This window comes from Cupressus sempervirens, chromosome 10 (genome assembly GCF_028749045.1).
Source record: "Cupressus sempervirens isolate cs-2001-9-10 chromosome 10, ASM2874904v1, whole genome shotgun sequence".
Taxonomy (NCBI): domain Eukaryota; kingdom Viridiplantae; phylum Streptophyta; class Pinopsida; order Cupressales; family Cupressaceae; genus Cupressus; species Cupressus sempervirens.
Genome location: NC_143127.1, coordinates 684,784,918 through 684,857,006, shown reverse-complemented (window position 1 = coordinate 684,857,006; position 72,089 = coordinate 684,784,918).

The window sequence follows — 72,089 nt, the reverse complement described above, 5'->3', positions numbered from 1 at the left end:
GGCAAGATATATGAGTTTTTTATTGCAAATCTAAGGGTTTTGGGTTTGATATTATGATGGGAGATTGGTAGATTTTGGGTATGTGAAATTATTGGTCAAAAGAATTTTTTTTGGACGTTTCATTTAAATGAGGTTTTTAGGGGGGAGTTTGCAAAAATGACCTCCTGGGCAAAAAAAACCTCACCATTGGATTTAGGTTGATGTTTCCATAAATTTTGATATATAATATGCCTTAGTTTGGCCATGTTCAGTGGAAATTAAAAAGTTTTTTTTGTTTCAGCTCGTGATGGCCATCAAATTTAATCCCATCGAATTTTTTGTCAAAAAAAAAATTGTAGTGAAAATGGTAAAAAGACCATCTTAGTAAAAAAATCATAACTTTATCTCAAAAGATCAAATTTTAGACTTCTTATAGGCATTGGAAAGCTAATTTAGAGCACTACAACTTGGTGTGGGTTTGGTTCTATGATTTTGACATTTTCTTAAGTTCTAAGAGCCTAAAAGTTAGATGTTGTTTATTTTGAGCACAAATTAGTGCAAAACTTGGACATATAGAGTTAGATTTTGGACTTTGAGTAGTCAATAGAAAGCTCTTGGAGAGCTCTACACATTGGTTTAGATATGGTGTAGATTTGACATGGTTTATTTGGTGATATATTAATCTAAATATTTTTTGGTATATATTGACTATGGTAGTATTGTGATTTTATGACATTGCATGTTTGGAGATTTAAGATTTGATGTCATTGTATACTCAGTTCATATTTAACATTTATCTCATGATGATTTGGTTATCAGTATTTGGTTTGGATATATATGATGACTTGTTGGGTCTACAAGTTGTGTAGTGTTTGCAAGTAGTATATACTTATAGGTTGCATTTATGGCTTGGTTATGAGTTGTTTTTGTCCATTGATCTTTCATTATTGATGCATATTTAGATCGGTGGCTTGGATTTGAGTTTTCTATGCCCTAAGTCACATGATTTATTAATTTATTTTCATATAGAATGGATGAGATGTTGTTACTAGGTATAGTCATGGTGGAGAATTATGGTTGGCTATTTTATTTTGACAGGTTGGACACATTGAGAGTTAGATGCTCAGCTCATGGATGTGATCATGGTGCAGGGATTTTGGCATGAAATGATTGGATATACAGGATCATCCTTGATATTCATTGCTTTGGATTCTTGATTTGGTTATGGTGGTATATCTTCTTGGTTGAGGATCATGGTTATTTGGTTTATTTTGAGGAGCTCATGATGTGCACTTTGAGTTCTTTGATGGTTTGATGCCTTGGTTGATTCTCATGGTTAGAGGATGGTTTTTTATCATGATGTTTTGGATAGTTTGGATACATGGCTTATTGGGAGCTTGTGACACTGATGAGGTGATAGTGTAGGATTAGTTCCTAGTTTGGTTTGTATCTTCTTGGTTTGGAGATCTTGGTTTTACTTGGTACTAACGCTTTGGTTGTGTGAGTGTAGACCTGTGGGATCTTCATGTAGGAGATGTGTTTTATGATACCTTGGTACCATGGTTGAGTGAGAGTTTTTTGGCATTGATATATTTATTGAGTGTTTTCATATGTTGGAGGTTTGTCTTAGATCATGTTTCTGTAGAAGCATCTTTCACATTTGTATGGTGCACTTCTTATCTTCATGGTGTGTGAAGATGGTTAGATCTTGAGGACTCATGCAGTTCTTTGTTATCTTCATGGTGTGTGGAGATGGTTGTATCTTGAGGACTAATGAGTTCTTGGTAAAGGTGTGGTTTATGCTTTCATTTGACATGTTATCCTTAGTGTTAGGATGGTTTCATTTTTATGTCATGGTATACTCTTGATACACATTTAGAGTAGTGACATGTTATAATATGTTCATATGGAGCATGTTATCTCTTTGGTTGAGATGGTTAGATTATGTTGTCATGTTTATGTTTCTCAAGCCATGGTTGGGACTTTGACAATAATCTTGGTTTAGTTTCTTGGTATTGAGTACATTTATCATAAGATGGATACTTCATGATATTTATTTGTTGCATTTTGAGTTGGCATGGATTGATTGATTGTAGGTGCTCATGGATATTTAGAGACAATGGTAATGTTAATTTCTCTTGGACTAGAGAATTATTTGTTGGGAAAATTATTTGGTTTCAGCAGTAATTTCGAGGGACATTCACCTAATATGGACTTGAGATGAGATTGTTCTTAGATGAATCTTGGTTGGAGACTTGGATACCTTCATAAGCATTCTCATTCCCCACTCTTGGTCTACTTGGTGGTTTTCTACTTGAGAGGTATAGCCCATTGTTTCTCTCAGGTGCATTATATTTATGCTTATCTTTCATGATATGGATCTTGAGCTATGGTACATGAGTTAGTTCTAGAGGGTTCATTTGAAAGAAGGTTTAGCATTAGTTATCTCCATTTTCATATGTTGTTATGCTAGTTGAGTTTGGGAGATGGTTCTATATTGGGCATATTCCTTTGATTAGGAATGGTTTATGAGTTAGATCTTCTTGTGAGAGGCTTACATCCATGATTAGTTATATGGTATGATATAGGTGTTGTTGTGGCATCTTGGTTGGGGTTTTATGGAGGAGATCATACTTGCACAATTTGCATCTAGAGGTGTGTGTAGAAGGACATGATACGGGTTATGATTTGCATGATTTCTCTTTGGTCTTGATTATCTTCTTGGATGATTGGTTTCACTTACACTGGATATGAGATTGGTTGGAGATTGTGATTACTAGTTTTTGCTAATGTATGTCATGTGAGAGATGACATGGTTATTCCTTTATCTCTTTCCTCCGTTGGTTGTGGAGAGCTTGGGAGTCTATTAGAAATTTTGTATGTCATGCCGAAAAATACAGTACAAAAACATAGACAAAAAATTATTATTATTATTATTTTTAAAAGTTTAAACTATAGGGATGTTCAGAGGTAGATATAGTTTTCTCTACAATGCTTTAACACTTCATTTTGGGTTAGAACCTATGTGCAAGAATAAATCGTATATCTAAACATTTGTTAGGTAATTGATTATCTATAAAATAAGCAACTCGATACAATTAATTAAACAAACCGAGCATTGAACCTTTAAGTCATATGCAATTCAAGCATACCGACTCATCTCTTTATACAATCTAGATCTTCTTATTTAATATTGATAAGGTTAATGTTGTCAAACAAATTTAAGTATTACCAAAACTCATTAAGATAACAATATTTATTTTAAATTTACTTTTCATTATTCCAAAGTAAATCATCACTTCACTAAATATACTAGAATACATCAAGTAAACCTAAACTAATAATACTTCAAACAACAAGTCTATTCTAATATAAACATTTTTAACATACTCAATATAGTAAAAATAAATAATTGAAACAACATTAATCTAACCCATAATACTATAAAGCTTATTAAAACACTAACATAAAAATAAATAAAAATAAAAATATTACTAAATAACATGTTAATTAACTTAAACTAAATTATATTAATTATCTCTTAACTAATATGCAAAAACATAAACGAAAATCTAAACTAAATTTACATTAACTAAACTTTTACTAGGAAATCTAACATTTATTACAAGCTAAAACAATATTTAAAAAAAAAACATGTATTAACAACTAACTATGATTTAAAAACAAAACAATTGTAATTGTTAAAAGTTAAAAAAAAAAAAAAAAATACTAATTGACTCACATTAAACAAAACCTACACATTAAACATAGAGCTTAACTAACTACACTTCAACTAATACTTAAACATTAAACTAACTATACATACTGAACTAACACTAATACTATTTAATAATTTACACTAATCATAACTTTTAAAAGCTTTTTAAATAAACATACTAACTTAAAAATAATCCTAAACTAATACTAAACATACTCTAACCTTACCCCAAACTATCTAACCAACCCATCAACTAACATCCTTCCTAAATACTAACCCACCCCACCAACTCTACCCACCCCAAGCACTTTTCTAGAATGAGGCACACTATCCTAAGCATTGACCCAGTGCATCATCACCTTCTCCCTTGTGCTGCATGTCAACCCAAGGGGACATTACGAAGAAAGGTCCCTGTCTTATCAAATTTGCCCAAGGTAGAAATTACCCCCATCTTGCAATACGCGATGCAAGGCAACTCATTAATTCCTATTTTAAAGCTCTCCAAGGTGATTGGGTGGAGGGAGGAATTTTGAAAAGACCCCATCAACCTTAATTAACTCAATCCTCCATGTAAAAAGTGCAATCACATGGGTTCACCAATCAAATCGAAGTGCAGCCAGCTCTGCAGGGGGGTTTGTGTAGTAAGTCAACATTAATTGATGTGCTTTTGATCACCCACTTCTATGCCCACTAGGGAAAAATAAGGAGTAATGTTTTAAAGTTTAGTTGGTGGGCTAGATAGAATAGGATATCAAAATTTAGCTATTTATATGTTTATATTATTTATTTATATTAATATCATCTATGACCTTGAGAATTTCAATTCTATAATTTATATTTGTTTAATGACTTTTGCAAAAATTAAAGTTAAGATCTTTTCTCTTTTATTTTACAACATCCTGTAGGTGGGTATTTTGAACTTCTAGTTTTCTCTTTTTTTTTTGAAGTATATGCATTTTTAAAATTTTTTAATTTTAGGTTCTAAAGAGCCAAAGTTACATGGTTTTAATTTTTAACTTTCTAGTGATAATATTTGAATCCTATTTCAATAATTTAAAGAACAACTTGAGGGCTACGAAGCATGTATCTCAAATCAAAACTAATGGTTTATTGACAAGTCTAATAGACAATTAATCATATCCAAAGTAGGTTCGTCCAAGGATTAAGTTTTTGATTTAATCAACACTAATTCTTGTATTGAAGGTTCACACAAATACTCAAGATCAATCCTTTCATTCTTTCATCATAATATCATTTACAAGAGATCGATTTTACTTCTACTATAATGTAAGACACAAATTAAATAGTCACGTCCTTTAATTTAATTTACTAACAATAACCATAATGGTGTATCATCATTCTTTCTAATTAATCCAACAAATGAATACAATTATGAGGCCTACGAATGCCGCAAGAAGAGTGAACATCATCATATCTATTTTTTCAAACTAGTATATGCAAAAATGAAGAAAAGGCTATAAAACTCATATGCAAGAACATTACTCAATCTTTTCTCTTCTATTAATCCACCTGGTTCAAGGCTCCATCGGGAAAGAACAAGTAAGAAAACCCAACATCCTTGCCACTTCAACAAAGTTTGAAATACATTTTTACATAATATTACAATACAATTTGAATTCTCTTCTTGGTCCTTAACAAAGGATCATTTTCAATATCTTCAATACATCACGGTGATCATGGAGAAGATGAAAAACTAATCCAGAGACAAAACAAACATATCATGAAGAAAAAATCAAGCATGCATCCCCATCCTGGTTTGCATAATAGGTTCAAAATTGAACCAAACTAGGGAGAAGGTGGATTTTCCCAATAGGAGATGTCAATCACAATACCACAATATAGCCCTTTCAAGGCTAAAAAAAAACTCAAGAACTTCCATTCTTCCACAAATGCCCTTTCGAGGCCAATATTACAAGGATTTTCATTCCTTCATTTCTTCAATTTTCAAAATTCCAAAACAGGGAATGTGATGACAAGTAGGGGCCCATAACACCCCACCCTCTTTCCCTCTTCTCATCATGAGAAGAGACTCTACACTATTGGGGTCCAACTAAATCCCTTCCCTCATACATGGCCACTTCTTCCCTATCCAAGGGTGAGTAATGCCAAAACAACTCACAAAATCCTTTTAAAATTCAAGCAAAACATGAAGGAAAAACATTCAAGAAAACATGTTTCAATCCCTCCCAAGCTTATCCAACACACATACAAACATATCAATGAAAACACAATAACATATGCATAAACAAAGCATGAAAAACATTAACAACATGAACAACATAAAAAAAATGAGCTGAAGAATCCTACCTTCACAACAAGGTTATGGCCAAATGAACCAGTTTGAGATGAGCTTTTCCTTCATTCCTTCAATCTTGAAAATTTCTCTCTAAAACTAGAGATTGGGTAACAACCAAAACTTCACAAAAATGCCTTTAAATAAGATCAAAACTCAACCACCTAAAAAGGGCAATAACTCCACCCCCCACTTGCCTAAAGTTCTAGAGGCTTCTAACTCAACTAAACCTAAGGCTAACCTCAAGGTGGAGTTAAAGTCATTCAACCCATGGTGAAATTATTCAATTTTTGCACTAAAGAAAAAATGGAGTTTTTGAGTGACCATAAAAGTCAACAAAAGGGGCTAGGGAGGTGGAAAATGGCCCCAACCCATGCCCATACCCTTTGGGTACTTAGATTTCATGATTTTGGGCCCTTAGGATTAATTAGAGACCTATCAAAAGCTAGGAATATTTTAGGACTTACTAACAACTTTCAAAATAAGTAGATTACTCACTGACCCTGATTAGGGTAATTAACCTTGATTACTCATTGATTAGCGAAAAGGTCACTAACCTAGTCCAACTTAGATCTTTAGGTTACTCAGTTAACCCTAACTTCATGCTGGAATGCATATATACTTCACAAGTGTCAAGCAACACTGAAAAATCACTCTTACAAAACATTAACATTATTAATTACTGAATGATACATTCATACATCTCACGATACAAATAAAATATGAACAACGGGGTTCGCATCCTTCATTAGATTTAACCCTAATTTTCCACAAACGTTACATAGGGTTTAGTTTTGTTTCTTTGTTAGATTTCCTAGCTAAAATATCCTGCACACATTGCACACATTAGTAGCTCAACAAAATCACATGCATATATATATGACTTATCAAGGAAATCACATAGATTAAAACATGAATCTTTCATATAACTAACTGTTTAATTAATTTCTACTCACATTTAATCATTAGAAATCACATAATAAATATAACATATAACTTATTCATTGATTTCAGATTATGTACTAGTATAATCATTGTTAGGCATGCATATACCTAAACATCATAACACCAATTAAAGAACACTGAACTATCTGAAGCATAAAACTTAAGCATCAAGATATCTAAATCAACACATTTATCATCAAGTGAAATGCCTTGTATCATCGTTAGTGAAATTTTAATATTTAAACAATTGAGATAATGTAGTAACTCTCAAATCACTAGGTATTAAAACATGGATGTATCAACTGATCTCAAATTTTCATTAGGGCATTCATAATATAAGCATTACTTCATATCCATTTCAATCTCCTATAATAGTTTTAATAGATAATTCATATTTGATAATTACATGTGAGGAGGGTCCTTACATTGTATGAGAGTTTTTCTTGCATGTTATTGATTTATGTGTTGTGGATGTCCTTGAGAGTACATGGATTCACTTCTTTAAGATGTTGTGAGTGGATTGGTTATAGATTTGACATTATATTTTGCAGTGGGAGCTTCTCGGTATATATTTGGAAGGTATTGCTCTTGAGGCTTGCGATTGTAGGTTAAAGATTGGATATGTTGATGATGTAAGATTCACTTGGTATACCTTTAGAGGTATGGATAGATGGATGGGTTTGGCACTTTGTTGTGGGTGTTATTTCAACTATGGATTTTTGACAACTTCAGATACATGTGATTACCTTTAGATCAAGTTTTTGTGCTTGGTATTTTAGTTGGTACAAGATTTTATGATCTTATAATGTGATAGGTTAGGTGGCTTTCTCTTTGGATGGCTTCTATGTATGTTTGGTGGTAGTGACGTAATAAAAGGTGAGCTCATTCATGTTTGAGATGCTAGACACTAAAAGAACTATGTTTTTTATATTTTTATATTTTTTGATGAATGCATGTTAACAATGCAACTAGTATGAATTCCTACTCTAACAAAGGGGTTAGCAAAACAAATTACAAAACTTGAAAGCAAATAACATGAAATTGAAATTCCTAAAGGACATATATTATGGAAAATGACACACTTGTGAGTTAAGCTTTCAAAGAAATTAGTAAATAACCAATGAAATAAGGAGCAATGCTTCCTTGATTCCACTGATGCAATCATTAGTGAGAAACTTAATGAAAGTATGATGTTTCACCCTTCATTAGATCACAAGGCCACGGAAAGCATGCTCATGCGAGATGAAAAGTTATGTAAGCACAATTCTATGATTTCTTCTCAAGCTAGCTATGTAGTGAAACTTGTTGATACCATAATAAACACTAGAACTAATAAAAAATAAATCCACAAAACAATGACACATTCAGGCAAGAATTACTACACTCCAAATGCAAGCACCAGAAGCATAATTTTATTGTAGAATAATGATAGCCTCAATTGCATGTTACAATGGGGTATTTATAAGAAATCATCTCCTCAATTTGTGTTGAGAGTGAGAGATATCTCTATGCAATAAAATACTTTTAATTAACAAAATAAGCTAATTATATACAAACTGTAATCTAATTGGTGCAAAGTAAGACTCTATCCACATTTTCATTCGTTAATTGAATGCATGAGCCTTTTACATGTTCAAAAAAAAAGAAAATATGAGAGAAGAATGAGGAGGAAGCCTTCAGTCAAAGTAGGAGTGTTTGGAGGTGCCAAAATTAGAAGCTAGTCCTTTACTAGTTGTGTGTCAAAGTTAAACTACTGTTAGAATGCATTCTTGATGCATGTAAAGTGCTATTTTTAGAACTAGTAGTTAACTTTTGGTAGAACTTCCCCAAAAATGCACACCTATGGAGCTACATACCTACGTAGCTGTGCACCTCAAAATGGACCAAAATTTCAAAAATTTACTAAGTGTCAAAATTGAAATTTGGCATCTAGGTTTTGTTCTTCTTCATTCCAAAGCTATGTTTGGATGTTTGCCCTTGAATTGCTCTATCATATCAATAATTTTAGCCACTTATGATAGATCTAAAGCCTCATATTTTTCTTTGACCTTCTATCGATAATTGTCTACCTCAATTTGGGTATCAGAAAAATCCTAGAGTTTGGTATCCAATTCTAACAATGCTTCTTTAGTTCTAAAGGCTTGTCGAATGCCTTCATCATCAGAAACTTCCACAAAACTTTTCCTAAAATTATCCACCACTACCTCAATAGGCAACAATTTCTCTCATTCCTCATCTTCAAAGATATCCAAGTAGGCATCGCTATAGTGTTTCTCTGCTTCCAAAATTTTCTCTTGGGCTTGGTCCTTGAGCCGATGAATCTACTCATGCAATGTCTCCATTACTTTATTGCTATCTATTATTTTCTTTATCTAGTCATCAATCATATCTAATTCTTCTCTGGTATATACATCAATCAAAATCTGGTACCTTTTCCACTTTATGGCTTGTAATGTTTCTAAATCCTTACTCTAGGCCCATGCTTCATCCATAATACTAAAGTCTTGCTTCAAAATTGCTAGGATCTTATTCATGTTTTCCTATGTAGCATTCAATAACTTCAAATTCCTTGTAATTATCGTAACACCTTTCTCCTCAAAACTTTCCCACCACTGCTAACAGGCTTTCAAAAATGGATCAATGTGTGCCGCTCCCCCTTCTCTAGGAACAATATCCAAAGTATTCTTGGGGTGCTTTGGATCAAGATGACCAACTACTTTGGGTAGATATCCCTTTAAGATCTCAACCTACCTTCGAAGTCTTGGAGTTCAACCTCATCTTGTTCCATGTGCTCAAGGACTTCTTTGACTCCCAAGGTCATCATTAGTTGGGTTATATCCTGTGTAGGCCTCCCCAACATAACATCCTTCAATTCATAATCCTTTAGAACAAGGCTTTCTAAATCTATACCTTTAGGAGGGATAGCCACTTGTGTAAATAAGTCTTGATTCTGTGTACTAGTGATAAATGCTTGTGACATTGCCTCGTGTGATGGAGACTCAGGTTTATTCAAGATCTCTACAATATCACAAAAGTCTTCCTCTAAAGTACAGAATTGAGGCTTAGTACTCCTCATTATTTCCTTTCAGATCCATCTAGGAATGCATCCTGCTGAGGACCTGGCTCTTGATGATGAAGGGGTATGTTCTACAACTTCCTCCCCTTTTTCGCTCCTACTTGGAGTTATCTCTTGTTGGGATGGCTCTTCTTTTGAAGCCTCAGTCTTAGTAGACCCTGTAGCCTAAACCTCAGTGTCTTGGGAAGGTGGTTGAAAATATTTCATTACTTTTCCTTCCTTTGACACCTCATCGATCATCATTTGTTTTGGTTGCTCTTCCTGTGATGGTTTTTTTTGAACTAACTCTTTTTCTAAACTCAAAGGTGAAGGAGTAACCCAACCCTTATCTACCATTGTGATTTGTGGTGGATATGGGGGAGTAAGATCAAGACCCTATTTTTCTGGCAACATCTGTGTCTAGCCTTCCTATTGAGATTCACCTGTAGGGGTGTCCCTCATTTGATCCCTGATCAATTTTCTACCTATGGGCATAAAATCAAAATTTGACATTGAAAAAATGCCATTGCCCTCTTCACTCTTCTCATCTACCCACTATTGTACTTCATCTTTCAAGGAAGAGAGTTCTAAGGGTTCTACTTGGCCGGATGGCAAGATACCTGTGGCACTCTTTCTCCATTGTAATTCTATGGCTCATGCTAGCCAAGTTCTTCCCTGTAGGGGCACTTGTTCCTCTTCCTCTTCTAATTATTCCTCTTCTTCCTCTTTGTCTCCCTCTAGAATACTTTTAGGAATAGATGGGGAAGGCACCAATCTTCTATTGATCCTTTGCCTCTTCTTCATATGAATCTGAATCCTCTTCTTTTGTTTCTTGGATGTGGAAGAAGAAGCTTGCTCCTCTTGCATAGGAGGAATGGATACTTGTAGAATCTCTCCCTCTTCTAGGTACAATAGGAGGCAATTGAGGTTCATCATTGACTTGGGTAGCTCTAGTATCCTTGGACCCTTGTGCACTCTATTCTTGCTGTTGGGGAGGTGCCTATTCTTGAACTTTTTCTGTTTGAATCCTCTAAGGGGAGGTCCTCTTTCTTTTGTTCTTCCCCTTCCTTTTAGGAGGGTGATAATATCCAACTGGGTGATCAAGCTAGTACATTATCTCTGGCTTGATAGGAGACTAGACCACAAAGGTAGGAATCATTACTTTCTTCCCTCTACCTCTTTCTTGGTGAGCATGTGCATGAAAGATCACTATATCAGGAATTAGATCAAGTGGAAAAGGTTTCTTGATCCAATCCTTCGTCATTATGACAACATGCCTTGCTGATGATTAATATCATCAGCCTCTTCCCTATCAACCTTAGTGTTCATAATGGGTCTTTCACCAATTTTGTCTATGTTGTACAAGGGGTCTAGTAACTTCTTTGAATCCTGCTGCCTTATCTCCTTTGGGATGTTCAACTGGAGTGCCTTCTCTACTAGATACAAAGTCATCCTACAATAATCCCTTATGCAGACATTGTAGTCATTTGTTGCATTGATCTAGTGATCTTCAATAGCATCCTCATGCTGAAAGTGTTTTCCTGCCAGACTCTCCACTCTCCCAACATTGTCAAAGTAGGGTTGGGGAGAGTTGTACTCTTCAAGGAGATAATTCTCCCACTCCCACTTGAAGGAGGGAATATCTTGCTTCCTTTGCACTTGATATGGTCCAACAACCAATGGCCATGCCCAACAAGGTCTCCGTTGTCTCTTTATCTTCTCATATGTCGACTCAATTTGTTAGGAAATCTCCAATAGCACCAGTTTGTCTCTTGGATATCTCAGGAGCTTCTTAGGATTGATGGAGGAACCAACTACCCATAGATATGTGAACATTTTGAACTGGATGAAGTAGACTCCGAGAACTATAATCTATGCTTTAGCTTCATCGGATAACCTCTTCCCATAATCTCCCTCAATGAATCATATGATCACAAAGATGAATGTATCATTCATGATTCTGTATTCTTTGCTCTATGCTGAGAGTTTCTTCTTCACCAGCTGAGGATAGACTATGTATGGCCAAGCATTAGGATCTTGCATACTACCTCTTCTGTACAAACTAGGGTAGTTTTTCGCCCTTGCTGGGAGTAGGTATACCATGTAAGAAGTCAAGTAAAACTTCTTCTTGTCCTTCACTATCCTCAAATGCTCATACAAGTTTTCACTTAGTGTGGTAGGCTAGTCCAATGGTATCTTTTCCTATTTGATGGTCTCAATGAAGTTGACCATGAAGTTGCTGAGATGGACTGCTATGGGTAGACCCATGACTCTTCTTAAAAGAATGATAGAGTATCCAATGTTCTCCTTCATATAACCCCAAGTCATGTCTACTTTTCTTGTTATTCTTCCTTGTGGAGGCTTCTCAATGAGGTAAGAGGATTGTATGATGTCAATTGCCTCCTGCTGGTGCTCCTTGTGCCATCTCTTAGCTGCTTCGTATGAGAGCCTAATGAATTGATCTCCTCTTGGGAGATGAAAGACCCTCTCAACTTTGTCAGGTCATAGATGCAACACAACCTCTCCAGTGACACTCTTGATGACCCTTTCTTCAAGAAAAAAATGCTATGCTAGGGCCATGATTAATTATGCTGACTACACTGATATGAAATGTGACATTGCATTCACCAACCTAGAATGGATCAATGAGGAGACTAGAGCTGATCTCTTGGTGGGCTTATTGTAAATTCTTAGGAATTCTACCAAATCTGTGTGTCCTAGGTCGATATCTCTAATTTATGTTTGGTCATCATGAAATCTTGACTTCGAGGGTTCATCTTGGAACTTGAATATGATGGGTTTGGGTGCTACTTTGGATGTGGATGCCATTTGATCACTTGCATGTCATAAGAAAAAACACTTGTCAGGTCAATGATAAAACTTAGAAATAAAACATTATTTATTTATTATTATTATTTTCTCTTTTATTATTATTATTATTTTAAATTTTTTAAATTTTATCATTTTATATATTTTTCTCCTTTTTTTTTGCTTTTTGTATTTTTTATTTATTTGTTTTGCAAAATTATGCAGGGCGTAGCTTGGTAGCATGTGTGGAGGTACTAGTCCTAGTGGAGTGGTGGTTACACTATGAGTGTAGTGCCTAGTGCCATATTATGGGGTGTGAGTGGCCAAAGGGCCATGCAATGATTCAAGTATGTGACACATAGACTCAAGCGCGCAGCACAAAAACTAGACTCAAGTGCACGAGACCAAGGTGTAACACATGAGGCATTGAGGCTCAATGCGTACGACACCACATTCAGCACATGACACTATGTCTCACTGCACATGGTGTTAGGTGAATGTGGGTGGCACCGGGTTAAGGCATGTCGCACCATTGTATGTGGGTGCGCATGACATAAGTAAAATGAAGATGCACCTTGTGCAGGTGGAAGCTCCAAAATGCAAGTGAGAAAATGAAGTTCAAAGAGGGGGAAAAGGGGTTTTATAACCCCTCCACTAGGTGGGGTGCATGACGCACCCCTACATTGTGATGTAGGTGCATGGCACAAACCTTGCCCATGCGTGTGCAGATTTGTGTGTCATGGTTTTTTTTTTTAATGATTTTTTTTGACTCTAACACCTTTTCTCAAATCTCAAACTGTGAGTTCAAGAGTCCAAAAAAAGTACAGGGTCCCCATTCCTAACTAGGAATGGGGCATGTGTTGTGAGACCACAACAAATAGCCTCAAAAAAAGGAAGGAATGACCAAGGCATTTCTTCATTAGCAAACGTTCTTTCAACGTGTGTCAAACACCAGTTGAACTTCAAACATCTTGTGTGTCTTTTGGATGACTTTGCAATCAAAATCTCAGAATTCAAAAGCTTCAAGCTTCTATGTGATTCATGTATTCATTCCCTATAATATCATAGGATGTAGTCTATCAAAATTTTCAGACAACTCAAAAACAATTTTCCACTCCTCCTGGCTCATTCATTCAGAATCTCCACAAAGGCTATTCATCAATCACTTGCTTGACTAGAAGAGAGAATTAGTTCAAGGGCTCTTGATGGGGTGTCACTTTTTTTTAGCTTTTTGGAAAATTTGAATAATTGCTCCATGTCATTCAGAATGTTACTTTTGATGAAGCAATATTTTGCATACAAGATACTTTGTTTAAAACGTATCTTTTGCCATTTCAAATATTTAGAATCCTTCAGTCCTAACACTATATTTTTCTCTTTTATTTTCTTTCTTTCTCTTTTTTTTAATCTTCTGTATCTTGACTATGCTTAGATTGTGTAGTCATGACATCGATGTCATTTCTTGGATTAGATCTCTTGTGAACATCCCTTGCATTCCTCTTTTAAATTTTTTTAAAAATTCTCATGCCAAACAATGATCTTAGCAACCTTTTGAGAAGATCCCTCCCGTTTGAATCATTTGGAGTTTGGATTGCCCTTCATTATCTTTGACTTCAATTTGACAACACCTGAAATAATCAACTTTTAGATTTGAAAAGTGTTGAGAACTTGTCAATCAAGACTTCAAATTTCAAAACAAAAAATCCCCTATTTCCACAAGAAATGTCTGTTGCTCAGTTGGTATAAGACACATAGTCATCCAAATGTTTTGACAAAGAAATAACTCTTCCTAAAATTAGAACCAAAAAGTGGTTGGTAAAATCTTGAGAAAAATCTCAAGTACACCTTACCCCCTGGACTGACACAACTTTGAAAAGTAACATACAACTGAAAGAAAACACACAACATGGAAGAAAACACACATGCAAAAATAAACACACTTGTAGGAATAAAAATCTAATCTAAATGCAAAAATAGAATCTAAGTTTTTTTTTCTCTCTCTTTTTTTTTTAGGCCTCAAAATAATACTTCAAAAACTACCCATTTACAAGCAAGGTAAGAAATTCCCCCTGTAAGGAACTGAGCCTAAAAGTGTTTTCTCCAAGAATTTTTGTGATATAATAAGGGCCTATCCATAGATGTTGAAACTTGGTATGACTGCCCAAATTTTCTTTAGCCTTGTCCTAGAGTAGAACAATGTCAAAAATCTTGAATGATTTAATCATGGTTCTCTTGTCAAAACATCCTTTCACAATAGCTTGATTTTTAGCTATGTGCTTCAATGTAGTTGTCTATTTCTCATCCATCTCTAAAAGATTCATTAATCTAATTTTTACTTTGTTAGCATCTTCAGCATATCCACTCATGAATTTCAAAATAGGAATCTTGAGGTTAAGTGGGAACACTAGTTCTTTTCCATAGACAAGAAAATATGGAGAAGTCCCCAAAGGATTTTTGACTCTTACTCAATCAGTCCATAAGGAATATTTGAGTTGCGTATGCCAATCTCTATGGTTCTCCTTCAATAATCATCTTATTATTGTGATCAAGTTCTTGTTTGTAGATTCTGCTACCCCATTTTTGTGGGTAGTAATTTGAAGAGAACTTGATAATGACTTTATTTTCAAATTCCCATTGGGTCAGGAATGCTGATGCAAAAGCAGACCCATTATCACACACAAGAGAAAATGACATTCTAAACCTAGTAACAATGTGCTCCTCGAAGAAATTTGTTACCACTTTGGCGGTGCAATTCCTGTAAGTTTCTACTTCTGTCCATCTTATGCAATAATCTGTGGCCATAGGGATGTAAGTGTGTCTAGTCGATGATGGCAGGTTAACCGAACCAATGAAATCCAACCCCCACTTTGTGAATGGACATATCTCATATACGGGCTGTAAGGACATTTTCAAATTCCTTTCTCTATTGGAACTGGTCTGATAGATATGGCAAGAGTGTACATGCTCAAAAGTGTCTCTGAATATCAAGGGCCAAAAATAACATGGTCTTAGAATCATGTGAGCCATTGCCTCTGTTGAACCATGTCCTGTACCATACTTATCATAAAAGTGTTCCAAGACTTCCTTTGCTTCGTCACGGCCTAAACACTTTAGATAAATGCCTTCATAGTTTCTCTTGTACAACTTGTTGTCTCATAGCATATAGGATTCACACTTCATTTTAAGTCCTCTACGCTATGAACTATTCATCCAACTCAATCATCTATTCTGCAGAAGATAATACACAATGTCCTAGTACCAAACATTTGTCACTACACCTTGGCAAATATCAACTTGGGAAACTATCATTTTCTTCTAGATATCCTCATTTGTTTCACTATCAAACTTGAACTCCTTTTCCTTCCCATCCTGGTTATTAGCTATCATCCTAGACAACCCTTGACCTCTAACTGATTTCATTGGTTGAATCTCTAGGTCAAACTCTTGAAGCATCACCATCCATTTACCTCATCTTTGTTAGGATAAACCACAGATAGAAATAAAAACTACATGCAAATATAACCAATAACAAAAAATAATAGAACACACAAAAATGAACACAACGCACCAAGATTTAATGTGGTTCACCCAATCCTTGGGCTACGTCCACCAAACAGCAAGTCTGATCTTATTACAATCCAGTGATTACAACCTGATTACAATCCATAATCCCTTACAGCTCAATACCACCATAAGAACCAATTTCGTATCACAAGATTATGAAAAATACCAAACCCTAAGCCCTTTTTATACAAGTATTAAACCACTTTAGGGTTATAACATGTCAGCCATATGTCGGCCATAATATGTCAGCTACCATGTTGGCTACTGCCCAAAATTTTTTTGTACAGTACTTTCCTGATCAATCACCACAATCTAACAATCTTTCAGCAAGTTCATTTTGCATCAACAATGTCTTTACTACTAGGTCAGGGACAATAGCATACACCTTACTTCTCAATATCTAATGGCATAATTTCTTCACTGCCTTAATCAAAGAAAAAGACTGTTTGTCAAGGTTAGCATAATTCAACTCGACATTCCTTAGTGGGAAACTCATAAAAGCAATAGGTCTTTCATTTTCCTTCTCCTGCTTTTGAGTCAACAGTCCTGTGCACAAATGTTTTGAAGCAAAGGAATATATCTTGAAGAGAAGGTTGTAGTTGGGATTGACCAATATCAAGACCATGGAAATGGCTAACTTGATATCCTCAAATGATCTCTTAACTTTAGGGCCCCATTTTGTCTTAGCTCCTTTCTTGAAAAAGTTATTAAGTGGGCTCACAATTTCTGCAAATCTACTTATGAATTTTTGAACAAAATTTATCTTCCCAAAGAAAGACTTTAGTTCCTTTTGACTGTTTGGGGGTGACATCTTTAAAATAGTCTCAACTCTATTAGGATCAACAGAGGTGCCAACTTACAAAATGATATGGCCTAGGAGTTTTCCTTTAGTGACCCCAAATGAACATTTTTTTGGATTAATAGATATGCTATATTTATGACACCTATTGAACACTTGTCTCAGGTTAGCAATGTGTGTAGTTCAATCTTTTGAAAAGATAGTCTAGTCATCCATGTAAACAACTATACATCTATTGATTAATCCATTGAACACTTCATCCATGGTATGCTAAAATGTAGCCCCTACATTAATCAATCTGAATGACATCCTTTTGTATGTGAAAGTTCCCCATTTGGTTGTGAAGGTGGTCTTTAGTCTGTGTTCCTTTTCAACCATTACCTAATTGTAACCAAAATATCCATCCAAGAAAGACATAATTTTTGAACCTTTAACAATCTCTAAGACCTCATCTAATGAGAGCAATGGATAATTTTCCTTTTGGGAGGCCAAGTTCAAATTGCAAAAATCCACACAAAGTCGAATCTCTCCAATCTTTTTGCATACAGGAACTAGATTAGCCACCCACGTGGAGTGATGTACAAGGAAGATAATTTTTGTGTCCAACAATTTCTTGACTTCTTTTAGTATCAAAGGTTTGAGGATGGGTTTAACTTGTCTCTGTCTTTGTTAGAAAGGTTGGCATCTAGTTTGAGGGGAATACCATGTGTAATGATCCAAGGATCATACGTCTTCAGATCTTCATAGCTCCAAGCAATGATATCCTTATATTCAATGAGTAATTTGAGCATGTCTTCCTTTGCCTAGAAACTATATGCTTTCCCAATCTTTACCATCTTGGGATCATCTTTGGTTCCCAAATTGTATTCATCACATTCGTCAGTCCTCTTTTCTTCTAGAATTCTTTTGTTGAGTGCCGATTGATCACAATCAAAGATATATTCTAATTCAACCATCCCCTTAGGAATAGTATTGGTCTTTAGGTTCAAGATTCCATCTTTGTCTTGAATGCTAGGATCCTTTGATTCATCATCTTGGGTATTGTTTATTTCTTATCCCTTAAAGTGACCAGCACACATGATAAACTCTAGTATATGTTGATCATCCTAAAAAAATTGAAAGTTTGTGATATTATCCAAAATAGAGGGAGCAATAACCAATTTGACTGAAAACCATTTAAAATTTTTCCCTTCAATGGGTTGCAACGTGCTTGCCTAAATGGCAAGGGCATTGGCTACAATATTCTTCCTTTTTGGAATAGACTTTATGTTCAAATCTTAGAAGTCATCTAACAAGTCCCATACCCTTTTTCTATAGGCAATCAATCTCTTATCATTGCAAGAGTACAATGATTTTACCTATCGTATGACCAATTAAGAATCTCCTTCGACAATGAGAGTTGTGACTCCTTTCTCAAGTGCAAAGAGAAGTCCTTGAATTAGGGCTTCATATTCCACAACATTATTGGTTCATCTAAATTGCAATCAGTATGCTGCATAAAAAGATTTACCCTTAGGGGAAACTAGCTCAATACTTGCACCAGCTCCTAATTTACACTTGGAACTGTCAAAGTGAAGAGTCCAAATTGAGTTTTCCTTGGGTTTTTTGACCTTGTGCTTTTTGATTCTCAATTTCTCTTTTATTTGAGCTTTAAAGGATTGTTTCTTAAGAACCCATCATAATTTTCTAGGAGGTAGACTCAGTGATTCATCACTATGAATACCTAATAGAGGAGGTGTGTGTTTTTCTTGTCTATCCTAAATTTCCCCTATCAACTCTTGAATTTCCTTAACTTTCAGCAGAGGGTGCACGACCACTAAAGTCCATCCCTGGTCTTTTATGTACCTTCTTGTTCTTTGTACTTTGAACATTCTGGGTAGAAGAGAAGACAAATCTCTACCATGAAAAGAGGTATCATTGTATGATGCATTCAAATCTTTAATTTCCCCTTCAATGTCTTCAAAGGTATTAGATGCATTTGTAGGATTTTGATTTTCAAAAGGTTCCTTTTGTGGATCATCAAATCTCTTTACTTCAACCATCTAGTTCAACACTCTAGCAACAACTTCTTGACATGATGAACATTTGAACTTAGAATGACTAACTTTAAGCAATCGACAAAATATTGGAAGGAGAAGACTATTGGGATCAACTTCTTCTCCCAAACATTGTAGGTTAGCCATCATTTGGTCTATGAATTGTGTTATGACCTCATCTTTTGGGGCTGAAATTGTGGAGTCCATATCATGGTCATTTGGTTTTGTGATTGACATAGTATCGAAAACCATGACCTTATAGGAGCCTAAATTTGTTTGCAAGAAGGCTACCTCATTAGGGGCATTATAATTGGTGATCATCTTTTTCAACTTAGGCTCTGGATCTATCCTGATTTGATTGTTCAAACCTTTCCATGGAAACCAAAGCTGGGTGAAATCTATGGAAAACCACCCTCTTAGACACTTTGTCCATTCTCTACTAAGGAGCAACCCGTACATTTTTGGAATATCAACCACATGTATATCAATGATGTCTTGAATTTGAGGGTTGACTATCAACTATATCCGCACATCTTTCAATACACCTATGACTTTAACCTCTTTTTTGTCCAACTATATGACTACCCGATTAGTGGGTTATGGGGTGACCCCTAGCTTTTGTGCTATGGATAATGACATAACATTGCACAAAGCTCTTGAATCAATAAGGAAATTTGAAGATTTTTCCCATATATTCTTATACTGAGCAAAAATGAGGGCACCTCCACCTTGTCTTTGAACATGGTGGGCAATGCCTCCACGACGTTAACTTGTTGTGACACCACCTTTTGAGGGGTGGCATTCGTGTTGTGGGAAGTCTTTCTATGATCCAGAGTCTTCATGATCACCTCTCTTTTTTGTGGACAATTTTGCAACATTTCAAACATAGACATATTGGCCTTTGTTTTTTTCAAGTCTTCCACCACACTATATCTCTTAGTGGACCAAGCAAGATTTTTCAAAATTGTTGGCACATTGGCTTGGTTCTAATTTTGTTGCCCCACAATTGGTGGTTTAACCAGTGTTGGCTTGTTACTTGCCCTTGGATCAAGAGGAGTTGGTTGTTGTGCTAGAGGAATCCCATCCATTAAAGGTTCCTTTCTTCTTCTCAAGTTGAATGTATTCTGATTATCACTATGAAAGGAAAACATCTCTTCATGCTGAAAGTCAGGTTCTTAGCTGAATGAAAATGAGAATTCTTCACCAACGAATTGTTCTACTTGAAAATTTTGAGTGGGGTCATAGGACTCCAACAACATGGCATTAAATTTCATAGGAGTAGGATTATCACTTTCTTGAGAACTTTGAGCCATTTCTGGGTTCCCATTATAGTGCAAAATGTCATTGCTAGGTGCACTGTGGCCATCCTCATACTGGTTGACATTCACATATTGAATGTTGTTGTTGTTGTTGTTATCAACGAGAATACTTCCATTATTGGGATGTGTTTTCCACTATCAATTCTATCTCTCGTAGCCATTGTTATGATTAGGAGGATTGAAATTGTTTCCCCATTATTATTTCCTACATTGTTGTTGTTGCCATTGAAGTTTCTATTGTAACTTTGGCCAAAATTATTGTTATAAGGTTTGGCATTGTTTCTTTGAAAGTTGTTATTTTGTTCTTGTGACAACCTAAGATGAGTCAATTTGTTGTTCATTTGTGACATAGTCTTTTCATTTAATCAAATTTTGAAATGAAGTTATTATTTTTTTTTGCGGGAACCATTGCCTTCTTCTCAAAGAAAGCGATCTTAGGGGGCTGATACCCCGAATAAGTCAATGTAAGGTTCTATGGAGTGGGTGCCTATGTAGTGGAACTAGATTTGCTAGTATGAATGGACTAGGTAGAGCAGGTACTCTCACTGGGTATGTTGGTGTTGTCGTAATGGCTTGACGTGGGAGCATCAATCCTCCTCCGTTAGGATTGGCTTGCTTGGTGAAAGTTATTACTTCTATGAAAACCTTTTCTAATGTATCAATATCTGTAGTAGGAAGTATTTTGAGAAAAATAGATGTAAGAGGATCCATGGAATTTAGATAAATTTAAATAACTACTTCAACTGGTATAGTGTATGGTGCCTCCAGCTTGCGATATGCCATATGGAAGCAATGGTCAAAATGGGAAAGCGTCTTAGCTGGGTCCCTTTTGATTGATATGAATTGTTGATGCATTACAATTGGGTTGATGAAAGTTTTGAATTTCTCTAGGAACAATTTTTTTGAAAGTATTCTAATCTCCAATACACCCAGGTGGAAAATTGTGTTGATTAAATAAGTAAGATTGACAAATGAGTGTAAACACACTTAACCATTTTCACTATACATGCTGAGTATACAATGGAAGCCAAGCCAAAACTTTAACACATGTCGATTTACAGATAGTGCCGAGTAGAGCAAAAGACAATATGTGTCAAGAAAGTCACAGAAGGTGTCGAGCAAATGAGACCAATATGTGCCGAGTAACTCAGGATCCAATAGGAGTTGAGCCTTGCAAAGCTAATAGGAGCCGAGTGATTTAGGGATTAGTAGAAGCCAAGTAATGTAGAAAACTAATAGGTGCCAAGTAACATAGGAAGTTAACAGGAGCCGAGTAACAAAAGAATCCTATAGGAGTCGAGTAACGCAGGAAACACAGTAGATGCCGAGCAATCAAGAATAGATAGTGCTAAGCATCAGTATTACTTCATGTGCTGAGCAATGCAGGATTAACATGAAAGTTTACACAATAAAAAACAAAGATGTAAAATGGTTATGCATGACTCATGATAGGATAAAAGGATAAGATCAAATCTTCACAACCACCTATGCGATCCTCATGTAGCCAATAAAAAAATTGGAGATTGCATCCAACCAATAGGTGAATTTCAAGGGTTTGAGAAGGAACATTTGAATCAAGGATGCATAACGAACCACTACTCTTTATAAGGGAGTCTTGACACCATTGAACAATGTGAGAGTAAGAGAGAAAAGAAGAAGGAAAGGCAGAGCCTATTAATAATGTCATTTCAGAACATTGGTGTCAATGGTTTAGTTGAAAGGATGACATTTAAACATCTAGTTGATCAGAACAAAACAAGGAACACAATTAGTAGATCAGATCTAGCAGAGATCAGTGATAGAAGAACAGATCAAGAGCCTGAGATTAGCATCAAAGATTGCATTAGATCAAGTGTATTATTCAATACTATCTCATAATTGTATTAGGAATTTGGAAATCCTATTGAGTTAGGTGGGTTTAATAGCCTTACGTAAATCCTTTAATAGGGTGGCATTCTAAGTTGAATGTTCTTAAGTCCTCTAACAAGGCACACTCCTAACAGGGTGTAGAAATCCTTTAACAGGGTCACATTTAACAGTGTGTTGTAGCCTTTAACAGGGCATGCCTTTAACAGGGTAAACCATCAGAAGTGGTTGAAATCAATTGCTGCAGTAATTTCATGGGTATCATCCCCACCCTAGTTTTACCTTCTTATTCCTGGAGGGTTTCTAGGTCATCAAAATCTCAAGTGTAATGTGGTGATGCATGTTTGCTTCTAATGATTGTTCAATATTTTTATGCATGCATGTTAATTTTAGTTATATGTTATTAAGGATTTAGAACAAGAAAAAAGGATAGTACTTATGATTCACCCCCCCCTAAGAAGCACTCTTCCTATTAAGAGATTCCAACAATTAGTATCAAATCCAAGTTCTCTCAAGAAGAAGCCTAACAGCTTGGAGGAAGAGATTTGAAGATGGAAGTCTTCAAACTTTGGAAGATCATTGAGAACTAGGTGATAGATGTGCATCTCACTCTACACAAGGTAGAGGAAGCTAGAGAGGAACTAAGAAAATCTTTAAAAAGAAGGAAGGAAATAGCTATAGCCAAAAATGATATTCACTACAAGGAGATTGACACCACACAAGTATTTTCCAAAGGAGATTCCAAAGAATTTGATGCAGCAATAGAAAAATTGATGGAGAAAAATAGAGTTCAAGAAGAAGAGATAAGAACTCTTAAGATGGAGCATGAATCATAGGCCATGATGCTATGTGAAATCACTGAGAAAAAGAAAAGAGCAGTTGAGGATAGAGTCATGATTGAAGATGACAAAAGAAATCTTGCAAACAAACTTGAAGAAAAATGTACTGAATTAAAAAGGATCTCAAACATGCAGATGCATACACTTGCCCAATTGATGAATCTTCATCATGAACTCAATATGAAAGATATTGAGATCTGTATTGTGAGGATGCAAAATGAACAACTGCAAAATGAATTAAAGAGAGAAAAAGAAACAATAGAGAATCTCAAAAACTCAAGGGAGGCCATCAAGTACTTTGAACAGTTACTAAAATCCCCAAGATTAGCCCATGATACATCAGGAATTGGATACACCAGCACTGAAGCTAGTGAATCATCAAAGAGTGCTGAGCAAAGGAGTAACAAAGGTAAGGATACTAAACCCAGTTGTCATTATTGTAATAAAAAGGGGCATACTACTAATGTTTGCAGGAGTAGAAGGATCAATTAACCAAACACACCCAAAAGAAAGGGTTACTATCACAAGTGCAACATGCAAGCTCATATGACACAATACTGCAGGTCTAAAGTCACAAGGACACAAAGATTTGATGACACTGCCATAATTGCAAGAATTATGGACATAGAGCCTTTGAATAAAGATCAAAGCCTATGTGGGCACCAAATCAGCATTTAAGGAGGGACAACTATGTACATCATTACAATTGGGAGTACAATACAAGACAAAGTTTTCATTATTGTCAAGAGTATTGTCACATACCCCAAAATTGCATCAGAACACACTTCAAGGGGAACTATAAAAGATGGTTGAACCAAACTACTTGCTTCAATTGCTTGAAAACTAGACATGTTAGTAGGAATTTTCTAACAAAGGCCAAAGCACCCAAGACTAAAGCAAACAGAGGCAAAGAAAAAGTCGAGGAGGCACACATCAGAACAGATGTAAAGAAGACATGGTAGAAAAAGGATGTACCAAATGCATCTAATGGAAGGATCACTTCACCCAAGAGGTCAAGTGATCATATCTCATCCAACTAATCAAAAAATGAGCCTATGGGGCCAATACATATAAGGAAGTATCATACATCAACCCTAAATAGAGAAGAAGTACTGCAAAGTATAAATCTACATAAGATAAGATGCCAAGACAAAATTTGAATGATGATGCTGAGTTGTCTTTGGTTGCTGAGTAAAACTACTTTGGAAGCCAAGTCAAGAAGTCAAGAGGAAGATGAGTAAAAACTGTAGGGGTTGCCAAGTTATTGATAAAATCAGTAGATGCCGAGTGAGAATAGAATAGATGCTGAGTTGAAAACCTTTGGAAGTTGAGTGACAAGTGAAGGTACAAGAATGCATTAAATGCAAGGTTTTTGAGTTGCTTAAAAGTGAAAATTGATTCATTTTGAGCCATTCAAATGAAGAGTGATTACCAGGAGCACGATTGAGAAATTTTCAAGCAATCAACCAGTGATTTGCAGTGATTCAGCATCTACCCAAGTGATTTAAGCATTTAACCAAGTATTTCCTTTAGGTGCTGAGTTGTATAGTTTGTGAAGTTTACTTTAAATGTCAAACCCTAGTTTGGTTCAAAATGGCATCTGGTTCAAAGTCAACCCAAAGGAAGGAAAGCCATGAGATTTAGCTTTTTAGCAATGAGGTTAAGCAACCAAAATTCAGGCCAATCCTAGAAGTAGCATATAGAAATGATCCCGCAGGTGCATTGTCTATGATCCCCAAAAATGTTGTTATGGTCTAAAATGTACGTAAATGTTATAACTGCAAGATAGGAGCCATAGGAGACCTAGAAATCTTCAACGCCTATGATAAACTCTATGATAATGGTATATTGAAGGATGAATTTTCAATTATAGAGAAGAAGAGTTTAACCAAAGCCCTAGTTTTTCCAATTGTATTCAAAACTGAGTGGATACGCATAATACTTAGCAAAATTCATGAGGGATCATTTTGGTTAGAGAAAGGACCAGTTAAAATTACCAAGAAGATGGTTCATAGGGTTACAGGATTTCCAACCCTAGATCAACCCAAGACACTGAGAAGTGAAAAGAAGGAAACAATAGAGAAGAACATAGGTGAAAAATGGAATAACAGGGGAATGACAATTGACATAGTTAAAGACCCCCTATTAGATTTTACTGTGAGGATCATATCACACAAATTTTATCAGTCCAACAAATTGAACAGTGTGCCTTGTATAGCTGTTGATATTGCATACAAACTGATAAAGAAGGATCATACATATGACCTTGTAGAGCTCATGTTGCAGTAAATTAATGAAAATCTTGGAGCAATTAGAAAGTCCAAGGGAGCACAATGCAAATTTGGGTTAGTGCTAGTTTGTATGTTCTTCTATGTGATGAAGAAATTCCCTTCATTTGGAAAAGTCAATTAGAATCAAAATAAAACAATTGTTGATCAAATAAATGATTTTATTGCACAAATGGGAGACAGTTTTGATGATCAAATGACTGTATATTTTGATGATTTAAAGAATGCAATGAAAAAGAGAATGAGGATACAAGTTTCACTGGTAGAAAAACATGAGAATGACATATGATTTCTTGTTGACATTGATTATACTTACATCCAAGTAGTCATCCCAAGAGTAAGATGGCTTAGACCATTGGGATATGAGCTTGATGTTGATCAAGCTTTTGTAGCTATTACAACATTACTTGAAGAGGAAATGGATAAAAATACCAAGACATTTGGAACCTATGACACTGTCAGATCAAGAGTTGTTACAAAACTCAAGACAACCACAATAGTGAAGAAGAGGGAAAAGCTGGTGAAGAAAATAAAGAAGAAATTTGGTGTTGAAGAAACAAGTGCAACAGGAGAAGCAGAAGAAATTAGTGAAGATGAAGAAGAAGGCGATGATGAGAAAGATGAAGATGAGCCAGAACAAGGGCCACTTGAATTGACACAAGGACAAGGTGAAGACAAAGATGAGAGTGTCGAGGAAGAAGGAGCCAAGGAAGCACCCATCAAAGGCAAGACCATCAAAAGGAAGGAAATGACACCTCTTGCTTCTCAACCTAAATCAAAGAAAGCTACCATGCCTACACCATAGAAGCCAACAACCAGAGCTACAACAAGGGCCACCACATAAAAAGCCAAAGAGGAAGCTAAAAAGTAGAAGAAGACAGTCAAGAAGGCATAGGAATAGCCAAGGAAAAGGAAAAGAGATGTGGCTCAACCTGATATTGATGAAGAAGATCAATCTGAAAAGGTAAGTCATCCTCCTAAGTCTTCAATTGATACATTATGTGAAAAGATTAGGAATGGAGACTTAAGTGAAATGAAAAATATTGATTTCAATAAGTTCACTAACGAGCAACAAAACAAAATAGAAGAATCAGTCTATGTAATGATGGCATAGTTCAAGTATACACCTCTTGAACTAAATGGACAATTGCCAAAGGAATTGTCTAAAATTGTAGAAGACATATGGCATTTCTATTTGAAAATGGAGAAAGAAATGAGGGAATCAACCCTAGCAAGTATACTACCTAATTTGAAAAAGGAAGAAATAATTAAAGCAGTCAAAAGACATAATAAAAGGTTTACACCAAAGTACAGGGCATTCTCTATTTTGCCAAATAAAATTGAAGAAGTTGTACAAAGGACAACAATACCATGGAAGAATTTGTATAAGAAAATTGAAGATGTCCTTGAAGAGGAATACAAAGAAGAAGCCACAGCTAAACCAAAAGAGAGAAGAAAGAGGAGAGAAGAGAAGACAGAAGTAGAGAAAAATGTTGAAGAGGAGGAAGGAAAAGATGAAGATAGGGGTACTAATGAGCAACAAAGTGTGCAAGACACACAACTTCCACCTCCTAGTCCTCCTCACTCTACCACACCTGCAGAAATAAAAAAGATTAAGGATGTTGTTGATAGCTCAAATCAAAACATCATTCTATTAACTACAGAGGATCTCACTAAGATCCTTGACCAAACAAATCTTCAAGCACATTCGTGTACAAGACCCATAGTGGTCAGTGTAGATGAGCTCCAAAAGTCAGTAGATAAACTCAAAGAAGCCAAGGTGTCACCACAATAACCACCTCAAATCACTCAAACTACTAGACTTCCATTTCTACCACCTCCATCACCACCAAGAATAGCCTTGTAGGAGCTGAGTACAATAGTAGGGGAAGTCATAAGTACATCAGTATAGATAACAAGTACACCCTCAGCAGTAGTGGCACAAGAAGAGGATAAAGAAGAAACACAAGATAAGGAGGAGTCTGTAATACAAACTTTGATTGAATTGCCAAAAATAAGAACTCCTACCAAACCTGTTTAGAAGCCAAGTACTGACAAGTTGACCTTACAAGTCAATACACCAACCTCAAGTTCTACTAGGGTAGCCAGGACCATTCATTATGGTATTTCTAAGCTTGATGAAGAAATCCAAATACCCTATTATGATTCAAGCACTCTAACTGAGGAAAAGATGAATGAAATACAAAGTGCATTGGGTAAAAGAAGGAGGCAAGAGGCAATGATGAAAGACTTCAAATACAAGTAGGCAATGAACGAGATCAAAGATATATTCATGGATGCCTTCAGCCTACAACCTCCAGATTCAAGTAGGCCTATCCTTGAGCAACTATCTAATATAGTTGACCAAGTGAATAATGAAGACCATGATACACATGTAAAACTAATGGAATGGTCAGAAAAGAAGTTTCTAGGCAAGGTCAATCAAAAGATAGCTAGTAACATTATTTTGGGATAGGTTGACCTAGCTAAGAAATTGGATAATGTAAAGATTTTGTTAGGGAACATCTTTTACCTATATAGAAAATTGTGTGATTTTTTCAGGTTCACACCAAAGATAAATCCAAAAATTTTGAACCTTGAGAGAAAACTAAAGCTCTCCAACATGCAACTACCCTCAAATCCTACACAAAGTGAGAAGAATTTTGATCAAATGCTTCACACTTAGAGGGAATTAGCTGCATTATCAACAAAAGAGACCACTATTAAAGAAAAGCTGATGCAAATTCAAGCCTCAATTACTCCTCATTTGGAAGTCTTACACAAGGAGCAAATGTATGCAGAAATAGTCCTGAAGAAGGATCCAAATATTTATTCACATGAAGGACTTGTTCATCTAGCAGTAGAGCTTGCAATCCAACACAAGTCATTGGATATTGCATTAAATAATTGGGATGTAGCTCTCCAAATTCTCCTTGAGGTAAATAAGACATTTTTGGCCAAGCATGGTATTACCATTTAGAATCCTTTGACATAAGTGTCAAAAAGTCAGAGAAAATATTCAAAGGGGGAGATAATGTAGGAGATAATATTTTAAGGGGGAGATATATTAAAGGAGAAGAAATGCATATAGTAAAATAAGGAGATAACAGGATCAAAAGGCAAGAACAGGTTAGAAACAAGTCAAAGAACAAAGTACATTAGGTACAATGGCATAAGACATTAGAATTCATGACATAATCAACTTAGGGGGAGGAGTCATAAGGTATTTTGTTGTTCACAATATCTTTTTGAAATTTTGTAAGTGAAGAATGGACACATAAGGTTTAGATCATGAATTATCAGTTAAGTGTTTTTGACACTCATGTCAAAGGGGGAGATTGTTGATTAAATAAGTAAGATTGACAAATGAGTGTCAAAACACTTATACATGCCAAGTATACAATGGAAGCTAAGCCAGAACTTTAACACATGTTGAGTTACAGAGCATGCTGAGTAGACCAGAAGATAGTATGTACCGAGCAAGTCATAGAAGGTGTTGAGCAGATGAGAGAATATGTGTCGAGTAACTCAGGATCCAACAGGAGCCAAGCCTTGCGAAGTTAATAGGAGCTGAGTGATTTAGGAATCAATAGAAGCTGAGCAATGTAGAAAACTAATAGGTGCCGAGTAACACAGGAAGTTAACAGGAGCTGAGTAACGCAGGAAACATAGTGGATGCTGAGCAATCTAGAATAGATGGTGCCAAGCATCAGTATTAATTCATGTGCCAAGCAACGTAGGATTAGCATGAAATTTTGTGCAATTTCAAACAAAGATGTAAAATGGTTATGCATGACTCATGACAGGATAAAAGGATAAGATCAAATCCTCACAACCACCTATGTGATCCTCATGCAGCCAATCAAAAAATTGGAGATTACATGCAGCCAATAGGTGAATTTCAAGGGTTTGAGGGAGAACATTTGAATTAAGGATGCATTAAAAAAAACTAATCTTTATAAGGGAGTCTTAACACCATTGAACAATGCGAGAGTAAGAGAGAAAAGAAGAAGGAAAGGTAGAGCCTATTAATAAGGTCATTGCAAAACATTGGTGTCAATGATTTAGTGGAAAGGATGATATTTACACATCTAGTTGATCATAACAAAATAAGGAACACAATCAGCAGATCAGATCTAATAGAGATCAGCGATAGAAGAGCAGATCAAGAGCTTGAGATCAGCATCAAAGATTGCATTAGATCAAGTGTATTATTCTAATACTCTCTCACAATTGTATTAAGAATTTGGAAATCCTATTGAGTTAGGTGGGTCTAACAGCCTTATGTAAATCCTTTAACAGGGTGGCATTCTAAGTTGAATGTTCTTAAGTCCTCTAACAAGGCACACTCCTAACAGGGTGTAGAAATCCTTTAACAGGGTCACATTTAACAGTGTGTTGTAGCTTTTAATAAGGTAGGCCTTTAACAGGGCAAACCATCAGAAGTGGTTGAAATCAATTGCTGCAGTAATTTCATGGGTATCTTCCCCACCCCAATTTTACCTTCTTATTCCTAGAGGGTTTCTGGGTCACCAAAATCTCAAGTGTTATGTGGTGATGCATGTTTTCTTCTCATGATTGTTTAATGTTTTTATGCATGCATGTTAATTTCAGTTATATGTTATTAAGGATTTAAAACAAGAAAAAAGGCTAGTACTTATGATTCACCCCCCCTCTCAAAAGCACTCTTCCCATTAAGACATTCCAACAATTGACGTACCAATTATAAGAAACTTCCCCCAAAGAGTAGGGGAATAGATGAATGACTACATTCTCATTAGCAATCTACTTTCAATTGCAAATTTATTTGAAAAATTTAACATGGTCTTCAGTAGTTCAAGTTTCCCCATAGATAAACCTTGGACAAAACTTCTTAGGATTTTTAGGGTTTTCATGGAGTGCACCTATCAAGTTTAGTGGTGAGTCTATTGCATTTGCAAAGAAGGCCATTGAAGGATTTGGTAGGCCTAAAGGTGGTTGTTATGGAGGTGGAACTACAAGTGTATGTGGTGGTCCACTAGGTGGTTGGAGTGGAGGTGGGGTTGACAAAGATGATGAGAGTTCAAATGGAAGTGATTGGATTTAGGGTATTCCCTTATCACTGCATGGCTTGCGAAAGTGGGTAAGCTCAAGAAACTCATGTGCCCTTGGTGAAGACCTTAATGCTCTCTGAAAAGGGGATTTTGGATTGGAACCCTCTAGTTTGCATCAATTCTAGAAAAAGTGCACCTCTATAGAAGCACACTTTCTCACCTCACTGAATTTTGTGCACCATAGAGTTTTGTGCACCTACACACCTGCGGACCTGCAAAGCTATGCACCTACTCACCTAAATTTCTCAAAAAATCTCTTTGGACTTGTGTGAAGTATAGACTTTGCAAAAAGGTGTAGAATTTCAAAGCTTTGGAAAAATTTTCTTCCTTTTCCTAGAATGAAAAGTGTGGCCCTCCTTCTAGAGCCACTTCTGTTGAGCTGTCATTATGCACGATGCTAAACAATATGAATCCTTGCAAATTCCTCTCTTGAAAAGCTGATTTTTTGAATCAACTCCAAGGTTTCAGGTTGTCTTGTGACATACCAAAATCCACTCAGTTGAAGATAAATGTGATTGTCCACAAGGAGGCCATTGCTGGTTTGTTTCAATTTCAGAATAAGATGAAGAATCTGCATGCTGCTCCAACATAACACTAAAAGAACTATGTTTTTGTAGTTTTATGTTTTCTGATGAATGTACATTAACAATGTAGCTAGTATGAATTCCTACTCTAACAAAGTGTTTAGCAAAAAAAATTACAAAACTTGAAAGAAAATAATATGAAATTGAAATTCCTAAAGGACATAAATTATGAAAAATGACACACCTGCAAGTTAAGCTTTCAAATAAATTAGTAAAAAACCAATGAAAGAAGGAGTAGGGCTTCCTTGATTCCACTGATGCAATCATTAGTGAGAAACTAAATGAATGTACAATGTTTCACCCTTCATCAGATAACAAGGCCACAGAAAGTGCACTCATGCGAGAAAAAGTTATGTAAGCACAATTCTATGATTTCTTCTCAAGCTAGTTACGCATCAGAATTCATCGATACAATAATAAGCACTAGAACTAATGAAATGCACAACTAGAAACAAAGCAATAAACCTTTGGCCCAATCACAATTTCATGAAAATAAATCCACAAAACAACGACACATTCAGGCAAGAATTACTACACTCCAAATGCAAGCACCAAAAGCATAATTTTATTCTAGAATAATGGTGGCCTCAATTACATATTACAATGGGGTATTTATAAGAAATCATCTCCTCAATTTGAGTTAAGAGTGAGAGATATCTTCATGCAATAAAATGCTTTTAATTAACAAAATAAGCTAATTATATACAAACTACAATCTAATTGGTGCAAAGTAAGACTTTATCCACATTTTAATTCATTAATTGGATGCATAAGCCTTTTACATGTTCAAAAAAAAAGAAAATATGAGAGAAGAATGAGGAGGAAGCATTCAGTTGAAGTAGGAGTGTCTAGAGGCTCTAAAATTAGAAGTTGGTCCTTCACTAGTGTGTGTCGAAGTTAAATTGCCATTAGAATGCATTTTTGATGCATGGAAAGCGCTATTTTTGGAACTGGTAGTTAACTGTTGGTGGAAATTTTCCAAAAATGTGCACCTATGGAGCTATGTAGCTATGTACCTGCAGACTTGCAGACCTATGTAGCTAGACACCTTAAAATGGACCAAAATCTCAAAATTTTACTGAGTGTCAAAATCAAAATTCTGGCATCTAGGTTTTGTTCTCATTGTAAAGCTATGTTTAGATGTTTGCCCTTGAATTTCTCTATCATCTCATTAATTTTAGGCACTTTCAATAGATCTAAAGCCTCATATTTTTCAATGACCTTCTTTCAGTAATTGTCTACCTCAATTCAGGTATAAGCAAAATCCCCAAGTTTGGTATCTAATTCTAACAATGCTTCTTTAGTTCTAAAGGCTTGTTGAATGTCTTTATCATTAGTAACTTCAACAAAAAATTTCCTAAAATTATCTACCACTACCTCAAGAGGCAACAATTGCTCTCATTCCTCATCTTCAAAAATATCCAAGCAGGTATCGCTATAGTGTTTCTCTACTTCCAAAATTTGCTCTTGGGCTTGATCCTTGAGCTGATGAATCTCCTCATCTAATGTCTGCATTACTTTGTTTCTATCCACTATTTTCTCTATCTATTCATCAATCATATCTAATTCTTCTTTGGTATATAAATCAATCAAATTTGGTACCTTTTCCCATTTATGGCTTGCAAACTTTGCAAATCCTTACTCCAGACCTGTACTTCATCCATAATTATGAAGTCCTGCTTCAAAATTGCTATGATCTTATTCACATTTTTGTGCATAGCATATAGTAACTTCAAATTCCCTATAATTATCATAACACCTTTCTCCCCAAAACTTTCCTTTTCTGAGAACAATATTCAAAGTCTACTCGAGATGCTTGGGATCAAGAGGATCAACTACTTTGGCTAGATACCCCTTTAGGATCTTAACCTACCTTTGAAGTGCTTGTAGTTTGGCCTCATCCTATTCCATGTGCTTGAGGACCTCTTTGACTCCCAAGGTCATCACTAGTCAATTTGTATCCCATGTAGGCCTCCCCAACATAACATCCTTCAATTCATAATCCTTGAGACCAAGGTTTTCCACATTTGTATCTTTAGGAGGGACAACCACTTGTGTAAACAAGTCCTAATTCTATGCACTAGTGAGAAATGCTAGCGACATTGCCTCATGTGATGGAGACTCAGGTTTATTCAAGATCTCTACAATATCACAAAGGTCTTCCTCTGAAGCATGGAATTTCAAGGCCTAGTAATCTTCATTATTTCCTTTTGGATCCATCTAGGAATGCATCCTATTGAGGACCTGGATCTTGATGATGAAGGGGTATGTTCTACAACTTCCTTCCCTTTGTCACTCCTACTTGGAGTTATCTCCTATTGGGAGGGCTCTTGTTTTGAAGCCTCAATCACAGTAGAACCTATAGCCTAAACCTCAGTGTCTTGGGAAGGTGGTTGATAATATTCCATTATTTATCCTTCCTTTGACACCTCATTAGTTTCCATTTGTTCTGGTCACTCTTCCTATGATGGTTCCTTTTGAATTGAGTCTTCTTCTAAACTCGAAGGTGGAGGAGTAACCGAACCCTTATCTACCACCATGATTTGTGGTGGAGATGGGGGAGTAAGATCAGGACCTTGTGTGTCTGGTGACATCTGCGTCCAGCCTTCCTATTAAGATTCACCTATAGGGGTGTCCCTGATCTTATCCCCAATTAGTTCTATACCTACATGCATAAAATCAAAATTTGACATTGAAAAAATGTCATCACCCTCTTCACTCTGCTCATCCACTCACTGCTGTACTTCATCTTCCAAGGAAGAGAGTTCTAAGGGTTCTTCTTAGGTGGATGGTGACATACCCATGTCACTCTTTCTCCATTGTAATTCTATGGCTCTTGCTAGTTGTGTTCTTCCCTATAGAGGCACTTGTTCCTCTTCCTCTTCTAATTCTTCCTCCTCTTCCTCTTTGTCTCCCTCCAGAATGCTTTCAAGAATAGATGGTGAAGGAACTAATCTTCTATTGATCCTTTGCCTCTTCTTTATCTAAATCTTAATCCTCTTCTTTTGTTTCTTGGAGGTGGAAGGAGAATCTAACTCCTCTTGCATAAGAGGAATGGAGACTTGTAGAATCTCTCCTTCTTCTAGCTGGCTAGGTACAATGGGAGGCAATTGAGGTTCATCTTGGACTTGAATAGCTCTATTATCCTCGGACCCTTGTGCACTCTATTCTTGTTGCTAGGGAAGTGCCTGTTCTTTAGCCTGTTCTATTTGAATCCTCTGAGGGGAGGTCCTCTTTCTATTGTTCTTCCCCTTCCTTTGAGGAGGGTGATAATATCCAACTGGGCGATCAAGCTGGTACACTATCTCTGGCCTAGTAGGAGACTAGGCCACAAATGTAGGAATCATTACTTTCTTCCCTCTACCTCTTTTTGGGTAGACATCTGCATGAAAGATCATTGTATCAAGAATTAGATCAAGTGGAAAAGGTTTCTTGATCCAATCCTTCATCATTTTGATGACATGCCTTGCCGAATGATTAATATTGTCGGCCTCTTCCCTATCAACCTCAACATTCATAATGGGTCTTTCACCAATTTTTTTTGCATTGAACATGGGGTCCAGTAACTCATTTGAATCCTACTACCTTATCTCCTCTAGGATGTTCAACTGGAGCACCTTCTCTGCTACATACAAAGTCATCCTACAATAGTCCCTTATGTGGACATCATAGTCATTTGTTGCATTCATCCAATGATCTTCAACAACATCCTCACGGTGAAATTCTTTTCTTTCTAGACTCTCCACTGTACCAACATTATAAAAGTAAGGCTGGAGAGAGTTGTACTCTTCAAGGGGATAATTCTCCCACTCCCACTCAAAGGACAAAATATCTTGCTTCCTTTTCACCTGATATAGTCCAATGACCAATGCCCATGCCCAACAAGGTCTACATTGTCTCTTTATCTTCTCATATGATAACTCAATTTGTTGGGAAATCTCCAATAGCACCATCTTGTCACTTGGATATCTCGGGAGCTTCTTATGATTGATGGAGGCACCAACTACCCATAGATATGTGAACATTTTGAACTAGATGAAGTAGACTCTGAGAACTATAATCTGTGCTTTGGCTTCATTAGATAACTTCTTCCCATAATCTCCCTCAATGAATTAGATGATCAAAAAGATGAACGCATCATTCATGATTCTATATTCTTTGCTTTATGCCAAGAGTTTCATCTTCACCAGTTGAGGATAGACTACATATGGCCAGGCATTAGGATCTTGCATACTACCTCTTTTGTACAAACTAGGGTAGTTTGTCACCCTTGCTGTGAGGAGGTATACCATGTAAGAAGTCATGTACAACTTCTTCTTGTCCTTCACTATCCTCAGTTGCTCACACAAGTTTTCACTTAGTGTGGTAGCCCAGTCCAATGGTATCTTTTCTTGTTTGGTGGTCTCAATGAAGTTGGCCATGAAGTTGCTAAGGTGGCCTACTGTGTGTAGACCCATGACTCTGCTTAAAAGAATGATAGAATATCCAATTTCCTCCTTCATATACCCTTGAGTCATGTCTACTTTTCCTTTTATTCTTCCCCGTGGAGGCTTTTCAATGAGGTAAGAGGATTGTATAATGTCAATTTCCTCCTACTAGTGCTCCTTGTACCATCTCTCAACTACTTTGTATGAGAGCCTAATGAATTGGTCTTCTCTTGGGAGATGGAAGATGCTCTCAATGTTGTTGGGTCATAGATCCAACACAACCTCTCCAGTGGCACTCTTGATGACCCTTTCTTCAAGAACAAAATGCTATGCCATGACCATGATTAATTCTACTAATTACACTGATACTAGATGTGATGCTGTGTTAACCAACCCAGAACGAATCAATGAGGAGACCAGAGCTTATCTCTCAGTGGGCTTATTGCAAATTCTTAGGAATTCTCCCAAATTTGTGTGTCTTAGGTTAGTATCTTTGATTTCTACATGGTCATCGTGAAATCTCAACTTTGAGGGTATGCCTTGGAACTTGAATATGACAGGTTTGGGTGCTGCTTCAGATGTGGACGCCATTTGATCACCTACATGTCATAAGAAAAAATGCTTGTCAGGTCAATGATAAAACTTAGAAATAAAATTCAAAATCTTTGAATTTTAAATAAACAAAAAATGAAACACCCAATTTGGGCATTTATTATTTATTTATTATTATTTTTAATTTTTTAATTTTTAATTTTATCATTTTATATATTTCTCTTTTTTTTTTTGCTTTTTGTAATTTTTATTTATTTGTTTTGCAAAATTATGCATGAAACGGCTTGGTAGCATGCAAGAAGAGGTACTGGTCATGGCAGAGTAGCGATTACATTGCAGGTGCAACACTTGATGCCATATTATGGGGCATGCATTGGCCGAAAGGCCACATGGCTGGCGGCAGCCAAAGGGCTATGCAAAGATTCAAGCGTGCAGTGCAAAGACTAGGCTCAAGCACACAGTGCCAAGGCATAATATGCATGACACCAAGTTCAATGTGCGATGTCAAGGCTCAACACATGTGGCATTGAGTTCAACGTGCAATGTTGTGTCTCAACACGTGCAGTGTCAGGTGAATGTGGGTAGCACCGGGTTAAGGCGCACGACGCCATTGTATGTGGCTTACGCAACATAAATAAAATGAAGACACACCTTGTGTGGTAGAAGCTTCAAAAAGAAAGTCAGAAAATGAAGTTCAAAGTGAGGGAATGGGGGTTTTATAACCCCTTCGCCAGGTGGGGTGCATGACGTGCCCCTGTGCGATTGTGCGGCACAGAACTCGCCCACGTGTGCATGCATTTGCTTGTTGCAATTTTTATTTTTTATTTTTTATTTTTTTTACTCTAACACCTTTTCTCAAATCTCAAACTATGAGTTTAGGAGTCTAAAAAAAGTAGGGGGTCCCCATTCTTGACTAGGAATGGGGCATGTGTTGTGAGACTACAACAATTATATTATATTATTTTATTATGTAATTATAAGGCCCACACTAGCACCCTATTTTAGATCCTAATGAAATAAATATGGTTAGGAGTTAATTGAGTTATGATTGACATTTTATTTTACTAATAATGATTTAAGGGATCCTATAGGAGACTAATGTAGATTTGGATACTCTATCCAATAACATTAGGTCGATAAGATAAGACCACATGAAAATGAGATTTAAAATGTTCAAGACAAGAACCTAGCCACGAGACACCATAGATGATCTACCAGGCAGTTAGGAAGGATAAAATAACATTCATCCTACTAAGAACAACTATGAGCATAGGTTATTATGACAATAAGACATATGGTTATGTTTGAAATTGGTTCTAAATTATTATGACCTAATTATTGAAACATTCAAGGAGTTAACCTTAGAAAATCACACAAACCCCTCATAATGTGATAAAGGGATATTGCTAGGAATGTCACTATGTTTAACTTGATCTAAAGTTACTAGTTAAGTAGTCTGCACATTAGTAATTTTCACGTAGGACATATATGTTAAGATCCATTTTATATTGTTTTTACTATTCACTAAAGATTACTTAGAGTTTCATTGTTATGTTAGAAAGAGTTGTGATAATATTCTGATTGGAAATGAGTTCTATTAAGAAAGATTACTGTTGATACACATATTCAATATTTCAATGTTTTAAATATTTTATGAGAATGATAATGCAATGTTTTGAATATGCACTTAGATGAAAACTAAATGGAATATGATATTGCAATGTTTTATTGATAGTACTTAGAACAAGAATGATTAGATGATAATTAATTGTATACGTTAATGAGAAGTATGAGATATTGGATCTATGCTATACTTGTTTGTATGTATTCTATATTATTTTATTGGGCTACTAATGTTTAAGTTGAGTGTACAGGAAAGTTGAACCATGGAGATTAATGGGGAAACAAGGTTCAATCTTATGTGAACATGGTAAAGCCAAGGTAAATCTTTGAAAGATTCAAAACCTCATTGTATTGTGTTTATTTTGTAATGTGATTATGCACGAGTGTTATAGTTAGAGGTCATGATTGATTAGAGACATGTCATTGTGATGTGTAAAGTGTTTTATTGCATGTGTGCATGTGAGTGTGTCATTTGACACTTGTATTGTCTATGTGTAAATGACATGTCATATAGGATTCTTTGGCATGAAGTCACTTAACCTGAACTTAATTCCCACTATGAAATTTAGTTAACCCACCTTGAGAGTGTTAGGATGAGTCATCTTCTAGATGGAATTCAAATTATGTTTGATAGGAATTTTAGAGAGAGTCTAAAGTGGTTTCCAAGTGTCATTTTAGTGAAAATAAGTTATCCACATGGTAGTGGTATGGGTTGGGGGTCTAAATATAACCATAAGTTGGCCTAGGTGACTTAGGAGATCCTCTGACCTAGTCAATTTGAAGCCAATTCGAAAATCAAGGTGTCACATGACGTCTTCCTCATCTCACCACTTGGTTAAGGTCTTATTGGTAGAAGGTTCAAGGGTAGGTGGGGATGGAAGTGGAGGCCTTTTTAGGGAGCTTGTGCCAAACTTAGGGTTATTCACCCACTCTCTAATTTTAGAGACACATATGGTTATGGAGGAGAAGCTTAGAAGCCAAGGAAGAAAAGAGATCTTCATCACCATTACAAAGCCATAGTTTGAAGGAGGTAAGTGCTTCATGCCATTTTCTTCATTTCATGAAGTTGAAGTTGGATATTGTAAGAATTCTTCTTGTAGGTTCTATGAGTGTAGTATGGAATCATGTGTTGTCATTGGAATTCTTGTGTTGTGTAGTGTTGTGATTGTGTCTGTTATTTCATGAATTTTCTTGGGGCTCCTTCTTTGATTTCCTTACGTTGTTTGAGTGTTGAAATTGTTCATGGGTGTGAAGGCTTCACTCTCCCTTGGGAGGGAAGAGCAAGCCTTGGGTGAAGGGGTTAGTTGGGCTTGAAATATAGTTGAGACCATTGGAGTATGGGCTCCATGGTATGTCATATTCATTCATGGATTTCTTTGTGGTGATAAGGAAAATGATGGTGTGGAAAGGAGGTTTATGAAGTATGGTTTTCAAGGAGGCTATAGTTGATGGTAGTATGTTTGGAGAATGTTTGTGTACAGCCCCAAAAGGGCATGAAATTGTTATTTTGTGAAAGCTCGAAAGGGCATGGAAATTATTGATTTATGAAAGCCCCGAAAGGGCATGAAAATTGTTGTTACAGATTTTGTAAGATATGGCAAGTCTCCTAATTGAGAGCCCACCTTCACCCAATGTTTATGATTCCATTTGTGAATCATTGTGCAAACCTTGGTTGGGGTTTTATATGTGTTACAGAATGTGGGATCTTTCTAGTTTTTGTGTGGCTGTGATGTTGTTTGAATTTTCCCTGATTGAGCCTTGTTTCCCTGAGCATGGGGGTGGCCTCTTTGAGGCCTTGGTTGGGAGGTGAGCCTCCATGGTTCCCATTTTGTCTTTCTTTTGCAGATTATCATTTGAAGAGATGGAAGCTTGGTGACCATGAAATTCATTATTAGCATAGTTGAAAAGCCTTTTGGTTGGTGTTGAGATGGAGAAGTGAACTCCACCTTATGATGAACATTCATTGTATTATGATGTGTTGTTAGTGGACTCATGTATTTGGCCATTCGAGAGATTTTGAGATCTCTTTTCATGAGAGTTTCCATTGTGTGTAACTTGACTGAATGTTCCACCACCTTTGCTCTTATTATGTTGAAAGTGAATTTTGAAAGGATCATGCAAGAGAATTTTATTGTCTTATCTATTTTTAATTTGGAATTTTGTAAAATAACTTAATTAGTGTCATGATTATACCTAGAAAGAAGGGTTCAAACATTACCATTTGAGACCTTTATTCCTTCAACTTCACGTAAGAAATGTAATGGTTTTGATGATCAAATTAAAATTTGAAGTAGTTATATGAGATGTAATTAATAGTATTGATTTGAAGATGGTTTAAATTTATGGACTTGGAAGACATTTTAGTATTTTCATATTCGATGTAATGAAATTTTTAATTCAAAACTTCTTGTGTTTCATTCTGAATATGGTTCCTCTAGCAATATGTTAATTTTCTTCATAGTAAAATGGTTTATTAGATTAGAATTGTTAATGCATAGTACCTAAATAGACTGGTTTATTAGATTATAATTGTTAATGCATAGTACCTAAATAGACTATCTCCAAATTAATCTTAACAGTCATTGAGAATGCATGCAAGTAGTTAGATAAATTAGCTAAGCTGAATAAGACCTGTAGATGTATATTTGTAGTCTGGAAAATGTATAGGAAAAGCAAAAAAAAGACTCATCCCATTACAATCTAATAAAATAATAAGCCCTATATTAAACAATGATATCTTGGATTTCTAAGTCAAGAATAAATATTAGATATTATTATGACATCAAATATAACATATAAACAATAGTCACATTAAATAATGACAAAAGTAGTACAAATATATTATAATAGTCAAGCACCCTTTCCAAATGGGTGACCAGGCATTTAAAGAAATGTCAAGGCATATTAGTTTAAAAAAACACAACAATCAAATCCAAGTGGAGGTGATCACATCCCCACCCATTTCCCTAGGTCGACTGGTGGAAGGACATATATAAGTCTACATAAAGTCAATTAGATGAAATTATCCTTGAGCCACAATAAAAAAAACTCCTTCATTCCTTGTCGCTTCACAACTTGCGAAACCCAATCAAGGTGGTAGATGGGATGTCTTGTCATGTTTCACACCTTCATCTTACCACCTAGGCAATGTAGAAAAATGTGGCAGCAAACACAGGAGGGAGGCGACCTTGCAAAAAGGTGGGTGAAGGCTTTAAAGTTTAAGAAAGAAAAGTCTTCAACTATTTCAAATCCATGTCCCTTCTTCCTCATAGGCGCCTAGCCCTAGGTATGGGGTTTGATAATAATAATGTCTTTCCCCGGCCCCCCCACCCCCCCAACTCATGCCTAAGGAAAGGAGTCTTGCACATACAACAAGAAAATCATGCAATTTTAAAGTCTTAGGTGAATTAAGAGGTTTCCAAGCTATGACCTAGGGAGTAGCATTAGGGTAGGGCTAATGAATATTAAAGAATTATTAAAATAAGAAGAATGAAATCTTTGATATCTAACCACAAGTAAGAGAGGCTGTTATGTTAAATTAATGAAGTATTATTCTATTTACTTGTTAGAATATAATTAAATTATAAGGAATTGTATAATTAGATTTTTGTTATTCTAGGTTTTATTTGAGTATGGATTGGGTAATGTTTAGGGATGCTTCATTTTTGTTAAAAGGATATAACAATGGATTGTAAATTAAATTTCATTTTGATGAACATATACTTTGGATAGCAGATTGTAGTTAAGGCTTGCTTTATAAAAGGATTATAATTTATTAGATAAATTTAAGGGGGTCAACTTATAAATGGGATACTTAAACATTGTTTATTTCCAATATGTGTGGATCAAAGATATTTTAAGAAAGTAATAGATGCATGTAAATAGTTAGACTATTTGCATAAGAAGGTTTAGGATATGATGAAAGTTTTATTTAATAGTTAATCGGACGTTACCACAAGCATGGTAGACTTTAGTTCAGTATTAAACATTAATAATGTTAACAACGGGAAGGAAAGTGAATAATAGGTGGAAGTATAGGTGTTCTAAGATAGTAATAATAATAGTAATAATAACAATAATAAAATAAATGAAATTTGAATCAAAATAAAATAAAATGATGTAGAGACCTAACATAGTTAGAAACTTAAAGATAATTGATCTAGCATCTTCTCGTTCCAATCTTGGAACTTCTGCCACTACAATGACTCCATTTTTGGATCTCCCTTACATAATTTGGGTGCTTCAGATAGGGTGCAAAAGATTATAAGATTCTAAACCCTTACACCCCAGATAGTCTTGCCATAAGTCTTAGCAACCAGGCACCCACCCCCAAGTAGAACTCAAAATCTAGTTTCGAGTGGACGAACTACTACACTAACTTTCTCCATCCCCTTCTGGTTCAAGGTTTGATTGTACTATTACCATCATTCTGTTCATCAAAAGATACATCTACATATATTTAAGCATTTAAAAAATAAAATAAAAAAATTTGTTGTGTTTTTACCTTGTAGAATTATGGGCATGACAGTAATGTTTCACCTATATGGACGTGCAACATGGAAAGATTCACATGGGATATATTTGATGAGTTGTATTGTAACATCGTGATAATATTTGATATAGTTATTTAACATTGGGGAATAGAATTAAATTTTAAATATTAAATGTGGGGTCAATGGTTTAGGTACAACATGGTTTTAGCACATGGTTCATATAATACCACTTGGTGGTTTTGTGGGACTTGTTACTATATAAGTAGTCACAAGGGTAGTTGTAGAGACAAGACATAAGACATAAAGGGAAAGAGACGAGTGGGACAAGGCTTGACAAGTTAGGCAAGGGAGCATTTGTGAAGGTTGGAAGCATGGCATGGGATGTTTAGATTCATGCTTATTCACATGGATTTCTTGGTTTGTGTCTATGGATTTGAAGGCTTCTATGGTTGTATTGCAATGATATTTTTGCTGAATAATACATAGTGATGGATGCTTTTGGAGGCTAGGCTTTTTCCCTCAATGAGGGTTTCCCAGGGTATATCTTGTGTCACATTTTTGTGCGTATGTTGTCTATTCTCTCACATGTGGATTTCAATTACATATTTATTTTAGATCTATTATGGGTTATGTGGAAATGGTTATTTTTTTATTGCAAGTTTCCTTACATCAAATTCAACCACAAGTTATTTTTTGTATTTAGCAATAAGATGATCTTCACCTGTAATTAATAATTCATCAACATAAAGAAAAAGAATTAACATGCTACCATTAGATATTTTGAAATATATGTTAGGATCAACTTAATTTTTGGAATATCCTAGTTTGGAGAGATAGCTATCTATTCTTTCATACCAAGCTATGGGAGCTTCCTTAAGATTGTAGAGAGCTTTCTTTAGTTTGCATACACAAAGATTTATGTCATGAGTGGAAAGTCCCTTAGGTTGTTCTATATATACTTCTTCTTCAATGATGTCATTCAAAAAAGTATTCTTGACATCCATTTGGTGTATCTTCCACCCTTTAGATGTTGCAATGGAAATAATGGCTCTTATAGAAGTATATTGGGCAACTGGAGCAATGGTCTCTTCATAATCGACTTTGACCTTTTGAGAAAACCCCCTGATAAAAAATTTGGCTTTGTATTTTTAAATGCTATAGCTTGATGCATATGTGGTTTTGTATAGCCCTTTTGAAGATACAACTCATTTATCTTTAGGTCTAGGTACAACATCCCAAACATCATTCTTTAATAAGACAAGTTAAAGCCTCTTCAACATTTGATGTTTCAATTTTATAAAGCTCAGTCATAAGTGCAACATAGAATGTCTAATTTCTTGTTCTTTTACTTTATTTAAATACTTCATTAGGTTCCACATTATTTTTCTCATTCAACTTTCTTGCAGATAATTCCTTGCTGGAAATTTCAGCACTTTCAATATTAGATGATGATGGAGGTTCATAATTTTCTATAATATTCCCCCTCTGATTCTCAATTGTATCTAATTATATAATTAAACTATTTTCCATATTTAGAGAGAGTTTATAGGCTGTTTCCTCTTCAAATTTAACATCCCTACTAATTTCAATTGATCTTTGTCCTAGAACATAAACCCTCAATCATGTAGTGGTTTCACTATAACCAATGAATATTCCTTTCTTTTATGATAGTTTGAGTTTAGTCCTATTTTCTTTAGAAATATGAATATATATGGGGCAATCAATTTTTTTTAGATGGCTTGAATCTGGTTTGATCCCTAAAAAGGCTTCTTTAGGTGTTATATTTTCTAAGAATGAATGGGGACATCTATTCTGGATGTACACAATTATATTTGAAACTTCAACCCATAATGAAATATGAATGTTTTGATCATGCATCATGGCTTTTGGAGCTTCAATGACTTTACTCTCCCTCTTAATCCCCATAAGAATGCAAAATTCTTTAAAGTTCTTAGATATATAGTCACCCCCATTATCTGATCTTAGAGTTTTTATTTTCTTTCTTGATTGATTTTCCACTAAGGCTTTAAATTATTTGAATTTCAACAATACTTCATTTGACACTTCAAGTTTTAAGAATTATAATTACGTCTTCCTAGAATAATCATTGACAAAAAATACATAGTACAAAAATCCCCCTAGTGATGGTGCTGACATTGGACAACATAAGTCAGTGTGGACTAGTTCTAGAACATTTTTAGACTTATGTTCACTTGGAGGAAAATACCCTTTAGTGTTCTTCCCTAGAGCACAACCTTTACAAATTTCAACATGTTCATACTTTAATTGAGGTAATCCATTAGTGATTTTTCCTATAGTAGGTAGGGCACTATACTAAATATGTACTTCATGGATTAGTGTGTCTTTTTTATTATTACATAGTTTGTATAGGTTACCATCTCTAGATCCTATAGAAAAAACATTCTTAATGTTGGAATTATTAGGCCAAAGTAATACTTTATCTTCATGGAAGGTGACATGATAGCCTTGAGCAACTAGGCCTAAAATAGAAACCAAGTTTCTCTTTATGCCTGGTATAAAGAGAACACCTTTTAATTGTAAAGTCACTCCAACTTTTATTTGAATTGAACATGTCCCCATTAATTTCATTGGATAGGTGGAATTGTCTCCAATAGTGACTTATTTAGTTCAATGTCATTAAAAAGTATGAAACTAGTTCCTAAACCTAGTTACGTGTCTTGATGCTCCACTATCGATTATCCATGTGTTTCTATTTGAGTTTAATTCACTTGATGAAGCTAGAAAGAATACATTATTCTTAATTTCATTAACTTTGTCTATGGTTGCTTGAGCCTTCTTTTTTTTTGGGTAGAACCTATAAGTGTGTCCAAATTTATCACACTTGTAACAATGTACTTTAGAGAGATCCCTATTTTTTTGATTTTGATAGTTATTTCCCCCCTTTTGTTTGAATTTTTTTTTCTTACCTTTTTTTCTAGAGTTTGTATTTAATGCTTGAATTTATCCCTCTTTATTCAGGCTAATTCCTCTTCAGATTAGTTGAGATTCCTCTTGGTTGGACTTGTTCTTTAGTTGATTGAATTTAGGTTGAGAAGGTTGATTAATGTATTGGATGAAATATTCCCATGAAATTGGTAGTCCTTTAAGGGCTATTAGAGAGAACTCCAGATCATTATCATTATCTCCTATTGTAGATATTTGATCTCTTAATTTAGTGATTCTCAAGAAGTATGATGAAATTGTCTCTCCTTTAATCATTTTGATATTTAAAAGCCACTACTTTAAGGTGAGTAATTTGCTTGCATTGTTGATTTTAAATGTATTTTGAATGACTTTAATCACTTCATAAGTAGATGTTAATTTTGATATCAATGGAAGAATATGGTCTTTGACATCATCAATAATTATTTTCATAGCCTTTATGTTGCATCTCTTCCAAGAATATGTCTTATTTGGTTCATTTTAGGCATCTTAATATCTTCTTCTATGTAGGAATCCAATTCAAGTTCTTGAAGTATTGCTATGATCTTGATTTTCCATGAAATGGAATTTGATGCTCCTTCTAGTCCATCTTCAACTCTAATGTTGTTCAACATGATTACACTTCTTTATATTGTGAATGTAAGTATGATATTTAATTCAAAATTTCACAATCTTTAGTATTCTCTATCAGTTAGGATTTGATAACATGTTAAGGAATTTGGATAAGAGGTACAAAAAAATAATAGGCTTTTATTTTAAGGTATATTTGATTTTATTATAGACTAGAGTATACTCCTTTTATTGTTATGAATTTAATATCTCAAAATTGATATGAGAATCAAATAAGAACTAATCTTATATATATGAAAGTAATTGCCTTGGTTATTGATTACTTTCACAACCAACATCGATAGTTTGTTATATATAACATGGAGAGTCATACCCATATAGGGGTATGAATCTAAGTGACATAACCATGTAGGGTCATGACCCTATGTGGGGTGAATGATAACTGATTCTCATATGTAGACACTGATATTTGTAATCAAACATGCAATTTACGAGATGACTTAGATTAGTATTAGGTAAGTGTTACAAGGATACAAAATAATTTTTCCATTAGCAGACCACAATATTTTATTATTAAATTTGTTCATTCAATCAATCTATATATGTATGCATGTATGTATTTATTTTTCATGCAATCATATATATATATATATATATATATATAGTACTATTTTCTTTAATCCACATGAAGCTATATCCTTAACAGATGTTTGGGTGATGAGTAAAAATCTAGACAATCTTGGTATTGTGAAAAACCTACAAGGTTTAGAAGATCCAATATGTGGAAAAAAAAATGAAAGAGGAAGGAAATTCTCAGTTGAAATTAGAGTAGCTACAATACTTGCTAGCAACTAGAATAGATTAACATTCTTATGAATGTAGGGAAGGGGAAGTTCCTTCTCACTGAGCCATGAAGCTATAAATATGGAATGATAGGGGCCTAAATGCCCTACCAAAAAGCACTTACTCAAGCATGGTTTAACATTATTTGAATCAGATATAATATTAATACAAGAATCAAAGCTTAACAAAAAAGGAGGAAAATTAAGTAGAAAATTAGGTTCTTGAAAAATGGAACGAGTTGATTCAGTAGGGACCTCAAGTGCAATTGGTATTATATGAGATCCAAAGAGAGTAGATTTCACTCCACTTGTATCTAATAATACTTGGATGGTGGGGGGAGTAAAAAGATTCAAAATTGAAATTCAATTCCCACTTACTAATGTGTATGGGCCAACACCAACATTGGATAAGAAAGAACTATGGAATGAGATTAGTAATTATCTAGAGTTAAATCCAAAATAAAATGTATTCATTATTGGACATTTTAATGAAATTCTAGATCTAGGAGAAAAAGAAGGTGGATCCACAACCATTGACTATGTAAGATTAGATTTCAAAGCATAAGTTGTAAGAGATAACCTTATTAACATTCCTACATCTAACAAGATCTTCACATGGAATAATAGATGACTAGGTTTTCTAATATAGCAGAAAGATTGGACAATTTATATTTAAAGGAAATTTTATATCGTTTAATCATCATTTCAATACAGTCGTTCTCCCCGATGTAGGATGTGATCACTATCTAGTTATATTAGAAATAGGTGAATCACAAAAACCCTTAAGAAATCCATTCAAGTATGAAAACATGTGGTTTCTAAATAAATAATTTCTTAAATAATATATTAGTGGTGGTACAAAGAGAAATTTCAAGGATCATGGATGATTTCTTATAGCCAAATTGGAATCATTAAAGGAAAAAAATGAAAAATGGAATAAAGATCATTTTCGTAATATATTTAAAGAAAAACTAGAGAATGAAGAAGAATTGGAAAACTTAAATGAAGAAATCATTAGGGTAGGAATGGATAATGAAAAATATAACAAAGAAAAATAACATTTGGCTAAATAGGAATTATGCTAGCAAAAGAAGAAATATTCTAGAGGCAAAAATCAAGAGAAACATGGTTGTTAGAAGGTGATACAAATACAAAATTATTATTATTATAGTACTATTAATAAAAGAAATATTAATAGAATAATAAAAATAAAGGATAATACATGAAGGGTAATTGAAAATCCAAATGAGGTAGTGGAAAATTTTGTGAATTATTACACAAATATCCTTAATAACTTCAAATCATAAAATTTAATAGCTTAGAACAAGATGTTAAGATCTATTTCAAAATTAATAACCTCATGTTGGGTGATCATTTTACACAAGGTCAACGACAAGAATCCATTGCACAATTCCTCTCTTGAAAAGCTAATCTTTTGGGATCAACTCCAAGGTTCAGTATTTGTCTTGCAACATACCAAAATCCACTAAGTTGAAGATAAATGTGATTGTTCATGAAGAGGCCTTTGATGGTTCTATTATGATCTTGGAATGAAGCAAATCTATTTTTTGTCTCAAAATCACACACAAAAGAACAATATTTTTGTATTTTCTAGTTTTTTAATGAATGCAATTCTAACAGTGCAACTAAAATGAGTTCCTATTCTAACAAGGGGTTAGCAAAGAAAATAGAAAAACTAAAAGAAAATAACATGAAATTGAAATCCTAAATAGGCATAAGCTATAGAACACAACATGCTGGAAGTTAAACTTTCAAAGAAATTGGTAGAAAACCAATAAAAATAGGAGCAACGCTTCCTAGAATCCACTAATGCAATTATCGGTGAGAAATTTTAACAATCATATGATATTTCACCTTCATCAAATCACAAGGCAACGAAAAGTGCACTCATGTGAGACAAAAGGCTATGTAGACACAATTTGATGATCTCTTCTCAAGCTCATTATATCAGTTGAATTTGTAAATCTATAGCAAACACCAAAATTAAAAGATCGCACAACCAGAAACAATGCAATAAACCTTTGGCTCAATCACAATCTCATGAACAAAATTCACAAAACAATGACACATTCATGCAAGAATCACTACACTCCAAATGCGAGCACCAAAAGCATAATTTTATTGCGTAATAACGACAGCCTTTATAACATTTTACAATGGGGTATTAATAAGAAATCATCTCCTCAATTTTTGTTGAGAGTGAGAGATATTCCTAATGTAATAAAATGCTTTAAAAACATTAAAATAAACTAAATATATATAGACTAACAATTAATCTATTGCTTAGAGGGACTCCATGCATATTTTATTCATTAGTTGGATGTATGAGCCCTTTACCTATCAAAAAAAAAGAAAGCATGAGAGAGAAAGTAGGAGGAAGCCTTCAGTCGAAGTAGGAGCATTTGGCTGTGCCAAAAATAGAAGCTGGTCCTTCACTAGGCATGTGTCAAATTTAAACTATCATTAGAATGCATTCCTAATGCATGGAAGGTGCTATTTTTGGAACTGGTAGTTAACTGTTGGTGCACCTCTGAATTGCAGAGCTGTGGACCTGCGTACCTACTGACCACGACAGGGTCAAAATCTCAAAATTTTGCTTAGTGTCAAAATTGAAGTTCTAGCATCTGGGTTTTGTTCTTCTTTATCCCAAAGCTATGTTTGGATGTTTGCCCTTGAATTTCTCTATCATCTCAGTTATTTTAGCTACATCTAGAAGACCTAAAGCCTCATACTTGTCCTTGAACTTCTATCTATAGTTGTCCACCTCAATTCAAGTCTCTGCAAAATCTTTGAGCTTCATGTCCAACTCTAACAGTGCTTCTTCTGTCCTAAAGGCCTGTCGGATGTCCTCATCATCAACAACCTCCACAAAACTCTTCCTAAAATTCTCCACTACTATCTCTATAGTAACAACCTTTCTCTTTCTTCATCTTCAAAAATATCTAAGCATGCATCACTGTAGTGTCTTTTTGCTTCCAAAATTTTCTCTCAGGCTTGGTCCTTGAGTTGATGGATCTCCTCATGTAATGTCTCCATTACTTTATTGCTATCTGCTATTTTCTCTATCAAATCATTGATCATGTCTAATTCTTCTCTGGTATATACATCAATCAAAATGTGGTACCTTTGGCCCTTTATGGCTTGTAGAGTCTACAAATCCTTACTCCAGGCTCATACCTCATCCATAATATGAAGTCCTTCTTCAAAATTGCTATGATCTTGTTCACATTATCTTGTGTAGCATGTAGTAACTTCAAATTCCATATGATGATGGTGACACCTTTCTCCTCAAAACTTCCTCGCCATTCCTGACAAGCTTTCAGAAATAGGTCTAATTGTACACCTCCCCCTTCTATAAGTACATTATTCAAAGTATGCTTAGGGTGTTCAGGATCAAGAGGACCAATGACTTCAGCTAGATATCCCTTTAGGATTTTGACTTGCGTTCAAAGTGTTCAAAGTTCAATCTCATCTTGCTCCATGTGCCTAAGGACCTCTTTGACTCCCATGGTCATCATTTGTCAAGCTAAATCTTGTGTAGGTCTTCCCAACATAACATCCTTCATCTCATAATCTTTGAGGCTAATGCCTTCTACACCTACATCTTCAAGAGGGAGAGCCACTTGTGCAAAGAAATCATGATTCTATATGGTGGTGACACGCATGAATTGTATTACCTCATGTGATCGAGACTTAGGTTTGTTCAAGATCTCTGTAATTTCACAAATGTCATCCTCCAATGCATAGAACTGAGGCTTAGAGCTCCCTATTATTTCCTTTTGAAACCATCTTGGGATGTGTTTCCCTATGACCTTGGCTCTTGATGATGAGGGGATGTGTTCAACTACCTCCTTCCCTATATTACTCTTACTTGGAGTCATTTCCTATTGTGAGGACTCTTCTTCTATAGCTTCAGTATCCATGGATACTATAGCCTGCTTCTCAGCCTCTTGGGAAGGTTGATGTGCATATTCTACCATTTGTCCTTCCTTTGACACTTCATTAGTAGCCCTTTGTTCTAGTTGCTCCTCTAATGATGGTTCTGTTTGATCCTGTTGTGAGTAAACCCATGACTCTACTTAGAAGAATAATGGAGTATCCAATGTCTTTCTTCATGTATCCTTGAGTCATATCCACCTTGCTAGTTATCCTTACCTAAGGAGGCTTCTCAATGAGGTATGATGATTGTATGATGTCAATTACCTCTTGTTGATGTTCTCTGTACCATCTCTTTACTGTTTCATATGAGAATTAGATGAACTGGTTGACTCTAGCAAGATGAAAGACCTTTTCAATGTTGTCAGGTCACAGATCCAACACCACTTCTTTGGTGACACTTTTGACTATCCTTTCATTAGGAACAAGATGTTGTGACAAGGCTATGATTAGTTTTGATGATTGTATTGACATAGGATGTGACGTTGCATTTACCAATCCAGAATGGATCAATGTGGATACCAAGGCTGATCTCTCTATTGGCTTGTTGTAAATTCTCAAGAAATCTCCTAAATCCATGTGTCTGCGATCGGTGTCTTTGATCTCAGCATAATCATCATGGAATCTTGACTTTGAAGGTACACCTTGGAACTTGAACATGACTAGTTTGGGTGCTACTTCGAATGTGGAAGCCATTTGATTATCTACATATTGCAAGAGAAAACGTTATTAGTCCAAAGATAGAGTAAAAATATAAAAAATGAGTAAAAAAAAGTCCCCTTTGGGAATTTATTTATTAATATTAATATTACTTTTATTTTTAAAATTTTGAACATTTTATATTTTTTTCATTTTTTAAACATCATATATATATTTTTACAAAATAAAATTGAGATCAAAAGTATGGGGTACACGTGTGTTGTGCATGCCAGCGCTAGGAGCGATAAGGGTTTCAAATGGCATGGGGAAGCAACCAGAGGCACACATGAAAGTAGTGCTAAAGAGCAACTGGAAGTGGTGATGAAGGGCACATATGGTTTAAAGCGTAGCCATGGAATATGGTTGTGTGGGTACCAAAGGTGCCATTGCCATGCATGGTGAATGTAGACATTTTTATTAATGGGGTATGCCGAGTGTGGTGCGCCACACAAGCACCGCATGTGGTGCACTACACAGGCATCACACTCAGTGTCAGTGCCAAAAGATGTCACCACCGTGCATGGTGAATGTGGGCACATTGTGAAATCCACCACTGCGCATGGTGGCATGGGCGCATTGTGAAAGCCACTGCAGGATATGGTGTGGTGTGGGTGCCAAAGGCACCGTCGTGGCTAAAGGAAAATGCCACTCACGTAAACATACCTTGTGTGGGGACTTTGATCACTAAGGCAACACAAATGAAAATGAACAAGGAGTTAGGGGTTTTATAACCCCGCACCGGGCTAGGTGCACAACACACACTCTGCCTGCACGTGCGCAGATGCATGTAATAATAATAATTTTTTTTTTTCAAATTTGCATTTCAATATTTATAATTTTTTTTCCAATTTTCTAATGTTTTTGTGTTTTTTCGAATTTCTATATTTTTTTTGTGATTTTTCGATTTTCTAATTTTTTTGTTATTTCTTCAAATTTTTTGACTCAAAAAAATAAAAAATAAAAATCTAACTCTAACAAAACTTTCTTCTCTTGACTCTCAAACTATGAGTTTGAGAGTCAAAAAAAGTAGGGGTGTCCCCATTCCTCACTAGGAATGGGGCCTGTTGTGGACACCACAAAAAATATCCCCAAAAAAAGAAAGAAATGACCAAGGCATTTCTTCATCAGCAAACATTCCTCCAATGTGTGTCAAACACCAACCAAACTTTGAACATCTTGAGCGTCTCTCAGATGACTTTACAATCAAAATCTTAGAATTCAAAACCTTCAAACTCATTGTGTGCATTGTGTATTCATTCTTTTTGATGTGTTAGGATGTAGTCAATTGAAATTTTCTGATAACTCGAAAACAATCTTCCACTCCTCCCAACTCATTCATTCAGAATATCCATGAATGCTTTTTATCAATCAATTACTTGACCAGGTGAGAGAATCAATTTGAGGGCTCTTGGCAGGATGCCACATTCTTTTAAATTTTTAGCTATTTGAATAATTTCTCCATGTCATTCAAAATGTTTCTTTTGATGAAACAATGCTTTGAATACAAGATACTTTGTTTTGAGAATGTATCTTTTTCCATTTTAGATCTTTAGAATCCTTCAGACTTAACACCATGTTTTCTCCTTTTTTTTTTTTTTTTTTTTTGGTCTTTTTAAATTTTTTTTTGTATCCTGACTACACTTAGACTATTTATTCAAGACATTGGCATCATTTCTCAGATTTGATCTCTTGTGAACATCCCTTGCATTCCTCTTTTAGAACTTTTGTGAAACTCTCATGCCAACCAATGATTTTAGCAACCTTTTGAGGGGACCCTTCCTATTTGAAGCAATTGAAGTTTGGATCATTTCTTACCATCTTTGACTTCAAATTGACAACACCTAAAATAATCAAAATTTTAAAATTTTCAAAGTGTTGAGAACTTGTTGGTCTAGGCCTTTGATTTCTAGACTGAAAATCTCCTATTTCCACAAGAAATATCTGTTGCTCAGTTGGTATAAGACACACAATTGTCCAAATGTTTTGACAAAGAAATACCTCTTCCTGAAACTAGAACCAAAGAGTGGTTAGTGAAATCTTTGAGAAAATCTCAAGTACACCTTACCCCCTAGGACTGACACAAATTTTAAAGGAAGCACATGACTAAAAGAAAACACGCATCATGAAAGAAAACACACTTGCCATAATGAAAATCTAAGCTAAATGCAAAAATAAAATCTATCTATTTTATTTTTTAGGCTTCAAAATAATGCTTTAGAAACTACCCATTTATGGGTAAAGCCTATAAGGAACTAAGCCTAAAAGTATTTTCTCCTAGAATTTCCACGATTTGATAAGGGCATGTCCACAAGTGTTGAAACTTGGTATGACTACTCGGCTTTTCTTTCGCCTTATCCTAGAGTAGAACCAGGTCAAAAATCTTGAATGATTTGATCGTGGCCCTCTTTTCAAACCATGTTTTCACAATAGCTTGATGTTTAGCCATGTGCTCCTATGTAGCTATTCATTTTTCATCCATCTCTAAAAGATTCATCAATCTAATTTGTACTTTGTTAGCATCTTCAACATACCCACTCATGAATTTCAAAAATTGGAATTCTAATATTAGGTAGGAACACTGGTTCTTGTCCATAGATAAGAAAATATGGAGAAGCCCCAAAGTATTTTTGACTCTCACTCAATCTGTCCATAAGGCATATTTGAGTTGCGTATGCCAATCCCTAGGATTCTCCTTGAACAATCATCTGATTACTGTGATCATGTTCTTATTTGTAGATTCTGCTACCCCATTTCCTTGCAGGTAATAATTTGAAAAGAGCTTGATAATAACTTTGTTTTCAAATGCCCATTAGGTCAAGAATGCAGATGCAAATGTAGATCTGTTATCACACACAAGAGCAAATGACATTCCAAATCTAGTAATAATGTGTTCTTCCAAAAAGTTAGTCACCACCTTAGCAGTACAATTTTTAAACATTTCTGCCTCTATCCATCATGTGTAGTAATATGTGGCTATAAGAATAAATGCATTTCTAGTTGATGACAGTGGATTGACTGGTCCAATGAAATCTAGTCCCCACTTTGCAAAGGGGTGTACCTCGTATACTGGTTGTAATGGCATTGTTGGCTGCCTGTCTTTATTAGCACTGGTTTGACATATATGGCAAGAATGCACATGCTCAAAAGTATCCTTGAATATCGAAGGCCAAAAATAAATTGATCTTAAAATCATGTGACCAGTTGCTTCTGCTGAACCATGTCTTGTACCATACTTGTCATGGAAATGTTCCAAGACTTCTTTTGCTTCTTCATGGTCTAAAAAATTTAGATAAATCCCTTCATAGTTTCTCTTGTACAACTTGTTGTCATGCAATATATAAGATTCACACTTCATTTTAAGTCCCATGTGTTGTGAACTGTTCATCTACTTTGGGCATTGGTCTTGTAAGAGATAATAAACAATGTCTTGATACCAAACATCTGTCACCACTCCCTGATTAATGTCAACTTGTGATACAACCATCTTCTTCTGATCATCCTTAGCTATTTCATCATCAAACTTGAATTCCTTTTCATTTTCATCCTAGTTATTAGCTATCATCTTTGACAACCCTTGACCTCTGAATAATTTCATAGATTGAATTTTGAGGTTGAATTCTTGAAGTATGGCCATCCACTTTCCTCTCCTTTCACCAAGTTCATTCTGCATCAAAAGCATCTTTACTGCTAGATCAGGCATAATTGCATACACCTTACTTCTGAGTATGTAGTGACAAAACATCTTTAACACCTTAATCAATGCAAAGGACTATTTATCAAGGTTTGAATATTTCAACTCTACATTCTTCAAAGAACAACTCATAAAAGCAATTGGTCTCTCATCTTCCTTTTTCCTTTTTTTTGTTAGGATCCCTGCACAAGAACGTTCAGAAGCAAAGGAATCTATCTTAAAAGGAAACTCATAATCAGGACTCCCCAAAACTGGGGCCATTGAAATGGAAACCTTGATATCTTCAAATGATTTATTTATCTCAGGAAACCATTTTGTCTTAGCCCCCTTTTTGAGTAAATCATTAGGGGGATGAACTATCTTTGCAAATCCACTTATGAATTTTCACACAAAGTTTATCTTCTGAAGAAAGACTTCAATTCCTTTCGACTGTGTGGAGGTGCTAACTTCAGAATGGATTTGACTCTATCTAGATCAATGGAGATTCCAACTTTAGAAATAACATGTCCTATTAGCTTTCCTTTAGTAACACCAAATGAGCATTTCTTGGGATTGAGAGATATGCCATATTTATGACATCTGTTGAATACTTGTCTTAGATCAGAAATGTGGGTACTTCAATCTTTTGAAAAGATAGTCAAGTCATCCATATAGATGACTATACATGTATTAATCAATCCTTTGAATGCTTCATCCATCGCTTGTTGAAATGTAGCTCTCGCATTAATCAGTCCAAAGGGCATCCTTCTGTAGGCAAAAGTTCCCCACTTAGTTGTAAAAGTTGTCTTCAAATGATCTTCTTCATCAACCATCACTTGGTTATATCTTGAGTAACCATCCAAGAATGACATAATTTTCAAACCATTAACAATTTGCAATACCTCATCTAGTGAGGGTAGAGGGTACTTATCCTTTTGAGATGCTAGATTCAAGTTATGAAAGTCAACACAAAGATGAATCTCTCCTATCTTCTTTTGCACGGGAACCAAATTTTCCATCCATGTGGAATGGCAGATAGGAAATATGATCTTAGCATCCAATAACTTCTTTACTTCTTTCATGATCAGTGGTTCAATGAGAGGATTTACCAGCCTTTGTCTTTGTCAAAATCATTTGGCATCAGGCTTCAGCGGGATGCCATGTGTGGTAGTCTTAGCATCATAAATCTTCAACTCTTCATAGCTCCAAGAAATGACATCTTTATACTTAGTGAGTAATTTGAGCATGTCTTCTCTTTCCTATGAATTGCACACTTTTCCTATTTGTACCATTCTTGGTTCTTCATCAATACCCAAATTGTACGAGTCACATTCTTCGATTCCCTTTTCTTTGGTTACCCTTCTATTGAGTGTTGATTCATCACAATCAAATATACATTCAAGTTCAACCATTACCTTTGGAATAGTGTTATTTTTTAAATTCAAAATCCCATCTTCATCTTCAATTCTATCATCTTTAGGTCTTTCATCTAGTGTATCATCAATTTCTTGTCCCTCAAAATGGCAACTAGACATGATAAACTCAAGTATATGTTGATCATCTTGAAAGACCTAAAATTTTGTGATATTGTCAAGGATGGATGTAAGAGAGACAAATTCTACTAAAAATATTTTCAACTTGGTTCTTTCAACTAGTTTCAAAACACTTGCTAAGATGGCGAGAGCATCTGCTACCATGTTCTTTCTTCTTGGGATGGATTTGATGTTTAAGGCTTCAAAGTCATCCAATATATCCCATACCCTTTTTTTGTAAGCAAGTAATCTTTTGTCATTGCACCTTGAACCATCAAAGAAGAGTGTCCAAATTGCATTTCCTTGGGTTTTCTAACTTTATGCTTATTTGTCCTTAACTTCTCTTTCACTTGAGCCTTGAATGACTATTTCTTAGGAACCCATTGTAACTTTCCTTGTGTAAAACTTGATGAGTCCCACTTGTAGTCGATATATAGAGGAAGTGTGTGTTTTTCTTGTTTATCTTTAATTTCCCCTATCAGCTCTTTGATTTCCTCAACTTTAGGTTCAAGATGAATGACTACTGAAGTCCATCCTTTACCTTTCACGTATCATCTTCTTCTTTGGACTTTAATCATCCTTGGAGGAGGAGAAGAAAAACCTCCCCCATTTGATGAGGTATCACAGTATGACACATTTAAATCTTTGCTTTCGTCTTCAATCTTTTCAACAAGGTTGGATGAGTTCACTAGATTTTTGTTTTCTGTGAATTCATCTGTTGAGGTGATTTTATCCTTGTTTTCCATTATGTGTATTAGTACCTTCACAACTACTTCTTGGCATGACGAGAATTCAAACTTTGAGTGACTAACTTTATGAAATCAAAAAAATCTTGGAAGGAGGAGGATGTTGGGATCAACTTCCTCTCCTAAACATTGTAAATTAGTCACCATATTGTCTATGAACTATGTCACAGTTTCACTTTTGGGCATTGGCACCTTAGGTTCTTTGTTCTGATCTTGAGGTGTGTTGGATGGAACCATATCCAATACCATTGCTTTGTATGAAACTAGATCTGATTGTAAGAATGCTATCTCATTTAGGGAATTGTAATCTATGATGATTGTTTTCAATCTAGGCTTAGCATCTATCTTGATTTGATTGTTCAATCCTTTCCATGACAACCCCAATTGAGTGAAGTCTATAGAAAACCATCCTCTCAGACATTTCATCCATTCTCTACTTAGGAGTAACCCATATGTTTCTGGGATATCAACCACATGTATGTCAATAACATCCTAAATCTGAGGGTCAATTGTTAATTGTATCCGCACATCTTTCAGTACACCAATGAATTTTAACTCTATTTTATACAACTATATCACCACTTGATTAGAGGGTTGAGGACTAACTCCTAGCCTTTGAACTATCGATAATGACATTACGTTACATGAAGCTCCTAAATCAATAAGGCCATTGTGAAGATTCTTCCCATATATCCTGATGCTCAGCAAAAATAGGGGTACCTCAACTTTGTCTTTGAACATAGTGGGCATTGCTTTTGCAACATACACTTGCTGCGACACTGTCTTTTGAAGGACAACATTCATATTATGGGAAACCTTTGTATTATCCAATGTCTTCATGAGGGCTTCTTGTTGTTGTGAACAATTCTGTAACATCTCAAACATAGACATATTGCCTTTTTTTTCTTCAAATCTTCTACTTCATTGTACTTTTTAGTGGACCAAGCAAAATTCTTCAATATTGTTGGTACATTCACTTGATTCTAATATTGTTGTCCTCCCTACACTGGTCTTATTGGTGGTGGATTGTTATTTGCCCTTAGATCAGGTGGAGTTGGTTGTAAACTTGGAGGAATCCCATCTGTCAAGGGTTCCTTTCTATTTATGAGATTGTATGTATTTTGATTGTCATTGCAAAAAACAAACATCTCATCATGCTAAATATCAAGTTCTTGACTAAATGGGAATGATAATTCCTCACTTGCTAGTTGTTCCACTTGTTCATTTTGTGTAGAATCATAGGATTCCAATAGCATATCATTGAATTTTATAGGAGGAGGATTGCCATTTACTTGTGAATTTTGATTCATCTCTTGATTGCCATTATGGTAAGAACCATAATTGTTGAGCACATTTTGGCTATCATCATACTGATTGATATCAACATATTGAATGTTGTTCTTGTTGTTATCAGTAGGAATGCTTCCATTATTCAGTCAAGTATTCAATTTTTGGTTCTTTCTTTGGAAGTGATTATTGTGATCATGAGAATTGAAGTTGTTTCCTCCATTGTTGTTTCTTGCATTGTTGCTATTATTGTTCCCATTGAAGTTCCTATTGTAATTTTGACCAAAATTGTTGTTGTAGGGGCTAGTGTTGTTTCTTTGGAAGTTGTTATTTTGTCCTTGTGACAATCTAAGATGTGTTAATTCATTGTTCATCTATGAAATAGTCTTCTTCATTTGAATAACTTCTAAAATGAGGTTATTATTGGTTTCCATGGGAACTATGGCCTTCTGTTCAAAGAAAGCTACTTTTGGAGGCTCATATCTTGGATACATTATCGTTTGATTTTGTGGAGTGGGTGCCTTTTGTAATGGAGCTAGATTCATAGGTATGAATTGGCTAGGCACTGTAGGTGCTCCCATAGGGTATGTTGGTATTGTAGGGACTGCTTGTGCTGGAAGCATCATTCCTCCTCCATTAGGATTGGCTTGCTTTGTGAATGTGATTGCCTCTATAAAGACTTTATCCAATGTGTCAATATTTGCTTCAAGAAGTCTTCTCAAAAAAATTACAGTAAGGTGATCCATAGCATTTAGATAAATCTAAATAGCAGCTTCAACTAGTATGGTGTATGGCATTTCCAACTTGGACTAGGCCATATGAAAGTAATGGTTGAAGCATGAAACTATCTTAGCTACGTCCCTTTTTATTGATATGAATTGTTGATGTATCACAATTGGATTGATGAATGTTTTAAATTATTCCAAGAACAATTTTTTGAATGTGTCTCAATCTCCAATGCATCTCGATGGAAAATTGACATACCAATTGAAGGCAATTTCTCCCAAAGAGTAGGGAAATAAATGAAGAACCATGTCCTCATTAGCAAATTTCTTGAGATTGCAAATTTCCTTGAATATCTTGACATGATCTTCAACAGTTCAAGTCTCACCATAGATGAATTTGGGGCAAAACTTCTTAGGATTCTTAGGGAGGTCATGGAGTGCACCTCTTAAGTTTATTGGTGAGTCCATGGTATTTGCAAAAAATGCCATTGGAGGGTTTGGTGGACCTAATAGTGGTTGTTGAGGAGTAGCTATTGAAATATGTGGTAGTCCACTAGGTGGTTAGAGTGGAGGTGGAGTTGAAGAAGATGATGAAAGTTTGAATGGAAGTGGTTGAACTTGGGATGTTCCCTTGTCACTATGTGGTTTATGGAAGTGGGTATAAGCTCAAGAAACTCATGTGCACTTGGCGTAGACCTTAATGCTCATTGAAATGGGGATTTTGGATCAATATCCTCCAACTTGCATCAATTCTAGAAAAAGAACACCTCTCTGTAGAAGTACACTTTCTCACCTCTCTAAATTTAGAGCACCATAGAGTTTTGCACACCTACAGACTTGCGTACCTGCGGACCTAAATTTTTCAAAAAACTCAAGAATTTTTTAAAACTTTTGTGAAGTGCATATTATTATAGAAGTGCAAAATTTCAAAACTTTAACAAATTTTCTTCGTTTCTGAGAGTCAAAAGGGGCCCTCCTTCTAGCACCTCTTCTATTGGGTAGTAGTTTTACATGAGGTCAACGACAGGAATCCATTGCACAATTCCTCCCTTGAAGAGCTAATCTTTTGGGACCAACTCCAAGGTTCAGTATTTGTCTTGCGACATACCAAAATCTACTTAGTTGAAGATAAATGTGATTATTCATGAGGAGGCCTTTTCTGGTTCTATTATGATCTCAAAATGAATTAAATCTATTTGCTATCTAAAAATCATATACAAAAGAACAATTTTTTTTTATTTTCTAGTTTTATTAATGAATGTAATTCTAATAGTGCAAATAAAATGAGTTCTTATTCTAACAATGGATTAGCAAAGCAAATAATGAAACTAAAAGAAAATAACATGAAATTAAATTAACTTTAAATTGAAATCCTAAATGGATATAAGCTATAAAACACGACACATTGCAAGTTAAACTTTTGAAGAAATCTGTAGGAAACCAATGAAAATAGGAGCAGTGCTTCCTAGAATCCACTGATGCAATCGTCAGTGAGAAACATTAACAATCGTATGATATTTCACCTTCATCAAATTGCAAGGCCATAGAAAGTGCACTCATGCGAGACAAAAGGCTATGCAGACACAATTTGATGATCTCTTCTCAAGCTCATTACGTCAGTGAAATTCATAAATCTATAGCAAACACCAAAACTAAAAGATCACACAACCAAAAACAATGCAATAGACCTTTGGCTCAATCACAATCTCATGAACAAAATTCACAAAACAATTACACATTCAGGCAAGAATCACTACACTCCAAACGCGAGTACCAAAAGCATAATTTTAATACATAATAACAATAGCCTTTGTAACATTTTACAATGGGGTATTTATAAGAAATCATGTCCTCAATTTGTGTTGAGAGTGAGAGATATTCCTCATGCAATAAAATGCTTCTAAAACATTAAAACAAACTAAATATATACAAACTAACAATTAATCTGGTGCTTAGAGGGACTACATCCATATTTTATTCATTAATTGGATGCATGAGCCCTTTACATGTCAAAAATAGAGAAAGCATGAGAGAAAAAGTAGGAGTAAGCCTTCAGTAGAAGCAGGAGCATTTGGAGGTGCCAAAAATAGAAGCTAGTCCTTCACTAGGTGTGTGTTGAAGTTAAATTGTCATTAGAATGCATTCTCGATGCATGGAAGGCACTATTTTTGGAACTGGTAGTTAACTGATGGTGCACCTCTAAATTTCTGAGCTACAAACCTACGTACCTAAGGACCTGCAGAGCTGTAAACAATGACAGGGTCAAAATCTCAAAATTTTGTTAAGTGTCAAAATTGAAATTTTGGCATCTGGGTTTTGTTCTTCTTTATCCCAAAGCTATGTTTGGATGTTTGCCCTTGAATTTCTCTATCATCTTAGTTATCTTAGTTGCATCTCAAAGATCTAAAGTCTCATACTTGTCCTTGACTTTTGTCTATAGTTTTCCACCTCAATTCGAGTCTTTGCAAAATCTCTGAGCTTGGTGTCCAACTCTAACAATGCTTCTTCTATCCTAAAGGCTTTTGGGATGTCCTCATCATCAAAAACCTCCACAAAAATCTTCCTAAAATTATCCACTACTATCTCTATAGGTAATAACCTTTCTCTTTTTTCATCTTCAAAAATATCCAAGCATGCATCACTGTAGTGTCTTTCTACTTCCAAAATTTTCTCTCAAGCTTGGTCCTTGAGCCAATGGATCTCCTCATGTAATGTCTGCATTACTTTATTGCTATCTACTATTTTCTCTATCCAATCATTGATCATCTCTAATTCTTCTTTAGTATATACATCAATCAAAGTGCGGTACCTTTGGCCCTTAATGTGTTGTAGAGTTTGAAAATCCTTAGTCTAGGTTTGTACCTCATCCATAATACTGAAGTCTTGCTTCAAAATTGCTACGATGTTGTTCATATTCTCCTGCATAGCATGTAGTAACTTCAAATTCCCTATGATGATGGTGACACCTTTCTCCTCAAAACTTCCTTGCCATTCCTAAAAAGCTTTCAAAAATGGGTCTAATAGTACACCTCCCCCTTCTCTAAGTACAATATTCAAAGTATGCTCAGGGTGTTTAGGATCAAGAGGACCAATGACTTAGGCTAAATATCCCTTTATGATCTTGACTTGCCTTCGAAGTGTTTGAAGTTCAATCTCATCTTGCTCTATGTGCCTAAGGACCTCTTTGACTCCCATGGTACTCATTTGTTGGGATGAATCCCATGTAGGTCTTCCCAACATAACATCCTTCATCTCATAATCTTCGAGGTTAACACCTTCTGCACTTGCATCTTCAAGAGGGAGAGCCACTTGTTCAAATAAATCTTGATTCCATATGGTGGTGACAATTGTGAATGGTATTGCCTCATGTGATGGAGACTTATGTTTGTTCAAGATCTTTGCAATATCACAAATGTCATCCTTCGATGCACATAACTAAAGCTTAGAGCTCCTCATTATTTCCTTTCAAAACTATCTTGGGATGCATTTCCCTGTGGCCTTGGCTCTTGATGATGAAGGGGTGTGTTCAACTATCTCCTTCCCTTTATTACTCTTACTTGGTGTCATTTCCTGTTGTGAGGACTCTTCTTCTATAGCTTCAGTATCTGTGGAACTTGTAGCCTACTTCTTAGCATCTTGGGAAGGCTGTTGTGCATATTCTACCATTTTTCCTTCCTTTGACAGTTCATTGGTAGCCCTTTGTTCTGGTTGCTACTATAATGATGGTTCCTTCTGAACCTGCTATGAGTAAACCCATGACTCTACTTAGGAGAATAATGGAGTATCCAATGTCTTCCTTCATGTATCCCAGATTCATATCCACCTTGCCGATTATCCTTCCCCAAGGAGGCTTCTCAATGAGGTATGATGATTGTATGATGTCAATGACCTCTTGTTGATGTTCCTTGTACCATCTCTCCATTGTTTCATATGTGAGTCAGATGAACTGGTCGACTCTAGGAAGATGAAAGACCCTTCAATGTTTTCGGGTCAAAGATCCAACACCACTTCTTCGGTGACACGTTTGACTACGCTTTCATTAGGAATGAAATGTTTTGAAAAGGCTATGATTAGTTTTGGTGACAGTATTGACATCGGATGTGATGCTACATTCACCAATCCAGAATGGATCAATGTGGATAGCAAGGCTGACCTATCTATTGGCTTGTTGCAAATTCTTAGGAAATCTCCTAAATCTGTGTGTATAAGATTGGTGTCTCTGATCTCAGTGTAATCATCGTGGAATCTTGACTTTGAAGGTACACCTTGGAACTTGAACATCACCAGTTTGGGTGCTACTCCAGATGTGGATGCCATTCGATTATCTACTCATTGCAAGAGAAAACTTTATTAGTCCAAAGATAGTGTAAAAAAAAAAAAAAGTCCCCTTTGTGCATTTATTTATTATTTTATATTTTATTTTTTATATTTTAAAATTTTTATATTTTTATATTTTTAAAACATTTTTATAGTATTTGTTTTTTACTAAATAAAATTGAGATCAAAAGTATGGGATAGACGCGTATTGCATGCGTCGGCAGGGTTTCAAATGGCATGGCAAAGTAGCCTAAGGCACACATGAAAGTGGCATCGAAGAGTGCATGGAAGTGACATCGAAGGGTGCATAGGGTTTAAAGCACCGCTATGGAATATGGTTGTGTAGGCACCACCGTTGCACATGGTGAATGTAGGCACTATGATTAATGGGGGATGTTGAGTGTGGTCTGCCATGTAGGCATCATGGGCGGTGCACCACATGGGCATCACACTTGGCTTAGGTGCCAAAATATGTTGCTGCTGCATATGGTGAATGTGGGCATGCTGTGAAAGTCACCACTGTGCATGGTGGCAAGGGCGTGCTATGAAAGCCGTTGTAGATATGGTGTGGCGTGGGTGCCAAAGGCACTGCCATGGCTTAAGGAAAATGTTGCTCATGTAAACATGCCTTGCGTGGGGACTTTGATCACTGAGGAAACACAAATGAAAAATGAATAAGGAGTTAGGGGTTTTATAACCCTACACTGGGCTAGGTGTGTGGCGTGAACTCCACCTGTGCACATGGGTGTGCATAGTAATAATAATAATAATTTTTTATTTTTTATTTTCTTGAAATTTGCAATTTAATTTTTTTTGTTTTTTTTGTTTTTTCCAATTTTCTAATGTTTTTGTGTTTTTTCGAATTTCTATATATATATATTTTTGTGATTTTTCAAATTTCTAATTTTTTTGTTCTTTTATTTAATTTTTTGACTCAAAAAATATTTAAAAAATTTAACTCTAACAAAACTTTCTTCTCCTGACTCTCGAACTATGAGTTTGAGAGTCAAAAAAAGTAGGGGGGTCCCCATTCCTCACTAGGAATGGGGCGTGTGTTGTGGACACCACAACACCTCATAAGATAATAAACATTTACCAAAGAAGAAATTAAAGATGCCCTCTTTCAAATGAATCCTGATAACTCTCAGTCCTTGATGGCTTTCAATCCTTTCTCTTTAAAAAATGTTGGAATATCTTGGGAGATGACCCTTGGAAGGCTATTGAGGTAATAAGGAATTTTGGATTCCTTCTAACTAAAATTAATAATACATTCCTAACTTTAATTTTAAAGAAAACTGAACATATGGATCCAAGAGACTTTAGAACCAAAGCCTTATGTAATACAATCTACAAAATAATTTCAAAAGAACTAGCCAACATACTTTAAAAAGTACTTCCAAAGCTCATTTCAGAGGAACACACAAGCTATTTTCCTAATAGGTCATTTTTCAACGGTATTATCATAATCCAAGAGTTAATTCATTCTATAAAAATTAATAAGGAATCTTGTATACTAATTAAGTTAGACATCTAATGCCTAGAGTATCATCTTCTTCTTAGTCTTCATCTGTGACGTAGCTCATTTCTTCATTATCTCTAGCATCCTTGTCCAATGTTGCTACAAAGGCCATTTCAAGGTTGTGTTCTAGAGAGACTTGTATGTCCTTGATGAATTTTTTTAAAATTTCTCCTTTCAAGTATGGGTTCTACCAAAGCCTTGAAGATTCCTAGAGTGTAATATTTGTGACCAGAGTCAAATCTATATATTGAAATAACATGCTTAGGGAATTGAGATTATGAGAAAACCTATAGCTTCTCTAAGAAAGTCCAAGTTAATCTTACTGGAGAATCTAATGATTCTGAGCTTCCAAGTTCCTCCATTGACATATTTGAATAATGTAAGAAAAATCTAGCACCCCCCACCCACACTAGAAAAAGATCAATTACCAAAGGAGGAACAATCAACATATTTTGTAGCAATAGATGTTTTCTTCAAATTATTTTTCTAGAACCTTAAAACCAATAGTCACATTTTTAAAAATTTGATTTGTTTCCAATATCTTGTGACTTGGAGGTTATCCATACAATCTGAGGTTGTCTCAACATTGCTCATCTTATAGGAGAAGGATAGTGACATTTGCATTAGGAAATTTGGATATTCTTTCTAGGATTGCACCTCTTTTGCTATGATAAAATCCTATAAAGTTTCACTTTCTAATCCCTTTACTTTAACACTAAAGAAACAAGGGTACTCTCTAGAGGGGTGAACATCTCCACTATAGTGTTTGCAAGCTTGTATAGTTTCCTTAACCTCTATGGTTTTGTTTCTAGACACTAAATTCCTTTATTTTTACTATATGATCCATCTTAAAAAAGGTTTCAAAATTCTCCCCCATGACTTTAAGTTTTTCTTCATTCTAGTATGTAGGGGGAATATTGTAAAGTCTTTTACAAGAATTGAGATCACATCCATGTATTCTATTTTAGAATTAAAGTTTTTGGTCCAATATTTGATGTATAATCCTTTTCTATTCATCATGTAGGACCCATTCTCCATGATTCTTTCCTTATCTAGGTTGTGTTCATAAATAACTAGATAAAACCCATTTGGAAGGGTCTTAATGATGCAACCATTTCCCTATTGAGTTGTAACCCAACCTTGAATCTCACTAAGAGCTAGCCAAGGATTTCTCCATTTTAGGAAGAAAGATTTGTCATAAAGGTTTGAGATCTAGCAATGCCAATCTTTGTTTGAATGAGAACCTTGACGATAATGAAATGGATGATGTGAGACACTTTCTTACCCTATTGGCCTACTGCATACAAAGTCTTTGATCTCCAAAAATTCCATTCAACCAATTTAAAGTTGAAATGTTCGTATATGTGTTGATTTGCATATCCCCAATGGTTATGCTGAGTTTGATCATTGGCGTCATGTGCTAGGAATTGTGTTGAGGATTTATGACCATTGTTCCTTGGTCTTTGGTTGAATGACTCAATTATTTTTGAGCTTTATTGCCATTGGTTTTGAGCCCAAGTTGTGTGTAAGCACTTTTATTTAATAATTAATACACATTGAATAGGATTTACAAGGATTTTTATGTTTGGTAAGGATAGCTTTCATTGTAAATTAACTAGAGGTCTTTTTTTAATAATCGTTACACATTGAATATGAGTTTGATATTTAGTAATATATGACAAATGATTGATGATATTAGGCATGGTGTGAAAGATTGGGATTATGTTTACTTTTATGATAGTTATTTATATTTGGGAAATATTAGAGTGTTATTAGCACTTGCCAAGTACACAATTATTCCTGAAATCATACAATTTAACTTCCTATGTAATTCAACCAATCAAAATTAAGAGTTAAAAATCTTAGAGAAAATTTCTATAGTTTTATGCAATTATTTATACTAATGATTATAAAATTGTTATTTATTTATCTTCATATTAGTTTATAGAAAAAATAGTATGAAAAAAAAATCCATTTTAAATGTTAATTTGTACACATAATTAATGACTTGTGTATATCAAATATTTAAATCTAACAAATCCAGAAATTGTTTGCCACATCTAAATTCTTTATTATTATTTATTTATTTCCTATACTGCTTGAAAAAATCAATGAAGTTCATAATTTTTATTTTATCTTTACCTACCAAGTCTTTTAGAAAAATGGTATAGTTTGCATTGGGCTTGAATTTCACAAGGGCAATTATTCATTGCATTAAGTATATAAAATTTTTTAACAATTTTTTATGTTATGAAATGAAATAACTTTAATTTAATGTCAACTAAATTAAATAAATTTTAATTAATTCAACCAAATTATACAATCTATGACAACAAAGAACAATAATAAAATTGAGTATAATTTTTTATTTATCCATTAATTATACTAAAATCTTACAGTGTAATTAGGGAGATCAAAATCTCATAGTTTCAGAAGAGACAATTGTCACATATACAAACATATAGTTTATTCTATTACAACATGTAACTAACTACTTCCTAGTTCTCTTGAACTAGGTAGTCTAAGGAAGAGCTCCTTTGGACCTCTTGAGAATATAACCATCATGAGAGAGAACTATAAAAGGATCCTACAACAATGCCTCACTTAGTAGGGGAGGGAATGTTAGAATATTTAGAATAACTGAGTGGGGGGAGGGGGGGGGTGTGGGGGGTAGATCAATTATTAGGCCTGGATGTGCCAATTCATATTTTAACAAATTCAAACAACTTAATCAAACTCATTAAATCACTCAACTTATTCATTCATCACTAGCTCTTTGTTCAATATATGCTAGCTAATAGAAATAAACAATATTAAATAACATGCATCAGAAAACAAAATTCACACATATATGACACTAGGATTTAACATAGAAACCCAATTTGGGAAAAACCATCAAGTAACATGCTACCACTGTTCACTCTTTTGAAGTGAGCATGGTTAAGAGCCAACCCTATTAAAGGTTACAAAACACACTATTAGGTGTGACTTGATTAGATGATTTAATCAACATATTAGGAGTGGTTTGGTTAGAGGACTTTGGATCATTCTGTAGACACCTAAAAACCTTTAGAAAATAAAGTATTTTTATTTTCTGAAAAATTCCTGATGACATCATAATTAATTAATTAATTAATTAATTAATTTTTATGCCATTAAATCCCTTTATCTTAATTAAAAATATTTAATTAAGGAATCCCTCCCAAAAATGTTTAAATCTTATTTAAATATTATTTCCTTATTTATTAATTATTTAATTAATAAATCGACCAAAAAACCCAAAAAAAATAAATTTTTTTTTTTTGCCCAAAACTTGGCCAATTTCCTTAAGACCACTAACCTCTTCCAAAATCTTCTAATCCTTCTTTAATTTTGATTAAAGGCTAATCCCATCATTTCCTACCCCTAATCCCAACTCAAAATATTTAATTAAGATTAAATATTAGTCCTCATGTTTATTAAAAAAGTTTTAATAAATATCTCCTCAACCCAAACCCTTGAAATAAATAAAATTTTATTTATTTCCTAAAAATCTAATTTATCCTCATCCTAAGAAGTTCTAGACTCTTCTAGAAAGTCTTCATCCTCATCCAAAGTCTAGACTCTTCTAGAAGATGTCTTTAAACCTAATCCTAATCCCCTCCTAACCTTGTCACATTCCTTAAAAATGGGTTAAAACTTACTAACCCAATCCAAAGTTAAAAAATATCTCCTCCTTCACCCACCCTCATTAAATGCCATCCACTTGCCTATCCCTAAGCTAATCCTAAACCATCCTAATCCATCCTCTAATCATTTGCACAAGCCTAAGCAAGCTTAAAACCCTCCTAATCAAGCCCAAGTCAAAATTGCTCTCATCTCCCTCAAAATATCTCAACCATAAAACTTTATGAAGCCCACTAGGCCATAAATGACTCTTCCAAGCCCTTTTATTGCTCTTACAAGCCATTATGAGGGTCTTTATGAAGATTTTATCCCTTGAGCCTCCTTTGTTGACTCATCCTTCCCCTTTCCTCCATCCTCTCACCATGTCACATGTGTCACTCCTTGATTGGCTATAAGGAAGCACAATCCATGTGCTCTCCTCTCATGCAATCTGAGCCCTCCATGAGCTTTTTCCCGTCCTTGCATCTTAGTCCTCAATCCCTCAAGCCTCTTGCCTATAAATTGGATCCTTCCCCTTTGCAAAATAACACAATCCATGAAGTAAAGTCATAATGCCATTTTGAGAAGCCATTTTACATCAAAACCATACACTCACACCCAAATTCCAACTCCATTTGAAGCCCTTTTTGAAGCATAAGCTTGAGCATACATCCTATCTATTTAGACAAAGCTACTCAACAAGAGAGCTTCTCATTGAGAGAGTCCATTAATGGCTCATATTCTCAATTGAGAGCTCATCTTAGTCTATCTTGAAGTTTATGAATTTTTTTTAGTTTGTAGAAGCTTTATTTAAATTTGGTTTCTATTAGCATAATAACATTGCTCATATACACATTCTATTAAAATGTCACATTCATTAAAGGATTTACAAATGACTGTTAGGTCAACCTTGATTAAAGGATTCTACTACCACAATAGTTTAAAAGTAACAACTAGGTTTGATTGATCAAGATACAACTCACTTTGTAAATTTAGATCTCCATTCAGCTCAATTATTGGTTCATTGACCAAACTTCATTAAATTCTTCATCTTTGATTTTCTTAGAAACCCTTCAAGCAATTACAATTCATCAATCTTCACATCTTTCCTCTGCTACTCTATTTTTCATAGGTTCTCCGTAAAATAGCCAATCAACAACAAACTAACCTTCAAAAACATCCCCTATGCCTCTTAGAAAGGTAGCTATGATTTTTTTCCACTTAAACATCATCGTAGACCTTAGGGTTTGAGAAAATTCATTGAATATGCCCATCATTTTATCCTTCTTCTTTCTTGAAATTACTAGAAACTTCTCTTTGAATCCTTTCCTTTGATCACATAAAAAACTCTACTCATGCATTAAATATGCCATCTCATCAATCCTTATCATTTGCACATTTTGACCAATCTAAAAATTCAACTATTGGACTAAAAAATTAATTATTCATAAATTATTAAAATGCTAACACTCAATAATCACCATGTTCTTCTACTTGGTCATCACTAGGTAGCTTAGTATCTACTATTCTATCCCACTCCACTTACATTGGCTCTTTCGGTCTTCACTACACTTGGTCACTGCTATATTTTTCTTCTTCATCTTTCTTGGTCATAACTAACACTCGACTGGTAACATTTTCTTGACTAATTCTTAAGTTTCTTAATCTTTTGCTTCATTGACCTAGTAAAACTATCACTCAGTTAAGATTAGTATTTTACTCAAATTCTTATCTTCTCTTCTATACATCAACTCAACTATTTTATTCACTTCATATAATGATTAAACAAAAATTTATCTTGTCAAAGACTAACTAATCAAGTTCCCATTGTAATTTCAACATACTTGTTCCTCTTTACTCAAAAATTCACTAGTTCATCTAGTCAATTCTCTTTTCAAATCCACTTCATCAATCTATGGATATGGCACTCTACACTGTTAGCAAATGTCTCACCAGTAAGGTTCAATATTAATGACAACATAAAAATTGTTCCAAGTATAGTTTCCAATAATCCCTCTTTGGAAATTATGGAAACACCTCTAGTTACCATGAAAATGAAAAAGACTCTTTCATGATTCACCATTAATAACTTCCTTCATAATCTATATCAGATCTTCATTCATATCCTTAGTTTTATTCTAATTCTCATCTTTTCGCTCTCTTACAATTCTCCCTCTATGATACCAATTGTATTACCAACTGTATTGGCCCCTCTTTGACATCTCTTCTTGTACTTCAACTTCTCCAGATCTTTTATAGGATGGTAAGTCAGCACATACTCTCTCTCTTTATTTGATAACTTGTATAGAAACTACATACATATTCTCCCTCTTTAACAATAGTACCAAATAAATCATCCATTCATACACATCATCCTCTTTGTCGCTAGATGACTGATATTTCAATGATCTGTCATGCCCTAAATTTTAACAAAGGGACACAACCAATTTTTAAAAAAAATTTATAAAGAGAGACATGTTACGTTTATTATTTAGTTGAATGACTAGGTGTACACTATGAAAGGGTTTACACTCCTATCAGGGTGCGGTTATACTGGACTGTTACTTTGAATAATTAAATGTGTAAGTTGCATTCTAAGATTACAATTTATGATGAAGATTCAAAAATTGCTTGACTATTCTGAATTGGTCGATTAGATAAGAGAATACGTTATCCATGCTTAAACTTGGAGTTTTTTAAGTTTTCTAATGGATCAAGATTTTTCCACTCGGGGTTTAGATTACGAACCCTTATTCTTCTGCAACCAAGCCGAGACACTTTGATGTGTAGGTGTGATTCAAATTATGTTAACTTAGCAGTGCTATAATTAAGGATTGTGATGAGAAGATGAATTATTAATTAATTTGTGTCCATTAGTATCAGGGTTATCATTATATTAATTATTATTATTCTTACTATTATTAGTTAACTAATATGATAATTATATCTTAAGTACACCTATACCTTCTATTCTTATTCTACATCTTTCATTTAAATGCTAACATTATTATTATTTAATATTAACACAAAGGTACTATACTTAAAATTATTGTATAATAATAATCAAATTCAATCACTGTCTAATCCCATACCTCCTTACACCAAACTCTGATCGTCATCAATTATGGCTAATAACATTAGCAATGACCAGACAACTATTTACCAGCATATTTAAAGTTGAGTGCCCTACTCATTTATCCTATCGATACTACTCTCATCCAAAATAATCACTAAATAATATGATATATATATCTACCCATTTCATCCCCAAATATCTATAGTCCCTTTATGCTATAGTCAAATATCTTAAAATG